General features: G+C 43.5%; 2 protein-coding genes across 3 annotated transcripts; both read right to left on the reverse strand.

The window, feature by feature from the left end:
* Positions 1 to 9,916: 9,916 nt before the first annotated feature.
* On the reverse strand, positions 9,917 to 17,900 carry LOC121539874 (complement C1q tumor necrosis factor-related protein 7-like). The gene is made up of 3 exons (XM_041848522.1): positions 17,817 to 17,900; positions 17,037 to 17,276; positions 9,917 to 10,784 (listed from the first exon to the last, which is right to left on the reverse strand). Exons 2-3 carry the CDS (start codon positions 17,266 to 17,268, stop codon positions 10,156 to 10,158), a joined length of 861 nt encoding a protein of 286 aa, XP_041704456.1. The 5' UTR covers positions 17,269 to 17,276; positions 17,817 to 17,900; the 3' UTR covers positions 9,917 to 10,155.
* Positions 17,901 to 38,458: 20,558 nt separating this feature from the next.
* LOC121540175 (cytoplasmic polyadenylation element-binding protein 2-like) lies at positions 38,459 to 55,854 on the reverse strand. 2 transcript variants are annotated; one of them, XM_041848842.2, is made up of 11 exons: positions 54,403 to 55,854; positions 51,852 to 52,124; positions 48,781 to 48,871; positions 46,907 to 46,957; positions 45,114 to 45,137; positions 43,459 to 43,626; positions 43,191 to 43,280; positions 42,437 to 42,555; positions 42,179 to 42,293; positions 41,533 to 41,714; positions 38,459 to 40,146 (listed from the first exon to the last, which is right to left on the reverse strand). In XM_041848842.2, exons 1-11 carry the CDS (start codon positions 55,384 to 55,386, stop codon positions 39,919 to 39,921), a joined length of 2,325 nt encoding a protein of 774 aa, XP_041704776.2. In that variant the 5' UTR covers positions 55,387 to 55,854; the 3' UTR covers positions 38,459 to 39,918. The 2 variants fall into 2 exon arrangements, with proteins under 2 accessions (XP_041704776.2, XP_041704777.2); XM_041848843.2 differs by lacking the exon at positions 45,114 to 45,137.
* Positions 55,855 to 72,089: the final 16,235 nt, after the last annotated feature.

Consider the following 72,089-nt stretch of genomic DNA (forward strand, 5'->3'; position numbering starts at 1 on the left):
AATAAACTTTTGCTAGATAGGATCTTAACTTATAGGCTGAATACTTGCATGAAGTGTATGAAAACTTTACATTACATAAATTTGAACATATAATATAAACCTATGTGTTGAACCCGCCCACTGTGTTGAAATAGGAAGTACTTTTATAATCAAATCTTCTACATTGGTGGTCGAAGAAAACATTTTCTGAGGTAAGTAGTGTTCTTTTACTATTTTATGTTGAACAGTGTTTTTGAAAGGTTGAAATTAGGCTATCACAGCCGCAGAATTATAAAGTTGATTTCAGCTGATTTCTGATAACTGATTTAAACTTTCAAGACTGATCAATCTCGGCTTATTTTGGTGTTGATTTGATTAGCCTAATAAATATGATCCAATGTGATGTGATGTTATAGGCGACAGGGCTATGATGTAGGGTATTATTGTTATAGGCGATTGACAGCACATTATTGTTATTATTATCCTCATGACCCCCAAGACAGTCTAAACTTAGCGCTCTATCACTTCCTTAAAAAAAAGTGCATAAAATTATGTCGCTTCTTTTGAAGCTATTAAAATAACAAGTCTGTTGACCATTGAGAGGAGAGGACCACTGCCTCTAAAATGAAGAAGGACAACCATCTCTTTAGCACTCCACCAATCAGGCCTTTATGGTAGTGGTCAGACGGAAGCCACTTCTCAGTAAAAGGCATATGACAGTCCGCTTGGAGTTTGCCAAAAGGCACCTAAAGGACTCTCAGACCATGAAAAACAAGATTCTCTGGTCTGATGAAACCAAGATTGAACTCCATGGCCTGAATGCCAAGCGTCACGTCTGGAGGAAACCTGGCACCATCCATACGGTGAAGCATGGTGGTAGCAGCATCATGCTGTGGGGATGTTTTTCAGAGGCAGGGACTGGGAGACTAGTCAGGATCGAGGGAAAGATGAACGGAGCAAAGTACAGAGAGATCCTTGATGAAAACCTGCTCCAGAGCGCTCAGGACCTCAGACTGGGGCGATAGTTTACCTTCCAACAGGACAACAACCCTAAGCACACAGCCAAGACAATGCAGGAGTGGCTTCGGGACAATTCTCTGAATGTCCTTGAGTGGCCCAGCCAGAGCCCGGACTTGAACCCGATCGAACATCTCTGGAGAGACCTGAAAATAGCTGTGCAGTGACGCTCCCCATCCAACCTGACAGAGCTTGAGAGGATCTGCAGAGAAGAATGGGAGTAACCCCCCCAAATACAGGTTTTCCAAGATTGTAGCGTCATACCCAAGAAGAGTCGAGGCTGTAATTGCTGCCAAAGGTGCTTCAACAATGTTCAAATGCGTACATAAATGTGATATTTTCGTTTTTTATTTGTAATACATTTGCAAAAATGTCTAAAAACATGTTTTTACTTTGTCATTATGGGATATTGTGTGTAGATTAAAATACATTTTTTTTAAATCAATTTTAGAATAAGGCTGGAGGGTGGAAAAAGTCAAGGGGTCTGAATACTTTCCGAATGCACTATATTCCGCTCCAGCTATTACCATGTGCCCGTCCTCCCCAATTAAGGTGCCACCAACCTCCTGTGGTATGAGCGTGTGAACATGTAGGCTGAGCAGACATTTAACAGAGAACACACAAAAAACATAAAGCAAAGTACTTCTTTGTACTTTGAGGCACTATGCCTTTTTAGGGCTTTTAAGCTCCAACTCCTCTCCTAATGTACCAACAGACTGTGGATTATGTCATTGTTGAAAGACTGCCACTTAAGTACTGTGGTCAGTTTGTATTACCTTGTAAATTAAATTAAAGTATAGTGGCTGGTGGGGGTCTACACCGAGAGACTGAAGTGGGATGAGTGGAGGCCCCACACATACTTCAGAGAAGTGTTTGATGCCCTCCCAGTCACCCCGGCCAATCCCTCGGATAGAGGCACTCTCCACTCTCACCAATAACCACCATTGAATCTTAGCTATTATGACAAACAAGGAATAATAATGACTCGACATCCTCTCCTAATCTGTCCAGAACTCTTATTCATTTTACAACAGGTTTGCAAGTCACAAGAATAAATACAATTACATTGTAGTATAGTTAACCTTTTCACAATTACCAACAAATGGGTGTGATCATTCTACAGTGGTCCCTGCAGCGTACGCTCAAACCAGTGTGATTAGAACGCTTATTTAGAACGTCCAGTTTCGATTGACGCAACAGTCAGCATTTGAGCTAGCCACACTGTTTTTTCACAGAAACATTTTGCACAAACACAGTCCTTACAAAGTTATGTCCTGATTGTGACCAGTTTATTTTTGGATGCAATGTTCAGACATTCACAGAAGTAGTGACAGCATACACAATCATCCAAACCGGAAAATGTAGGCTACATTACTATAGTCCTAGCGCTAACAGGAAATATTGACGTAACACAAACGGTCATATTTAGATAACTCTCGGCTGACAGAAACCACAATATGAATTAGCTAATAGCAATTACTATTTATAATTTCACACATCACAAAATAATTGAGTAAAACACTTTCTAGAAATCGAAAAGTAATCCGACAATGGGTAGTTAGTGCGCGCCGCCTTTTTTTTCTTATTTTGCGTTAACCAAAGATAATAAGAGGAGACAAGATGAGTTTGGTCTGATACAGTATGCATGTTGAAGAGGGTGTGTCGTATATCATAATTCACATCCTATCATTCACTTCCGGAAGTTTACTTGAAAAATTAGTGAAGCCTTCCTCACCTCAATTTTGTTATAACATCTTTGGTCTGACAGACGTTTACGCAAAACCCATAATGCATTGTATGTCAACAAACATGGCTCCATACATAGCTGGAATTAGCTTACTAAGCTGCTTAGCTCATCATAATCTGTACAACCTTCAAAAAAGCATTTTACACACATCATATGTGTCCATTACAATCTATGCAAGAATCGGAATGCATGATTTGACACCAGTACTTGAAAACATGAATAAAACAGTAAATAAATAAATAATTACCACACAAAATATTTTCTGATAGTGATTTATTGATACAAGTGGCGCATGCTGGCAGTCAATCACATAACATCTGACACCCGCTCTGAGCCATTCAGTGTTGTTGCTTATGTACAGTGGGGAAAAAAAGTATTTAGTCAGTCACCAATTATGCAAGTTCTCCCACTTAAAAAGATGAGAGAGGCCTGTAATTTTCATCATAGGTACACGTCAACTATGACAGACAAAATGAGAAAAAAAAATGCAGATTCAGTCTTCCCAGCCTGGTGCAGGTCTACAATTTTGTTTCTGGTGTCCTTTGACAGCTCTTTGGTCTTGGCCATAGTGGAGTTTGGAGTGTGACTGTTTGAGGTTGTGGACAGGTGTCTTTTATACTGATAACAAGTTCAAACAGGTGCCATTAATACAGGTAACGAGTGGAGGACAGAGGAGCCTCTTAAAGAAGAAGTTACAGGTCTGTGAGAGCCAGAAATCTTGCTTGTTTGTAGGTGACCAAATACTTATTTTCCACCTAATTTGCAAATAAATTCATAAAAAATCCTACAGTGTGATTTTCTGGATTTGTTTTTCTCATTTTGTCTGTCATAGTTGACGTGTACTTATTATGAAAATTACAGGCCTCTCTCATCTTTTTAAGTGGGAGAACTTGCACAATTGGTGGCTGACTAAATACTTTTTTCCCCCACTGTATGTAGCTAGTGGGCTAAGCTGTAGCATTAGCAATGTCTTTCAAAAGGAGACAACTCACAAATGCGGAAATTCTGGAGATTTTTATCAATTCTGACAATGAGTCTGACTATGAAAGTCAGGAATCAGATTATGACAGTGACAGTGACAGTGAGGAGCTGCCCCCCAACCTTGTAGCCATTGAGAACCCTGAATCTGAGGACCCCTTGCCCAGTGACGAAGTCTCAGGTCCTTTTGAAGATGCTGGTGGTGATGGAGGCAGACCGACAGTGGATGAAGTACAGGAGGTCTGTGGTAGCTGGAAGGCCGCCAGCCATTTCACACCTCCTGGCCCTGCTGTTTGCTTTGATGAGTCCCAGTCTGGAGTGCAAAGCCCCTTGCCATTTCCCTCTGAAGCAGAGTGCTTCAAGTTGTTTCTGACGGAGGAGCTGGTGGAAGACATAGTGGAGGAGACAATTGCTATGCCTTGGCGCTACAGGAGAAGAGAGAGCCAGGAGTGAGGGGGAAATTCGCTAAATGGGTGACAACAACACTTAGTGAAATGTATACATTCCTGGTGACAGTCCTTCTCATGGGAATAGTGAAGAAGAACTCACTAAGAGAATACTCAAGCACAGATCCTATGTTTGCAACTCCCTTCTTTGCCAAGACCGCTTCCCAAGACCACTTCCTAGTTCTGCTGCGATGCCTGCATTTCGTCCACAATGCTACTCCCAACCTAAATGACCCATTACACAAAATAAGAAATGTTTTTACCAGCCTGACATCAGCATTTGGTCGGGTCTTTGTGCCATATTTGTATATTGACAATTGGTACAGCAGTCCCACACTCTTCCAGCATCTGCTCTCCAACAGCACAGGGGCCTGTGGCACAGTCAGGTCGAACAGGAAGGAGATGCCGGCATTCGGATGCAGAAAGATGCAGAGAGGGGAGATGGAGTTCAAGGAGAACGGTCAACAGCTGGCAGTAAAGTGGCATGACAAACAAGAAGTCCATGTCCTCTCCATTGTCCATACAGCAACCATGTCGGCCACAGGGAAGGTGGACCACCTGACAGGAGAGAGAAAGATCAAACCAGACTATGTGCTTGACTATAACCTCAAAATGGGGGCAGTGGATAAGGCGGACATGATTAACAGCTTTGTGGAATACGCTTGGAAAACTACCATGTGGTATAAGAATATATTTTTCCATCTGATCGACACTGCTGCCCTCAATGGCCACATAGTTCACCACCAACTAACAGGTGAGATGATTACGGAACAAGGTATTTTCTGTAATTGTACATACAGTTCGCATACAAATCACACAGTTCCATTATGCAATTATAGTGACAATATCTCACCCACCTACCCACAGCCTCATCACCCTCCCCCTTCCCTCATCCTCCCCACTCCCTCTTGTTACAGGAGGGGGTCGCAGTTCCGGAGCGACCCACTAGGTGTCATCCTCCGACAACCTTAGGCACCTCCTCACTCACAGTCGGGACTAATCATCATCCTATTGGTGTCACCTGTGTCTATCGGTTCAACTGTGTATTTATGCCCTCACTTCCCTGTGTTTCCTTGCTCAGTTTTCTCTGCTAGTTTCTCTATGTCCAGCAGTAGTACTCAGTGTCTGATCGGAGATCTATGTACAGGTACTTGAGAAGTATTCTCCCTGTTTCGTTATTTGTTTCAGTATTGGGTAGTATTTTGTATTTTGGTTGTCAGCCAGTTTTTGGAGACTTATTTGCGCCACCTTTCTTTTATCCTGATAAGTCCGTCATTTTGTATTTTGGCTTCGGGACCACCAGTAAAGATTCTTGTTTCACCATCTCTGCCTACTGCCTACTGTATATCCTTCACCGCACCTGGGTCACACCTCACCCCAACCCTTAAACCCTCTCACCCATATGTAAAGTAATTACCTACCAAAAGTACAGAGAAAACCTAATGAGAGAGTTGCTGGAGGAGTACCACACCCCTTGGCACCCATCCACTGGGGGCCGTCCTGCTGCAGACAATCCCCTACACCACACCCCTCGGCACCCATCCACTGGGGGCCGTCCTGCTGCAGACAATCCTCTACACCACACCCCTCGGCACCCATCCACTGGGGGCCGTCCTGCTGCAGACTATCCCCTATGCCTCACTGCACTGCATTTTCCCTACAAAGTCCGTCAAACTGCTGCTCAAGGCAGTCGCACATGGAGGCACTGCAAAGTCTGCCTCTCTGGCACCAGGAGAAGGAAGCAGAGGAGGCTGACAAAGTACATGTGCTTAGCTTGTGACACACCTCTATGTGTTTCACCATGCTTTGGGGAGTACCGTATGCTCAGGCACTATTGAGCACTGACTTGACAGGTGACTTGACAGGTGACCTACCATGATACTATGCCTTTAGAGGTGGGGGGTGGAAATGCAGTTGTTGTTCAATCACTGCATGAATATGAAATATGGGTTATGCATAAGTTGTCAGTCTTTTCTTGCAGTTTTTTTCCCTCTAGTAAAACACGTTTTTGTTGTTGTTGTTCAACCACCACCAATACTTCAATAAAATAGACAACTATTACATATAGGCCTCTGTGTTTTCTTGCTGTGTTTTCATCTAGTAAAACTGTTAAGGAGTTTACGTTCAAACAGTATGTTGCTAGCATACAAAAGCTGGCCTCAATCTTCAGCTCAAAAGATGTCCAGTTCCAGTTATGATATTGGCATCAAATCAAATCAAATCAAATCAAATTGTATTGGTGACATGCGCCGAATACAACAGGTGCAGACATCACAGTGAAATGCTTACTTACAGCCCTTAACCAACAGTGCATTTATTTTTAACAAAAAAGTAAAAATAAAACAACAACAAAAAAAGTGTTGAGAAAAAAAAGAGCAGAAGTAAAATAAAATAACAGTAGGGAGGCTATATATACAGGGGGGTACCGTTGCAGAGTCAATGTGCGGGGGCACCGGCTAGTTGAGGTAATATGTACATGTGGGTAGAGTTAAAGTGACTATGCATAAATAATTAACAGAGTAGCAGCAGCGTAAAAAGGATGGGGTGGGGGGGCAGTGCAAATAGTCCGGGTAGCCATGATTAGCTGTTCAGGAGTCTTATGGCTTGGGGGTAGAAGCTGTTGAGAAGTCTTTTGGACCTAGACTTGGCACTCCGGTACCGCTTGCCGTGCGGTAGCAGAGAGAACAGTCTATGACTAGGGTGGCTGGAGTCTTTTACAATAATGTTCAATACTGTTTGTGTGTGAGGTTTCTGAAAGTACAGAATAAAGAGGAATTATTAGTAATTAGAATACAGTATCAGGACAAAGCAATAAAACAATATTACAAAGAAGTAACATAATGACACTGCTATAAAAAGAATAAATTGCATTGACAACATCACAAATATGAGTTATATAACAGTAAGAAACAGTAACTGTTGAGCTCCACAAGGGGGCAGGGCAGGGCAGAACAGAGCTATGCTAAACAGGCCAAATGAAAACAAACCATGGTCATAAGGCCATGATAGCTTCAAAAGACAACACAAGCTAATACTTCTCTGACGTAATTAGCATTGTTTTACAGAGCTAATATATGAATGTAGCTAGCTACATAAGCACAATTGAGTATAACACCATAAAGGTTATGAAATTAGTACCTCGTGTGTTTGTGGTTATAAGGAATATACACAAATATATTATGGTCCATACATACAGTGAGCTACAGTGGAAACGACATAACACGACATACAGAAACTATTATAACGTAATAAGGCACTTACTTTGATAGAAACGCACATATGTCCAAAGTTATTATAATGTAATAAGGAAAACAACAATGAAGGCAATGCGGGCACCAGCCAGAAAATGTGAAAAGGTTTGTGCAGGTCCTGTTCTGACTGGAGATGCGCACATTTCTGATTACTGGAACGGTGGAAACAATGGGGAAGTGCTTGGAGAAGTTTATCCGGCTCAGTAATACCTAAAAAATAAATTGTCTGCAAAAGTGAAATGGCCTACTTTTATGTGAATTAATGAGGAGGCGGAACACACCTTAATTAAAACTGTTGTTAGAAAATAAAACTTGTTAGAAAATCTTTTGAAATTGACAAGTTGAAACAGCCTATAAATAAAAGCAGGCAGTGTGTCTTGGATTAACTGTCCTGTTGCATAACAATCACATTTTGGAACAGTGAGCACATTCTGACATCACGTGCATAAAAAACTCACGCTGGGGCAATCGTTAGAGATATTTGGAAAGGTTAGATCCTTCCTTCTCTCTCTCCCAAGCCAAACCCATCCCTCTCCACCTCCCCTCTCAGTTTTCTCCCCTCCCAGTTCCCGCCCCCTTTACCACACCCAAGCCAAGCTTGTCCAAACCTCCCATCCTTACCCACCCTTGCCCACCCAAGCCACGCTTGTCCCACCATCCCATCCTTACCCACCCTTGCCCACCTGAGCCAAGCTTGTCCCAACCTCCCATTCCTACCCATCCTTGCCCACCCAAGCCAAGTGTAACCGGTGTGAAATGGCTAGCTAGTTAGCGTTTCAATCGGCGACGTCACTCGCTCTGAGACCTTGAAGTAGTTGTTTCCCTTGCTCTGCAAGAGCCGCGGCTTTTGTGGAGCAATGGGTAACGATGCTTCGAGGGTGACTGTTGTCGATGTGTGCAGAGGGTCCCTGGTTCAAGCCCAGGTTAGGGTGAGGAGAGGGACGGAAGCAACACTGTTACATTGATGCTGTTGACCCGGATCACTGGTTTCTGCGGAAAAGGAGGAGGTCAAAAGGGGGTTGAGTGTAACTGGTGTGAAATGGCTAGTCAGCATTGAGAGTATTTTAGCATTTGATATCCTTTAGCTGTTCATTACTCTCATTTGCTAGCTAACATTACTAGCTTTAGCGTGGGAAACTACTGCTCGCACCACTGATTATTTTCAGTAGTGATGTGTCTGGGCTCCCGACTGGCGCAGCGGTCTGAGGCACTGCATCTCAGTGCTTGAGGCGTCACTACAGACTCCCTGGTTCGATTCCAGGCTGTATCACAACCGGCCGTGATTGGGAGTCCCATAGGGCGGCGCACAATTGGCCCAGCGTCGTCCGGGTTAGGCCGTCATTGTAAATAAGAATTAGTTCTTAACTGACTTGCTTAGTTTATAAAGGTTAAATTTAAATTAAAAATAAATAAAAGGCCTAGACACGTCACTTTCTTTTTTAAATGGCCCCAGCCATTGCAATTCAAAATGTGATTGGTTCATTCCACTGTCACTCCAAAATTCTGCTCTAATACAGTTGAATGGCAGAGGCCTTCTGTCCAGCTTCTGAAGGCCTAGTCAATGGCTGGCTGAGCTCGCTAGATTTTTCTACCCAGAGAACAACAAAGAAATTACCAAGAAAACATTTGTTTTAAAAATCTTTAGTCTCTCTGTGTTTAATAACACACACACACACCTCATGTCTGTACATATTTATTTCCATTTTTATGAGGTAACAGCTCCTCCATACCCACCTACATAATTTTTATGTGATGAGAGAAGCAGTCTTCTCCGATGGTAAACATGATAACAGGAACACACATTTCTTCAAAGATTCCTTAAATCATGCCAAAAAACACATGGGGAAGATTTCAACACATACTGCTCTCAATCAGCTGGACCAGACCACAATGATAATAATAATAATAATAATATGCCATTTAGCAGACGCTTTTATCCAAAGCGACTTACAGTCATGCGTGCATACATTTTTTTGTGTATCCCGGGGTTCGAACCCACTACCTTGGCGTTACAAGCGCCGTGCTCATAATCTCTGGGTAGTAGCATTAGATGACTTGATTACTTGGCTGCAGAGTCAGACTATCTGCCATACCTCTAGTGTTGCGTGGGATATTATAGAGATAGTGAAGGGTAATGATTGTGCTGATAGGGACAAACTGGTTTATTACAGTCAGTATCTAATGATAACTTTAACATGTGTTACATTACACTCTTGGTATTGAGCATTTATATCATATATCCTAATGTGTTACATTACACTCTTGGTATTGAGAATTTATATCGTATCTCCTAACATGTGTTACATTACACTCTTGGTATTGAGCATTTATATCGTATCTCCTAACATGTGTTACATTACACTCTTGGTATTGAGCATTTATATAATATCTCCACACTGGCTCTACAGTACTTAAACTCTAATACTATTAAACTCTAATAGTATTAAACTCTAATACTATTCAATACTTTTGAAAAGAGAGTACAGGGTAGATTCATTACTGTCTGAGTGCATATCATCAATTTTATTCATGAAACATTGTAAACAAACATTACACAAAACAAATATTGTTTCTTACGCCACAATACATAAGCTCATACACACACGCTTGCATACATGCACACCCACATATTTATATAGAATATAAATAATACATGATGAAATATAGATACTGTAAATATGTCAAGGGGAGGCTATAAACTCAGTCCTCTCAGTCCTTTATTGAGTGTTATAAGTCACTATGCGTAGTCCTCTGCTAGTGAGTCCAGGTAGTTGGTGTCTGCATAGAGCAGGAATCCAGAGAACAGGCTGTCAGACCACCCTGCTTCTGCAAACAGGCCGTTCTGGTCCTTGAAGAAGATCTCCAGCCACACCTCGTCTTCTGGGTTCAGGAACATCACAAGCGACCCGGAGGCCACGTCATGGTTCCCTGTGTTGGCGTCAAATGTCTTGATGCGGTACTGCCCGTTCTGCACCAGCCCGATGGCCAGATGTTTGTTAGCCAGGGTGATGTCATAAGAGAAGTAATAGATGCCCGGGTAGGCGCAGATGAACTTGCCCGTCTCTGGGTTGTAGTGGCCGCCCTCGTTGAAGAGGACCTTGTTGAACTTGATAGGTTCCTTCTCAACAGGGTAACTGCTGGTGATTCCCACAGAGAAGGCTGCTTTTGGCACCAGGCTGCCACAACGGCAGATGCCTGCCGTACCCTGTGGTCCTCGCTGGCCCTTGTCCCCTTTCTTCCCAAGGGGCCCTGGAGGCCCTGGTAGGCCCCCGTCTCCGCTTTCTCCATCAGGACCTCTCTTCCCCCCTGGACCCAGGTCACCCCGCTCGCCACGTTTACCTGTTGAGCCAACTTTTCCCTTTACCCCTGAAACAGAGAGATACAGTTGGTGTTCAGACTACCTGTAACTTCAGCTGTGTACTGCCATTGACACATACTGTAACAGTTATGGGTATCACTTTAGACCAGCATTGTTGACCTATTTGTAATATGAGTAACATGATTCCCTGTGCATGTTCAACCCTACTATTTCAAATCAAATCAAATCAAACTGTATTTGTCACATGCGCCGAATACAACAGGTGTAGTAGACCTTACAGTGAAATGCTTACTTACCTTAACCAACATGCAGTTTTAAGAAAAGTAATTGTTAAGTAAAAATAGATAAGTAAACAATAAAAACAACTAATAATTAAAGAGCAGCAGTAAAATAACAGTAGCAAGGCTATATACAGGGGGTACCGGTACAGAGTCAATGTGCGGTGTCACAGGTTAGTTGAGGTAATTGAGGTAATATGTACATGTATATATAGTTAAAGTGACTATGCATAGATAATAAACAGAGAGTAGCAGCAGTGTAAAAGAGGGGGGGGGGGGGACACAATGCAAATTGTCCGGGTAGCCATTTGATTAGCTGTTCAGGAGTCTTATGGCTTGGGGGTAGAAGCTGTTAAGAAGGCACTTGCCGTGCGGTAGCAGAAATAATAGTCTATGACTAAGGTGGCTGGAGTCTTTGACAATATTTAGGGCCTTCCTCTGACACCGCCTGGTATAGAGGTCCTGGATGGCAGGAAGCTTGGCCCCAGTGTTGTACTGGGCCATACGCACTACCCTCTGTAGTGCCTTTCGGTCGGAGACCGAGCAGTTGCCATACCAGGCAGTGATGCAACCAGTCAGGATGCTCTCTATGGTGCAGCTGTAGATTTTGTTGAGGATCTGAGGACCCATGCCAAATCTTTTCAGTCTCCTGAGGGGGAATAGGCTTCGTCGTGCCCTCTTCACGACTGTCTTGGTGTGTTTGGACCATGATAGTTTATTGGTGATGTGGACACCAAGGAACTTGAAGCTCTCAACCTGCTCCACTACAGCCCCGTTGATGAGAATGGGTGCGTGCTCGGTCCTCTTCTTTTTCCTGTAGTCCACAATCATCTCCTTTGTCTTGATCACGTTGAGGGAGAGGTTGTTATCCTGGCACCACACGGCCAGGTCTCTGACCTCCTCCCTATAGGCTGTCTCATCGTTGTTGGTGATCAGGCCTACCATTGTTGCTTCGTCGGCAAACTTAATGATGGTGTTGGAGTACGGCCTGCAGGGAGTACAGGAGCGGACTGAGCACGCACCCCTGAGGGGCCCCCGTGTTGAGGATCAGCGTGGCAGATGTGATGTTATCTATCCTTACCACCTGGGGGCGGCCCGCCAGGAAGTCCAAGATCCAGTTGCAGAGAGAGGTGTTTAGTCCCAGGGTCCTTAGCTTAGTGATGAGCTTTGAGGGCACTATGGTGTTGAACGCTGAGCTGTAGTCAATGAATAGCATTCTCACATAGGTGTTCCTTTTGTCCAGGTGGGAAAGGGCAGTGTGGAGTGCAATAGAGATTGCATCATCTGTAGATCTGTTGGGGCGGTATGCAAATTGGAGTGGGTCTAGGGTTTCTGGGATAATGGTGTTGATGTGAGCCATGACCAGCCTTTCCAAGCACTTCATGGCTACAGACGTGAGTGCTATGGGTCGGTAGTCATTTAGGCAGGTTACCTTAGTGTTCTTGGGCACAGGGACTATGGTGGTCTGCCTACTATGGTAGTCAGGGAAAGGTTGAAAATGTCAGTGAAGACACTTGCCAGTTGGTCAGCGCACGCTCGGAGTTCACGTCCTGGTAATGTCAGGACAGACGCTGGGAGATGAGAAGCAAGTACAGGGAGTGAACATTTAATGATAAAACAGACAGGAACAAACACCAACAGCGTCTGGACAACGGAAACAAAACAACATAAATGCTGACACGGGGATCACAACTGAAGAACATACAGATATAGGGGAGGTAATTAAACAGTGATGAAATCCAATGACTTGGTGGTGACAAGTGTGCGTAATGATGGGCAGCCTGGCGCCCTCAAGCACCAGAGAGGGCGAGCGGGAGCAGGCGTGACAGTACGGGCTGGCGAGGCATGGCAGCTGGACGAGCCGGCCGAGGCGTGGGAACCTGTCGAGCCTGCCGGGCCGGCCGATGCATGGGAGCCTCAAGAGCCGGCAGAGGAGCGGGAACCTGTTGAGTCTGAGATGCCCGGCCGAGCCGTGGGATCCTGATGAGCAAGCTGAGACGTGGAAGCCTGACGAGCCAGCTGAGGCATGGAAGCCTGATGAGCCGGCTGAGACGTGGAAGCCTGACGAGCCGGCTGAGGCGTGGAAGCCTGACGAGCCAGCTGAGGCGTGTAAGCCTGATGAGCCGGCTGAGGCGTGGGAGCCTGACGAGCCGGCTGAGGCGTGGGGTGGGAGCCTGCCGAGCCAACCGAGGCAAGAAACCTCTTGAGGCAGCAAAGCGATGGAAGCATGATGTGCCAGCTGAGGCATCAACAGTTCCCTCAGCCGTGGCACCCGGACCCGACGTCACCAACCAACACACACAAAAAAAAACTGATGCCTCAAATATTGGTTGTCAGCATTCTGTAAAGACAGACGTAGTACAGGGAGAACATTTAATGATAAAACAGACAGGAACAAAACACCAACAGCGTCTGGACAATGGAAACGAAACAACATAAATGCTGACACAGGGATCACAACTGAGGAACATACAGATATAGGGGAGGTAATTAAACAGTGATGAAGTCCAGGTGAGTCCAATGAAGCGTAGATGCGCGTAACGATGGTGACAGGTGTGCGTAATGATGGGCAGCCTGGCGCCCTCGAGCGCTAGGGAGGGGGAGCAGGCGCAGGAGCAGGGGTGACAGGTAATCCGTCTGGCCCTGCAACCTTGTGAATGTTGAGCTGTTTAAAGCTCTTACTCACATCGGCTACGGTGCGCGTGATCACACAGTCGTCAGGACCAGCAGATGCTCTCATGCATGCTTTAAGGATTAGTGAATAAGCTCAGTGCCTCACATCCATCCTTGGTTATTATGTCACCCTTGGAGTCCAGCCACAATCTACAGTTTGTTTGACAGTGCTGCACTGACTGTTGTACAGTGTGGTGAGATCTGTGATTGTATCAAACCAAACCATCACACAATAATTTTCTTGGAGCTAGGAAAGAATGGACAGGATGCATGTGTGTGCATGTACTGAATGTCTTCAAAAATGAGTGCAATTCTGATGTGTGTGTGTGTGAGAAAGAGTCTGTGCGGTATTTGCGTGCCTAGGTTCCTTTTAATCTGTAAATCTGTAGAAAACATCATGCAGAACGCAGGTACTGTGAGCCTGACATTTACAGGTCATTGATACAGTATGTTTTGCATCTGATACTAATGCAGGATTTGTCTTAAAGCCAGAATACGAATTATACCGTGACATTCGGGGATCTCAATTTTTTTCAAGGGACTTCCTGTTTGTGCACGTGCTTTATTTTTTATGGGCCTAATAGTAAAGACATGTATTTTAACAGTAAACATGTTTGACCTTTTAATATGGCATAAACACAACCAGTCATGATGTTTTCATCTGATTTTCAAATCACTTCAAAAAGTAGGCTACTTGTGCATTCAAACAGTGCCTTGTGCACCTGCCATTTGATGAAGGGAAAGAAACATCTGTTACATTTTACATTTTAGTAATTTAGCTGATGCTCTTATCCAGAGCGACTTACAGTATTTGTATTAATCTTAATATAGCTAGGTGGGACAACCACATATCACAGGCATAGTAAGTACACTTTTCCTCAATAAACTACAGTAGCGATCAGCAAAGTCGGCTATCAGCAAAAAGTGTAATGACATTCGGCGATTATCATTAGGCCTAAACTCTTGTAGCCTGAATTAATTGATGCTTCTTGCTGACAATGGACCTTTTTTGTATAAAGAAATTGGCGTGGGAAACTGTGAGGGCCAGGTTGAAACAATGTTGTAGGTTCGCTAGGGAGCTGGACCTAGCCCAGCTAGCACATTTGGTTCCTTGGAAGTTGTAGGAACGTACGCTTTTGGTTTCCCATTGGTTCTGGGTACGAAGCCATACGTTTCTTGACTGGTAAAATTACACGTTTTGTAAACGTTCTGAGAACTGAAGTGAACATTTTGCCTGTTCTGGGAACGTTCATTTTTAGGTTGCAGGGAGGTTCTGAGAACGTTTTACTATGGTTCCCTGAAAAAAAATAAAAAATAATTATATATATATATAATAAAAAAAATGTTTAAAAAAAGTTTTTCCTGGGAGGTTTTATTAATCTTCTGAAACGGAAATTCAAGGTTATTTGATTTGTAATTAAATAACGTTCTAAGAACATGTTTCAATAACACTGCTAACTTAGTTTGGGTTAACTGTTTTGAACTCCAAGCACAGATAGGAAACATTGAATTTCATTTGCTTAGGCATTAATCATGCAAACACAAAAAACACACAGTCAGTGAGATTCAAACCTATGATCTTCTGTCTCTATCAAAGTCCACTGTGCCACCAAGATAGCATGCCATGTTTTTTAACTCATACAAAGCTGTTCATTTTAGTCTATTCAAACAGACCCCATTTCAAAGGAAAAAGGACTCATTACGATCAGGTGTGGCCAATTAGTGGGCGCGGCCTGAACACACTTAAGAAGACAGAGGATAGAGAGAGTTTTGTTGATGCTGAGAATGGAATGTATATGTTTTTAAATAACATTCTTAGAAAGTTCTCCGAATGTTACTAAAGTTTTCTTGTGCTTTTTGTGGAAAGTTTTCTTAACGTTCTCTGAACAATTTGAGAACATGACTTTAATATAACCATGAGGAAACCTGTAGGAAACCTTATGCTGAACTACTGAAATTCCCACAGAAGAATGTTGTTTCTTAACGTTCTCGGAACAATGTGAGAACGTTACTTTAAATAGAACCATGAGAAAACCTATAGGAAATGTTGTGCTGAAGTACTGAAATTCCTACAGAACAACGTTGTTTCTTAACGTTCTCTGAAATATTTGAGAACATTCCCAATGTCAAACCAGTTGGAGAACGTTAAATGTAACCGTTTGAACTTTTAAGAAATGTTCTGTTAAAGGAATGGAATGCTAAGAAAATAAAGTTTTTGTCAAGTTCCTTAAATGTGATGAGAATGTACCAGAGCTAAGCAACTATACTGCACCATTCCCAGAAAGTTGTGGAAAAATTGTATGCAAAATAACCATAGGACAACCACGCTCTCACCAAGCTCTAAGAAACATATCGTTCTCAGAATGTTATGTGCTAGCTGGGAGTTGATAATGTTGCAATTTGCTAGAGGGCTGGACCTAGTCAATACAATGTTGCAAGTTTGCTAGAAATCTCAAGACAGATGGAGAGAGAAACAGAAGGGAGTAGAGAGTTGAATGCGATTGAAAGAACCTGAACCAACTGTCACTGGTTTAAACCATGACAGGGAGGCGGGGGTGTTCGTTCAATTTGGAATAAGCTTTTATTTTTATGTTTACCACTGTAGCAGTCCAAAATGTGATTTTAAATAAATAGGAGAATGGTTAAATTAGAGACCCCATCAAGTTTGACTTTTGTTGCATTTAGGGGAGCTCATGTCTCATTTTGGGGTGGGGGGGGCTTAAAGCCATGAAGCACTTGGACGACACTAACAGAGGCAGTGATTTACCTTTGTTTCAGCTTCTATGGTAGCGTTGACCCATATAAAGTATTAGCCTGGATCACTCCAAAGGCAGGAGAACCAGGCGTCCAAACAGTGGGGAAAGTATAAACACACCCCAAATAAGGCAAACTGCCTGGGAAGCTCAGACACATAGAAACCTTGGATTTAAACCACACATCACATAACTTTATCTGTCTGGATCATGGTCTCCCTGGTGAAACATGGCTGTGTAAGATATAGCTAATGTAGTTTGACCATGATTGATAAACACCATTTCAGAGATCACTGGAGGGTCCCATTTGTCTTCTACACCAATCACTGCAGCTGTATGTCCTGAGAGCAAAACCATCTGCAGAGCAGATTCAGATTGTGAAATGCCTGGGTTACGATAATGAAAAAGGACTGAAATGTATTTTTGGTAGTGTAAACGTGTGTTTTGATGCAATCATTTTAATGTTGTAGTGATACTGCCATATTGTATTGCCTGTTCATGGAGCTAAAGTTGAAAATAAATAAATATACAGTATGAGTCAATATATGAACTGTGTGGATATGTTTTATGGAGTTATAGAAGGTCAGCACTGTACCTGCTTCACCCTTCTCTCCTTTCTCTCCCTTCCTGCCATCTCTTCCGTCTCTTCCTGGGATTCCCATATTCCCGTTTGTCCCTGGAGGCCCGTTTGGGCCAGGTTTACCTGGTCTCCCCGGCAACCCCGGAACACTGCAGATCAGATGAGGTGGAGCTCCTCTTACCTTGGCCTCCAGCAGCTGACCAATCACACACTGGCAAAGAAAAGCCACGGCCACCAACAGCCACATCCTCAGCTCTGGAGGGAGGGAGGGAGAGAGAGAGAGAGAGAGAGAGAGAGAGAGAGAGATAGAGAGAGAGAGAGAGAGAGAGAGAGAGAGAGAGAGAGAGAGAGAGAGAGAGAGAGAGAGAGAGAGAGAGGGGTGGGGTGGGGGGTGGGGGGTATGTAATACACAACCTCAAACATCCACATTCACAAACAGGTGACATGCTCTTTTAATGGTAGTGTGCATGATTTGTATGCATATTAATCTAACAAATCTAAGAACTTTCTTCTAAGTTCTAAATTGAGAAACAGCCCAGTTTATATTCCAGCTATTAGATACAACCAGAAATGAAAACAAAACAGTGTCCTGGCGGGAGAGGAGCTTGTTCTAGTGCCTAGTGCCAGCTAGCCAGAGCAGACAGACTGAGATACAATTGGAGGGACTAGATACAGGAACCTGTTAAAATAATAAGCATTAGTCATAGCACTATAAAACACAGCAGATTCCCCTGTAAAACAACATATGCCTTAAACAGAGTGGCAAACACTAAAAGATTAATCAAGATTACGCACCGCAACTCTTCAGCCACAGGGCCAGATGTGGGTCCTAATGAACAGCACTGAGTTTTGGACTCTTTCTCTCTCTTTCACACAATCTCTTCTCTGTTGTCAGCCCCCCAGTCATATGTCATGTTTTAGCGGGTGCAGTGCAGTGAGAGAAGCCTTTGCCTCGTTTCCAAGCCAATCCCCTTCTGCCAATGCATACCTTAGTTATGACAACAGCCAAAACAACTGTGTCAGAGCAACCCAATCGGGAAATAACCTTCTAAACACAGCCGGATCCAATAAACACTGACAGCATACAATAGCAATGAAGTTATTAAAAGAGTAGATGATTGCGCTAAGCAGCAATGTGATCAATGATGATTTAGAAAGAGAGAGAAAGAGACAGAACTTTGGTTCTGTAAGGACTGGGCCACAAACCAGGCTGTATGGATGGGACATAAGAGACCACATCATGGACGCCTCTTTCCCACTGGCAACCATATGGTAGCTGGATACTATTTGGCAAAATGTAATAAGTCATAAGGCCTAAATCACACAAATTAAGTTAGACTTAGTTACACACCAAAGGCAAACATAATTGACTAGGGTTGTTAGATATGCTTAATAACAGTAATTATATTCCATTCGCTATGGTAATAATACTGTAAAGAATATGCAAAAAACATATATAGCGGTAATTGTCAGCAGCTGTGGGAAAATGCATTTTGAGTTTACTCCGGCATCAACAGTTATAATAGAGTTAATATATCAGTAATGTAACAGAAACCTGAACCATAGATTCAAACAGGTACAGATGTTTTTGAGATCTGAGAATGTTCATGCCTGTAATTCTGCTCTTGTTGTTGTGTGTTTGTGTCTGCTGTTTGTGTGTGTGTGTGTGTATGTGTGGGCAACTGGGTGTGAGCATGTTAGGTCTGTGTCTCTGTCTGTGTTTGTACATCTGCTCCACGTCTGTGTGTCTCTGACAATAGTGTGTTTTATTTAGGGATATGTGGATTCTAATGTGTATTTTGGTCTTAAATATGGTTTACTTTCCATTACACATTCGGTTTCCATGGCTTCTAGTAAAGAAAATGTCTGCAAAGTTTGTTGTCAGATGTTAGAGATACAGGATGAACACCATATAATTAGGAATTAGAATACTAGAATGGACAGGAACCTTCTTATGACGGTATAAAAGGTCAGCCATTTTGGTAAGGGAGTTTATAAACCAGTGGTCAGCTATTGCTGTGATAAGATATTGTGTAAAACATTATCTGCACAGTAAGTTTGTTAGCTAGCTAGCCAGCCAGTCAGGGTTGGGTAGGTTACTTTCTAAATGTAATCCTTTACAGTTACTAGTTAACTGTCCAAAACACAAGTTTTGATTACACAAACTCAGTAACGTAATCGGATTACTTTCAATTACTTTTGGATTACTTTTGCCTTAAGAGGCATTAGAAGAAGACAAAAAGGATCCATCAAACGCATTTGGTGTGTCATCATAGTGGTCTCTGACTTGTGGTTAGACTCGCTCAGGTGGAACAAACTTAAACCTGCACCTTTTTTCAATGCTGAATTGAATGTCATTGAGTAAACAGAAAGGTGTCATAATGTATTTTTTTTCTTGCAAACATTCTTTCTGAATTGAAAAGTGATCCAAGAAGTAATCATCTAGTTTTTCAAAAGTATCTGTAGCCTAATCTGATTACAATATTTTTGCTAGTAATGTAATTTATTAGAGTTTTTTTAAATATATATACAGTACCATTCAAAGGTTTGGACACACCTACTAATTCAAAGGTTTTTCTTTATTTTTACTATTTTTTACATTGTAGAATAATAGTGAAGACATCACAACTATGAAGTAACACATATGGAATCATGTAGTAACCAAAAAAGTGTTAAACAAATCAAAATATATTTGAGATTTGAGATTCTTCAAATAGCCACCCTTTGCCTTGATGACAGCTTTGCACGCTCTTGACATTTTCTATTATTCTACAATGTAGAAAATAGTAAAAATAAAGAAAAACCCTTGAATGAGTAGGTGTGTCCAAACTTTTGACTGGTACTGTATATACAGTGCAATCTGAAAGTACTCAGACCCCTTCCCTTTTTCCACGTTTTGTTACGTTACAGCCTTATTCTAAAATTGATTAAATAAAAAGAAATCCTCATCAATCTACACACAACACCCAATAATGACAAAGAAAAAAACTGGGTTTTAGAATTAATTGGACATGATTTGGAAAGACACACACCTGTCTATATCAGGTCCTATAGTATGTCAGAGCAAAAACAAAGCCATGAGGTCGAAGGAGTTGTCCGTAGAGCTCTGAGACAGGATTGTGTCAAGGCACAGATCTGGGGAAGGGTACCAAAAAATGTCTGCAGCATTGAAAGTCCCCAGCAGCCTCCATCATTCTTAAATGGAAACTGAACAACCGGCCAAACTGAGCAATCGGGGGAGAAGGGCCTTGGTCAGGGAGGTGTCCAAGAACCCAATGGTTACTCTGACAGAGCTCCAGAGTTCCTCTGTGGAGATGGGAGAACCTTCCAGAAGAACAACTATCTCTGCAGCACCCCACCAATCAGGCCTTTATGGTACAGTGGCCAGACAGAATCCACTCCTCTGTAAAAGGCACATGACAGTCCGTTTGGAGTTTGCCAAAAGGCACCTAAAGGACTCTCAGACCATGAGAAACAAGATTCTCTGGTCTGATGAAACCAAGAATGAACTCTTTGGCCTGAATGCCTAGTGTCACGTCTGGAGGAAACCTGGCACCCTCCCTACAGTGAAGCATGGTGATTGCAGCATCATGCTGTGGGGATTTTTTTCAGCGGCAGGGACTGGGAGACTTGTCAGGATCGAGGCAAAGACGAACGGAGCAAAGTACAGAGAGATCCTTGATGAAAACCTGCTCCAGAGTGCTCAGGACCTCAGACTGGGGCGAAGGGTCACCTTCCAATAGGACAACAACCCTAAACACACAGCCAAGACAACGCAGGAGTGGCTTTGGACAAGTCTCTGAATGTCCTTGAGTGGCCCAGCCAGAACCCGGACTTAAACCCGATCGAACATTTCTGGAGAGACCTGAAAATAGCTGTGCAGCGACGCTCCCCATCCAACCTGACAGAGCTTGAGAGGATCTGCAGAGAACAGGTGTGCCAAGCTTGTCTCATGAACATGTCACACCCTGGCTCTGGGGACTCTATATGTTGAGCCAGGGTGTGTAGATTCTATGTGTTGTTGTTCTATGTCGGGAATCTAGTTTTGTATTTCTATGTTGGCCAGAGTGGTTCCCAATCAGAGGCAACGAGTGTCAGCTGTTGCTGGTTGTCTCTGATTGGGAACCATATTTAAACAGTCTGTTTTCCCATAGTGTTAGTGGGATCTTGTTCCTTTTGGTTTGTTCCATGTTGGTTGTGTTTGATCTAGGACGTCACGTTATCGTTTTGTTGTTTTGTTTATCGTGTATTCATTAAATAAAGTATAGTATGTTCGCTCATCACGCTGCGCCTTGGTCTACTCCGTTCAACGATCGTGACAGAAGATCCCACCATACCAGGACCAAGCAGCATGTCCAGGAGCAGGCAGCCTGGACGTGGGAGCAGATAATGGACGGGCAGGGGTCCTGGACCTGGGAGGAAATCCAGGCCGGGATGGATCGCCGTCCATGGAAGGAGACGGTAGAGGCGCGACGGAGAGAGGAGCAACGGCGTCAACAGTGTCGTCGTCGGACGGACGAGAGGCAACCCCAAAAAATTTTTAGGGGGGGGCACACGGCATGGGCGACGGGGCAGCAGGAGGCAGCTACAGGGCGTATTAGGAGGTTAGGTGAGGAGGCCACCAGGTTAAGGGGGCTATTGGTGCAGAGGGAGCAGGAGTTAGTGGTGCAGAGGGTGGAGCTACTGGAGGCGATAAGGGAGAAGGTGAGAGTAGAGGCACGGCGAGAGGAACTGTGTAGGCAGCTGAGGGAGCAGAGGGTTATGGCGAAACCCAGTCCCGCTCCTCACACCAAGCAAGTGGTGTGCGTCACCAGTCCGGTCCGGCCCGTTCCTGCTCCCCGCACTAAGTTGATGGTGTGCGTCGCCAGCCCGGCCCGGCCTGTTCCTGCCCCTCGCACCAAGCCTACGGTGCGCGTCGCCAGCCCGGCCCGGCCTGTTCCTGCTCCCCGCACCAAGCCTACGGTGCGCATCGCCAGCCCAGCCCGGCCTGTTCCTGCTCCCCGCACCAAGCTAATGGTGCACGTCGCCAGCCCGGCCCGGCCTGTTCCTGCCACCCGCACCAAGCCTACGGTGCGCGTCGCCAGTCCGGCCCGGCCTGTTCCTGCCACTCGCACCAAGCCAGGGGTGCGAGTCGTCCAGTCCGGTAAGGCCCGTTCCTGCTCCACGCACCAAGCCAGGGGTGCGAGTCGTCAGCCCGGTCCGGCCCGTTCCTGCTCCACGCACCAAGCCAGGGGTGCGCATCGTCAGCCTGGTACGGCCCGTTCCGGCTCCACGCACCAAGCCAGGGTGCGCATCGTCAGCCCGGTCCGGCCCGTAGCTGCTCCACGCACCAGCCAGGGGTGCGCATCGTCAGCCCGGTCCGCCCGTTCCTGCTCCACGCACAAGCCAGGGGTGCGCATCGTCAGCCCGGTCCGGCCCGTTGCTGCTCCACGCACCAAGCCAGGGGTGCGCATCGTCAGCCCGGTCCGGCCCGTTCCTGCTCCACGCACCAAGCCAGGGGTGTGCGTCGTCAGTCCGGCACAACCCGTGCCTGGGTCACCGGTGCCTGGTCAGGTACCGGTCAGCTGCTCCACACCGGAGCTGAAGCAATCCGCTCCTACGATGTCCAGTCCAGCTCCAGCCAGCGGGGCCAGACCGGACCAGGGGCGCTACGGGGGGATTATTGGAGGGTGGTGGTCAAGCCCGGAGCCGGAACCGCCTCCGAGGAGGAATGCCCACCCAGCCCTCCCCTGGTTTGTTTATGTTTAGGCGCGGTCGCAGTCCGCGCCTTTGGGGGGGGGTACTGTCACACCCTGGCTCTGGGGACTCTATATGTTGAGCCAGGGTGTGTAGATTATATGTGTTGTTGTTCTATGTCGGGAATCTAGTTTTGTATTTCTATGTTGGCCAGAGTGGTTCCCAATCAGAGGCAACGAGTGTCAGCTGTTGCTGGTTGTCTCTGATTGGGAACCATATTTAAACAGTCTGTTTTCCCATAGTGTTTGTGGGATCTTGTTCCTTTTGGTTTGTTCTGTGTTGGTTGTGTTTGACCTAGGACGTCACATTATCGTTTTGTTGTTTTGTTTATCGTGTATTCATTAAATAAAGTATAGTATGTTCGCTCATCACGCGGCGCCTTGGTCTACTCCGTTCAACGATCGTGACAGAACACTTATGTAAATGTGATAGTTCCGTTTTTTTTTTCTTAATATATTTGCAAAAATTTATAAAAACCTGTTTTTGCTTTGTCATTATGGGGTATTGTGTGTAGATTGATGAGGAAATACACTGGCTGAAATCAGTTGATGATAGGACTTAGATAAGTTGTAAATGCAACAAGTACTGATATTGTATCATATTTTACCACACAGCTTTCCAAGAAAACAAACATTGAGACATTTTTGGTCTGTCTACATATATTTTAGAGGCTATTTATACAGACAATTGGTATAAAACCTGTGTAAACCCTATTTATAATTGTATGATAATATTTTAGGTTGGCAATAGTTAGGCTATATTACACAATGATATATCACATGCCTTACTTTACTGCATAAGTAAACACAGGAAATGCATCACCTATGCCTCTACTGCCATTCATTCCAATGAGACTGGTATGGATTTCTCCCTGACCACAATGGCTGCCATTTTCATACCATTCTGGAACTTTGAGGGTTAATGACATAGCCGCTCTAGTAATTTAATAGGATCTCTATGATGAACACTCTGTCCTGAAGATGGAAGACTTATAACTTTATGATCAGGGGAATCATAACCTACAGAACATAATAAAAATAATCTGTATAAAACACTTTATTCTCACTCATGCCAATGCTTTATAGTCACACGCACACACACGCACGCACGCACGCAAACACACACACACACACACACACACACACACACACACACACACACACACACACACACACTAGTGATGCGCGGGTTGACTCATAACCCGCCATTGGGTGGCGGGTTTAGGGTCCTGTGGCCTCATTTATCAATATTGTGTAGAATTTATTCTAAAATACTTCTTACAAATGGAATTTAGAATGTTCATACACATAGAAAATGTGTGATTTATCAAGCATTCCTATGAGCGTCATAGGCACACCGGTAAGAGATCACCAATGATAAATACCAATTGTTCTCAGCCTCAGTGCGTTGAGAACAAGAGCCCCGACCACTGCACTCGTGGGGGTTCCAGGAGGAGCCCCTACAACCATGGGAGCAGGAGTACACAGACGAGTCGGAGGAAGACGACGATGTGCTTCTGTTCCCTCACTCGTGGGGGCTCCCGAAGGAGTCCTCACAGGATGGGGATTGGTGGTGGAGAGAGAAGGACAGGAGCAGTCGTAGATCTCCAACGCCAGTTCCCAGTCCGGTGCCTCCAGCGCCAGTCTGGGGCCGGCAGCCAGCCTAACCACGGGGCTAGAATCCTCCTCTGCGTCGGTGTCCAGGCTGGGCACGGCGTTCAGTCGTGCTCCAGAGATGGGAATGGATACGGGTCCGGCCGTCTGCTCCGCTCCAGTGATGGAGCAGTCCGCTCCACCGGTGCCAAGTCCAGTTCCGGTCATCTGCTCTACTCCAGTGCCAGAGCAGTCCACTCCACCGGTGCCAAGTCCAGCTCCGGTCAGCTGCTCCACTCCAGTGCCAGAGCAGTCCACTCCCCCGGTGTCTAGTCCAGGTCCGGTCGTCTACTCCACCCCCATTCCGGAGCCATCCGCTCCACCGGGGTCCGAGCCGGGACCAGACGTCAGCCCCTCTCCAGGGTCGGGGGCTCCCACACCAGGGTCCAGACAGGGCTTGGTGCATCGCGGGAGGACTGAGGGGGGGAAGCATCGCGCCGGGGTCCAGACTGGACCGGGAGGGTACTGTGAGGGTTTGACTGTGGTTAGGCCTTACTCCCACTAGGGGGAGTGGTAGGACCACAGTCAAGCCCTCACATCATAACTAGGGGTGGTTTATGATCCCCAATCGGAGACAGCTGTCTAGAGTTTGTCTCTGATTGGGGATAGTATTTAGGCACCTCTCACATCCACCTGTGTGTGGATCATTGTTCGTGCCTTTCTGCAATTGTGTTCACAGCACGTAAGTCACTTGGTGCTTGTCTCTCATTGTTTATTTTTGAATTCTTATAGTGTGACAAGTTTAAATAAAAAGGATGTCACTCTACGAGCGCTCCGTCTACCGTCCCTTAACTACGCACTGTGACACATACACGACCTTGGCTAGGGAAGGGTTAGGTAAAGGGTTAGCAAAAAGGGTTACGGTTTGGGTTAGGGGAAGGGTTAGCTAACATGCTAAGTAGTTGCAAAGTAGCTAAAAAGTAGTAAGTAGTTGGAAAGTTGCTAAAATGCTTAAGTTGTCTGTGATGAGATTCAAACTCGCAACCTTTGGGTAACCATCAGTCTTATGTAACCGTACCAAAGGTAACATATCATACTAATTTGAGTCTCCCAGATGTACATTTACTATGTTAAGTCTAGTCCATGAGACAAGGCTGGAAATGCAGCATGTGTCAAATCTTCCAACAGAGGAAGATCAGACAGACATCTCTCATTCGATTTCCCATCATCTCAGTCTTTTATAGTATTTCAGCAATGGTTTCACTTTCACACATGCATCTAATTGAGCAAATGACTGTACTTTATATGGATTATTATTGTAACAAATGCACTGATGTGGTCAAATTATAGGATATAGCCTGTCAAGATATGTTGCACGAATTGACATTGGAAATACATGAAATCAAAAAATTGAACTCTCATTTATGCACACTCTCAAGCAAACGTTCATATTGATAAATCTCACACTTTGCGTGGAAATGATCCCATGCATGGTTTACGCACAGATCTGTACCGTTTATATATTCGTTTTTCATACAGGTAAACCTACTGCTATTGTACTGATGTAGCCTACTACTATTATAAATGTTTCTAGCCTATTACATTTTCATACTATGACGGTGAGTGAATATGTTTTTAAGTGTCAAAAAAAGGATTTATACCAAATATTTCAGGCCCTTTGTATGGATCCAATAAAAATAGACTTCAAACCTAATTTTGCATTGCTGCTACAGCAGTCGTACAAGTGTAGCAGATAACATTGATTGACTAGGCCTACAGTAGGAGCCTGCGACAGTAGGAGCCTGCGACAGTAGGAGCCTGCGACAGTAGGAGCCTGCGACAGTAGGAGCCTCCATATCACGCAAGTCTCAAGGACGTGTAGGCTACGCTCGTCAAATACACACCAATTGCAAAATGCTTTTGGGAACTTGGGCAGAAAAAGTTAACGTAAATCCACTGAGGCAAAAAAGACAACGACAGAGTTTAATTCAATAACAGAAAAGCTGCGAAATGGAGAGTTGAAAATAAATAGAAGGGAGGGCCAAAACAGTAGTCTAATTTGGTGAAGTGATAAGAGAGGATGATAGCAGTGCCGGCTTTGTTATTTGTGATGATTGTGAGGCGCTATACACATTTGACAGTCACAAGATGGGGACTTCAAAATGGCACATCAAGGAAACTGTAGGCTACTGGTTCAGATGGGTTAAATGGAATAGTAGCCTGAAATCTGGACACTGACTGTAGGTCTATAACTTCTCACATAGCCTAATATAACATGAACTCATGCACAATAAAGCATTTATTGCAGTAAAATTATACACCAAATGTAAATTTTGACTCGGGAACAGGAGTGGAGAAATTTAATTTCTTTCTTTCAGCATCTTGAGAGAATGAATGCAAGGTTAGGGACCGTCTGTAAAGGTGCTATTTTTATCAGCATCATACAAGCTGATAGTATTACAACCAGATAAAATATGCATCCAAGATTAACTGAAATCTTATCAGAAACATGTTGGGTAGTTTTCACAGCTTTTAATTTCCTTAAAACTGGTCAAACTGACATTTTGCATGTAAACTCTTTAGAGTTGCATTTTCTCACCGGTCTATAAACGTCTTTGCTGCAGGAGAGTTGCAGAGATGAAAGAGAAAACATTACAGATGTCAACTAGATTGAAGCATTCATTCTATCAATTTATGGAATTATTCTGTTGAGCAAGGGATTATTTAGTATTCTAGGGCAACAAGTAATGACAGAAGAGAAGCTGCATGTATCTAATTATAGACAGGTTGATTAACAAATAGCCTACCAAACTAAGCAGAAACATACGCCTTTCTAAAAAGGCCTGTCAAAAAATCTCTCTGCCATCTCTGACTGTATAGTGCATTTTCTGCGGGTTAGGGTTATGCACGGGCCTCAGATTTTCACTTTATCACATATAGTCGGGCGATTGCTGATGGGTTATTAGCAATTGCGGGTGGATGCGGGTGAACAAACAGCTGTCCTGCACATCACTCTCTCACACACACACACACACACACACAAACACAGCCCTCCCCCATGAACATACACACACAAATTCACATAGTGGTGTGAGCAAGCTCAGCCAGCACTGTGATATAGATACCCCATGGACCCCATCATTAATTAGGGCTATTTACACTCAAGGCCGCAGCTCTCGGTGGAACATGTTCTTGATTTGAGGGTAATACTGTAATTAACTCAGTAGAGAGCCAGTGTGAGGCCCTCTGAGTGAGAATCTCTGCCTGCCATTTCTGCCCAGCAGGGATGATGTCATCACTGGGACCTACCCGTCATTAAAGCACTGACTCTCCTCTAACTTGTCTCAGATGCAGGCATTCTCACACACAGAGACAAAGTGTTCACCTGGGCATACACACGCTCACACACAGAGAAAGAAAGGACACTTACACAATCTTAAAAGAATGACTGAAACATAGTGCCATTATTTTAATTGGTACACCTGCTAAAATTAGCAATAAAGACAAAGTGGTGACCAGATGAGGTTACTGTAAAAGCATGTCAGCGTCTCTGATCTATTAAAAACATTTATGGCCCGTACAAATCAAATTGTATTTGTCACATGCGCCGAATACAACTGGTGTAGACTTTACTGTGAAATGCTTGCTTACGAGCCCTTCCCAACAATGCAAAGTTTAAAAATAATAATACAAATAAAATAAAAATAGTAACACGAGGAATAAAATAAAATACACATTAATGGAGCTATATACAGGCAATAGGCTACCAATACCAGAACAATGTGCAGAGGTAGAAGGTATTTGTGGAACTACCTCAAAGTAAAGAACATTAGTTTTCTTTTATTATAATCTTAGTGATCATAGCACTGACATAATGTATGGCATAAAGAAACATGCAGATGTTTGATTTGCCAGTTGAATGCTCTTACCACAGGCTTGAGAGCTGCTCCTCCTGTTGACCACTTGAACGACTTCTAATTATGATATTTGTGTCAATCCTCAGATCTCCTTCCTGGTCACAGTCCTCTCCTTGGTGATGAGAGATGAGGAGAATGTGACTTTAAACATATGTGTAGGGCTCCCTCTGTCTCTCTGCTCCCTCTCAGAGTCTTGTAATGTAATGACTCTCTTGAGCCATTCAAACCTTCCCCTCTCCGTTTCACTCCCACCCCTCCCTCTTTCTCCCTCATCCACTCCCTCTGTCTCGTTACAAACTTTCCACAAAGGAAAACAACTATCACCCACTCAAGGACCGACTTGTTCAGAGTGAAGGCCTGAACACACCCCCTTTTCACCAGCCTTTTCCTTCATAAAGTCAACCATAAAGAGTCAACTCTTGACACCATACATCATTCTGGAGAGTGTGATTCTTGTAACACCATGATTATTCAGGTAAAGTACAGTATTAGCTACTCGGAGAAGTAGCAATAGCAATATGTAGCCTCTAGATGGAGCTACATATACAGTAAAAGTAGGACAGTGAGGAGGGGACGGAAAATAGAGCCTTTGGTAAAGGAGTGCTGTAGGATGGGATCCTGGCTGGTGTTTGACTACTGACACACCATTTCTCAGTGGAAGCACAGGTAGGTGTTCTGAGTGGGCAAATGACTGTCACGTTTACCCTGGTCATAGTCACACCTGGCCATCTGTCGAAGCTGATCCCTCGCTCCCACGCTCTCTCAGGATGCTTGCTGTGCTAATCAGAATACCATATTGACTGCACAATGACCCTGGCCATATATTTACTAGTCCCAGTGGAGCCCAGCCTCTGGCTGAGTCTATCTATATTGCAACATTTAATCACTTTTCAAGAAGACTAGAAGACTACATACATGTAACTGCCAAAATAAAGGAAACACCAACATAAAGTGTCTTAATAGGGCATTGGGCCACCACAAGCCAGAACAGCTTGAATACACATTGGCATAGATTCTACAAGTATCTGGAACTCTATTGGAGGGATGCGACAACATTCTTCCACAATACATTTTTGATTTTGGTGAAATACGCTCTCAGGCGCCACTCCAGAATCTCCCATAAGTGTTCAATGGGTTGAGATCTGGTGACACACACACACACACACACACACACACACACACACACACACACACACACACACACACACACACACACACACACACACACACACACACACACACACACACACACACACACACACCCTTTAAACCCCCTATGCTCCTTTGAGACCCCTCTTTCAAAGTCACTGAGATCTCTTCTAGCCATGGTAGCCAAAATAATGGGTAACTGGGCATTTTTATACATGACCCTAAGCATGATGGGATGTTCATTGCTTAATTACAGTGGCTTGCGAAAGTATTCACCCACCTTGGCATTTTTCCTATTTTGTTGCCTTACAACCTGGAATTAAAATATAATTTGGGGGGGTTTGTATCATTTGATTTACACAACATGCCTACTACTTTAAAGATGCAAAATATTTTTTATTGTGAAACAAACAAGAAATAAGACGAAAAAACATAAAACTTGAGCGTGCATAACTATTCATCCCCCCAAAGTCAATACTTTGTAGAGCCACCTTTTGCAGCAATTACAGCTGCAAATCTCTTGGGGTATGTCTCTATAAGTTTGGCACATCTAGCCACTGGGATTTTTGCCCATTCTTCAAGGCAAAACTGCTCCAGCTCCTTCAAGTTGGATGGGTTCCGCTGGTGTACAGCAATCTTTAAGTCATACCACAGATTCTCAATTGGATTGAGGTCTGGGCTTTGACTAGGCCATTCCAATACATTTCAATGTTTACCCTTAAACCACTCAAGTGTTGCTTTAGCAGTATGCTTAGGGTCATTGTCCTGCTGGAAGGTGAACCTCTGTCCCAGTCTCAAATCTCTGGAAACAGGTGACTGAAACAGGTTTCCCTCAAGAATTTCCCTGTATTTAGCGCCATCCATCATTCCTTCAATTCTGACCAGTTTCCCAGTCCATGCCGATGAAAAACATCCCCACAGCATGACGCTGCCACCACCATGCCTCACTGTGGGGATGGTGTTCTCGGGGTGATGAGAGGTGTTGGGTTTGCACCAGACATAGCGTTTTCCTTGATGGCCAAAAAGCAAAATTTTAGTCTCATCTGACCAGAGTACCTTCTTCCATATGTTTGGGAGTCTCCCACATGACTTTTGGCGAACACCAAACGTGTTTACTTATTTTTTAAGCAATGGCTTTTTTCTTGCCACTCTTCCGTAAAGCCCAGCTCTGTGTAGTGTACGGCTTAAAGTGGTCCTATGGACAGATACTCCAATCTTCGCTGTGGAGCTTTGCAGCTCCTTCAGGGTTATCTTTGGTCTCTTTGTTGCCTCTCTGATTAATGCCCTCCTTGCCTGGTCCGTGAGTTTTGGTGGGCGGCCCTCTCTTGGCAGGTTTGTTGTTGTGCCATATTCTTTCCATTTTTTTAAATAATGGATTTAATGGTGCTCTGTGGGATGTTCAAAGTAAAAAAAAAAAAATTTGAACCCAACCCTGATCTGTACTTCTCCACAACGTTGTCCCTGACCTGTTTGGAGAGCTCCTTGGTCTTCATGGTGCCGCTTGCTTGGTGGTGCCCCTTGCTTATTGGTGTTGCAGACTCTGGGGCCTTTCAGAACAGAGATCATGTGACACTTAGATTGCACACAGGTGGGCTTTATTTAACTAATTATGTGACTTCTGAAGGTAATTGGTTGCACCAGATCTTATTTAGGGGCTTCATAGCAAAGGGGGTGAATACATATGCACGCACCATTTTCCGTTATTTCTTTTGTATAATTTTTTGAATTTTTTTTTTTTTTGAATTTCACTTCACCAATTTGGACTATTTTGTGTATGTCCATTACATGAAATCCAAATAAAAAACAATTTAAATTACAGGTTGTAATGCAACAAAATAGGAAAAAAGTCAAGGGGGTTGAATACTTTTGCAAGGCACTGTAACTCAGGAACCACACCTGTGTGGAAGCACCTGCTTTCAATATACTTTGTATTAATTTATTTTCACAGTTACTTGTATGTTTCATATCACTCACTACAGTCCTGTTCAGACATACAACTAGAGGACTCAGTATAAAGTTAGGTTAGTAAGCAGAGGTTAATTTCTCCCTATATACTGTAGCTTAGTCAAAGCATAGCTAAGCAATAGCGATGGCATCCTAAACCAGTGGTTCCCAACCAGTGAAAGTCGTGCCCCTGGGTAAAATGCACATGAGGGGGTACTTCAGGGGTAATCCGGGCAGAGCAAATTCAGTTGGTGGTACATAAAGCAAAAAGGGTTGGGAACCACTGGGCTAAATAATAAGCAATGCCATAGAGACAAACACAGAGAAAAACGGCAGGCATGTTGTGTCCGAACAGAATGGGTCTTTATTTATTCAGGAAATTAAAGAAAACAGATTGTAATCCACACACCATTTAAATACAAAACAAACAAACATTTTAATCAACATCATATCTATTTTGCATATCAAAGAACCATTGAGTAATAATTACAATCAGTACACCGCAAACCACTTTTGTGAATCTATACACAAACTCAAATTTAGAAATTAGTTACTTTAACAATATTACAAAGATTTAGCTTAAAAAAGAATTCCAATTAAAATAATATCTATGCAATTAGCCTCATAAAATGATATATATTTCCACATAAAAATACAAAATAATATCAATGACATATAATATGAAAGATTATTCCAAGTAGTCTACTATTAAATGAAATTAAAAAAAAAAGAAAATTAAATTAAATAGAAATATGCATGAAAAAGTATCTCCTTTTGTTAGCAAAACACTATCCAAAATAATTACAATAATTTACATCAGTACAAAGATATCTGGATTTAAAAATAGTTGCAATGAAAAGGGGTTTATTTTCTAACAGTAAAAAATGACACTGTGTGTAATGAAAAAAATACATCTGCATTAAAAAGGTTTACACTGTAATTCATACTTTTTATACAAACATTAGAAACAGTATTGCACGTCACAACACAGATTCGAGGTTAGTCAGCCTTTCAAAATGTGTTATATTCAAGTTTCAGAGCATCTATGAGGAGAGGCACCAAGTGCCTCGATGCAACAGTGAGAGAATCTCAAGTGTCTTCCATGAATATAATAGAACCCTCAATGTTTCTTTCCTTCAATTAAAAGGTGTAAAGCTGAACTTATATATTAACCATATAGACATATTAAAACAGTTATATAGTAATACATCAATATATACATAATGACATGATTTTTGAAATCGTTTGTTTCTTTTTGTCTTTCAACAGAGCCCGGTTTAAGAACAGAAATAGAATATTAGGGGAACTAAAATATGTGTAATAATAATAACAAACCTATTGAATTAGAAAATACAATCAAAATCAAATAGTTATTTGTCTACTAAAGAGTGAAATAAATATGGTTCTTACAAAAACAAAGACACATACAAAGTAACAGTGTTCAACATATAAAATAGGACCCATTAATCAACAAACAGCACAAGGAGTCAAGTGTTACAGGACAATGGTGACAATGTAAAAGCGAGCTCTGTTCTGTTCTGAGCACAACAACAACCAAACCACGAGCGCCGTACAAGAACTCTAGAGTACAAGTTTGAAGCTGTTGCTCATAATATTTTGGCCACCATTTTCTAGAGCCAGTCATCATAGCACAGCACCCTGTTAGTTTACAGAGAGACAGACAGAAACACATTCCCTGTAACAACGGGACTCAGTTTGAATATATTAGAACATATTAGATTACTGCTTCATTCACATAGAAAATCTAAGACCGCCTCCTCACACAATTTCTTAAATAAGTCATTATGAAAAAATAAAATGCAATAAATCATCTGGTAGAATTATAAATAGGTAGAAGTTCGTTAGAACTGAATTTTTCATGAGTGATGAAATGGAGCAAAATAGGTTGTTACCCAAACCACGTCTGCATTGTATCAGCTAACTAACTGCTAGGGTGAAAACGAGTCAAGAATCAAATTATCCAAGGGAAAAGAGAGGGAAATATAGAAAAGGAAGTGCATAATATATTATCAAAAGTGATAAGAGATGCTTGGGACAGAGAGGGGGTCACAAGTTCAAGACATAACAAATAAATGATCTAATAATATGTGAATAAATGAACATAAAATCGTATCCACATAGAGTAGTAACAGCAACACTTCACACCTGACCTACGGATACCAAGGACTCCACACCAGGGCATGAAACACAGTAACACTATGACACAGGAATAACAGGGATATTACACTGTAGAGATACAGACATGTACATACAGACATGTACAGTACCAAACAGCTGATATGCTAGTGTACCAGCAGGTCATTGCTCACAGAGAGAGAGAGAGATTGTCCCTAAAAAGTATTTAAGAGTGAAATCCTTACAGGGTCACAGTTAGAAAAACAAAGAACACAGTTAATCATATTCTGCAGACCTAAACATTGTATTATTATAATTTCCTCCATCACTGAAAATATATGAAGTGATGGGGTGTGTCTTTGTCATCTTTCATTAGCAGGACATAAAACTGGGCCACTTTCTATAGGTCTGGAGTCTCATAACTAGTCATTACAGTACATAAGAGAAACAGATTTTTTTAGAACAGTTTTATCCAACTGCAAAATCCATAGCCTGATAACACAACTCACAAACAAATGTTGGACTGATGCTTCCTTACGAATCCTTCTCCATGACAACATTTGAACAGTGGTATGGATTAGCCCAGGGTTTCCCAAACTCGGTGCACGTTTTTAGAGTTTTTGCCTTAGGACTACACAGCTGATTCAAAAAATCTACTATTCATCAAGCTTGGATTACAGTGCCTTGCAAAAGTATTTATCCCCCTTGGAGTTTTTCTTATTTTGTTGCATTACAACAAAATAGTCCAAATTGGTGAAGTGAAATTTAAAAAATAACTTGTTTCAAAAAAATTCTAAAAAATTAATAACGGAAAAGTGGTGCGTGCATTTGTATTCACCCCCATTGCTATGACGCCCCTAAATAAGATCTGGTGCAACCAATTACCTTCAGAAGTCACATAATTAGTTAAATAAAGTCCACCTGTGTGCAATCTAAGTGTCACATGATCTGTCACATGATCTCAGTATATATACACCTGTTCTGAAAGGCCCCAGAGTCTGCAACACCACTAAGCAAGGGGCACCACCAAGCAAGCGGCACCATGAAGACCAAGGAGCTCCCCAAACAGGTCAGGGACAAAGTTGTGAAGAAGTACAGATCAGGGTAAAGTTATAAAAAAGTATCAGAAACTTTGAACATCCCACGGAGCACCATTAAATCCATTATTAAAAAATGGAAAGAATATGGCACCACAACAAACCTGCTAAGAGAGGGCCGCCCACCAAAACTCATGGACCAGGCAAGGAGGGCATTAATCAGAGAGGCAACAAAGAGACCAAAGATAACCCTGAAGGAGCTGTATAGCTCCATAGCGGAGATTGGAGTATCTGTCCATAGGACCACTTTAAGCTGTACACTCCACAGAGCTGGTGTTCGCCAAAAGCCATGTGGGACACTCCCCCAAACATATGGAAGAAGGTACTCTGGTCAGATTAGACTAAAATTTAGCTTTTTGGCCATCAAGTAAAACGCTATGTCTGGCACAAACCCAACACCTCTCATCACCCCGAGAACACCATCCCCACAGTGAAGCATGGTGGTGGCAGCATCATGCTGTGGGGATGTTTTTCATCGGCAGGGACTGGGAAACTGGTCAGAATTGAAGGAATTATGGATGGCGCTAAATACATGGAAATTTCAGTCTTCCAGAGATTTGAGTCTGGGAAGGAGGTTCACCTTCCAGCAGGACAATGACCCTAAGCATACTGCTAAAGCAACACTTGAGTGGTTTAAGGGTAAACATTGAAATGTCTTGGAATGGCCTAGTCAAAGCCCAGACCTCAATCCAATTGAGAATCTGTGGTATGACTTAAAGATTGCTGTACACCAGCGAAACCCATCCAACTTGAAGGAGCTGGAGCAGTTTTGCCTTGAAGAATGGGCAAAAATCCCAGTGGCTAGATGTGCCAAGCTTATAGAGACATACCCCAAGAGACTTGCAGCTGTAATTACTGCAAAAGGTGGCTCTACAACGTATTGACTTTGGGGGGGGGGGGTGAATAGTTATGCACGCTCAAGTTTTCTGTTTTTTTGTCATATTTCTTGTTAGTTCACAATAAAAAGTATTTTGCATATTTAAAGTGGTAGGCATGTTGCGTAAATCAAATGATACAAACCCCCAAAAAATCAATTTTAATTCCAGGTTGTAAGGCAATAAAATAGGAAAAATGCCAAGGGGGGTGAATACTTTCGCAAGCCACTGTACTTTCTGAATGCACTGTATGTAATGAGGAGGGATACCACAGAACCACACTAGTGTGTGCCATAATCAACCTGCCATCTGCTCAGCGCTTAAAGGACCAGTGCAGTCAAAAACGTGATTTCCCTGTGTTTTATACATATTTCCACACTATGAGGTTGGAATTATACTGTGAAAGCTGTATGAAAAGACCACCTGAAATTTCAACCTGTTTTGGTGCGATGGAGTTTTGGCCTGCCTGGTGACATCACCAGGTGATATATTAGTTAATATACCAATAGGAAAGAGTTCCAAACCTCTCTGCCAATAATAACTAGTTTTCAGTTTTCCCCTCCGCACTCAGACCACTCCCAGACAGTTCTAGCAAAATTCTTGCTTGAAAAATTGCTTTTAGCTTGAAAAAAAAGTAATTTTAATTGAAAACAATCACAGTAAGGTACTTAATTGTTACCCAGAAATGATTTGATACACACACACACACACGTGTCAAACTATACACCCTGATGTGTGTCTTCTCCAAGGCCAGGGCAGGCATCCTGTCTGAAACAGACACACCACACTCCTTCATACCTCCATGGTCTTCTATTCATTCTATATGGTTTATCTCTGTGTAATTGGAATTATTCAGGGAGCTTGGCAGAGCAGCATGTCGGTATTAGAGTGGAACACACACACACACACACACATTTTAAAGCCCCTATGCTCATTTCAGACCCCTCTTTTGACCAATCAGATCAGTTTGTTTGCCAATAATTGGGCAAAATATCAGAATTGGGCTTTGTAAAAGCAATTATATGCGACCTATCAGAATCTGGGGGAATCTTGAGACCAACATAAGCATGGCTGCCACTACAACACATTGGTCTCTGACCACAACTGGCTGACGTACTGATGTAGGATCTTAATTTGAGTCAGTTGCTACAACAGGAAAATAATCCTGCAGCAACAGGAAAATTCCATTTTAATTCCAGGTTGTAAGGCAACAAAATAGGAAAAATGCCAAGGGGGGTGAATAGTTTCGCAATCCACTGTATATGAATCAGCTGTGTAGTGTTAGGAGTGTTAGGAGTGTTAGGGCAAAAAGCAAAACGTGCACCCCTTGGAGACACGAGGACCGAGTTTGGGAAATGCTGGATTAGCCAACTAATCCAGCGGCACACTACACATGGCACACTACACTGCACAAACACACATCTCCCAGTCGTACAGTGAGGGAAAAAAGCATTTGATCCCTTGCTGATTTTGTGCGTTTGCCCACTGACAAAGACATGATCAGTCTATAATTTTAATGGTAGGTTTATTTGAACAGTGAGAGACAGAATAACAACAAATAAATCCAGAAAAACACGTCAAAAATGTTATAAATTGATTTGCATTTTAATGAGGGAAATAAGTATTTGACCCCTCTGCAAAACATGATTTAGTACTTGGTGGCAAAACCCTTGTTGGCAATCACAGAGGTCAGACGTTTCTTGTAGTTGGCCACCAGGTTTGCACACATCTCAGGAGGGATTTTGTCCCACTCCTCTTTGCAGATCTTCTCCAAGTCATTAAGGTTTCGAGCCTGACGTTTGGCAACTCAAACCTTCAGCTCCCTACACAGATTTTCTATGGGATTAAGGTCTGGAGACTGGCTAGGCCACTCCAGGACCTTAATGTGCTTCTTCTTGAGCCACTCCTTTGTTGCCTTGGCCGTGTGTTTTGGGTCATTGTCATGCTGGAATATCGATTCACGACCCATTTTCAATGTCCTGGCTGAGGGAAGGAGGTTCTCACCCAAGATTTGACGGTACATGGCGCCGTCCATCATCCCTTTGATGCGGTGAAGTTGTCCTGTCCCCTTAGCAGAAAAACACCCCCAAAGCATAATGTTTCCACCTCCATGTTTGACGGTGGGGATGGTGTTCTTGGGGTCATAGGCTGCATTCCTCCTCCTCCAAACACGGCGAGTTGAGTTGATGCCAAAGAGCTCCATTTTGGTCTCATCTGACCACCACACTTTCACCCAGTTCTCCTCTGAATCATTCAGATGTTCATTGGCAAACTTCAGACGGGCCTGTATATGTGCTTTCTTGAGCAGGGGGACCTTGCGGGCGCTGCAGGATTTCAGTCCTTCACGGCGTAGTGTGTTACCAATTGTTTTCTTGGTGACTATGGTCCCAGCTGCCTTGAGATCATTGACAAGATCCACCCGTGTAGATCTGGGCTAATTCCTCACCGTTCTCATGATCATTGCAACTCCACGATGTGAGATCTTGTATGAAGCCCCAGGCCGAGGGAGATTGACAGTTATTTTGTGTTTCTTCCATTTGCGAATAATCGCACCAACTGTTGTCACCTTCTCACCAAGCTGCTTGTCGATGGTCTTGTAGCCCATTCCAGCCTTGTGTAGGTCTACAATCTTGTCCCTGACATCATTGGAGAGCTCTTTGGTCTTGGCCATGGTGGAGAGTTTGGAATCTGATTGATTGATTGCTTCTGTGGACAGATGTCTTTTATACAGGTAACAAACTGAGATTAGGAGCACTCCCTTTAAGAGTGTGCTCCTAATCTCAGCTCGTTACCTGTATAAAAGACACCTGGGAGCCAGAAATCTTTCTGATTGAGAGGGGGTCAAATACTTATTTCCCTCATTAAAATGCAAATCAATTTATAACATTTTTGACATGCGTTTTTCTGAATTTTTTTGTTGTTATTCTGTCTCTCACTGTTCAAATAAACCTACCATTAAAATTATAGACTGATCATTTCTTTGTCAGTGGGTAAACGTACAAAATCAGCAGGGGATCAAATACTTTTTTCCCTCACTGTATGCCTGTAGTTAGCTGATCCAGCCAGGCTACTGCGTGTGTTTTTGGTCTGCTAAGCGTTATGCTACATTAGAGTAACCTCTGTAACTATAAAAAGGTGTTACAGAAGGGTGAAGGCAAAATATTGTGATGTTCTCATTCTCCTATATCTACATTGTTACTCAACTAAAACCTCAGTCCACATACTAACAAGACCACACAGACAGCACAGAGACGACACTAACCACTGACTGAACACCACTCAGCTTCTCAACAGCTTCTTTACTCCTCACAAACCACCACATCACAAAATGGTGGCATCCATAGTCTAGAACCAATATCGCTTTTTTTTTGTATAAGTATGTCGGATCAAACAACAGTGCATGCAAGATGTTTTAAGTCGTTTTAATGTATTTTTCTTTATCTCCGTTGTAATTTTTTCGTCATTTTTGTTCATGCTAATCACAGTACGATTTTAGTGGTTTCTGTTATATGATATCTGTAGTTTGTGTGTTTTTTTATCCTACATGTGTTGGTTAAGTCTATCCTGCATGTGTTGGTTAAGTCTATCCTGCATGTGTTGGTTAAATCTATCCTGCATGCACAAACATGCATTTCAATTTTCACATGAGAGTTTGAGTGTGGACTGCATTTCATTTTTCAAGATTTCAGTTTACAGATGCCGTTAATATATAACACCTATACATTTATTCATATATTATATATAGCAGCAAAGCTTCTAATATAGCTTGTGATTAAAAATGTTAAATAGAGTTAATACAAACCAGATTCATATTTAGAGTTAATATTTTTTCAGATCAAAATGAGAGCAAAAATTACTCTATAATTTGTTTTACCTCTTCCCCAATAAGGAAAAAGAGCACATAGCAACAATACAAAATAAAAGTTTGTTTTGTGGCAGAAGTGTATCACTTTTATGCTTCCTATCATTTTGCTACCTTTGGTAAATGACCTGGGGCAGGCGTCCAGATTATAGAATCAAGGTTTTCCCAGAAACAAGTGCACTCTACACCCACTACGGGTTGGCTAGCAGCAGACAGACAGACAGACAGACAGACAGACAGACAGGCTGCCCCCATGCAAAGACATTCTCATAAATCTCACATATAAAAATAATTTGAAAAACTACAAAAAATCCATCTCTTTTTAAATATCCTCTTAAAAAACATGAAGGTACCACAAAAAAGTTGTCAGAGCCTGAGATGTGAAGGGGAGGTTTTGGTGAGAAACTGAGGATTGTAATGTTTGGCTGCTACAAAATATATATATATATTGTATACTGTTATGTACTCTATACTGATAGCCTAGGGTAAGAAGCAGAGCGATGACACTTTTTCCTGCCTGGCGATGTCTCTCATCCTTGACTGTTCCTTCTGACCATGTTGCCATGGTGACATGTGATCGCGTTTCTCTTCAGTTCCAGCGGAAGTGGATCTGGCGTGGGCGGTCAGCCCCCTCTTTGACCAGCGGCTTGTGGAACTCTCGGCCGGCGCGGGAGTGGATGTTAGCCCAGCAGAACTCACAGTAGTACTGGAGGCAGGTCACGTTGGCGCAGAAGAAAGGGGCAAACTTCCCCCCGCAACGCGCCCCCTGGCACTCATCACACAGCTGGTCATCCAGAACATAGGGCTTCACCTCCACCTGCAGGGGTACAGGGGTACAGGGGTATAGGGGTACAGGGGTACAGGGGTACAGGGGTACCGGGGAGGGGAGGGGAGGGGATTAGAAGTGGAATACACAGACACAGCACAGATATATACACTGAGTGTAGAAAACATTAAGAACACCTTCCTAATATTGAGTTGCACCCCCTTTGCCCTCAGAACAGCCTCAATTTGTCGGGGCATGGACTACAAGGTGTTGAAAGCGTTCCACAGGGATGCTGGCCCATGTTGACTCCAATGCTTCCCACAGTTGTGTCAAGTTGGCTGGATGTCCTTTGGGTGGTGGACCATTCTTGATACACACGGAAAACTGTTGAGTGTGAAAAACTCAGCAGTGTTGCAGTTCTTGACAAACTCAATCCGGTGCGCCTGGCACCTACTACCATACCCCGTTCAAAGGCATTTAAATCTTTGTCTTGCACATTCACCCTCTAAATAGCACACACACAATCCATGTCTCAATTGTCTCAAGGCTTAAAGATCCATCTTTTACCTGTCTACACTGATTGAAGTGGATTTAACAGGTGGGATCATAGCTTTCACCTGGATTCACCTGGTCAGTCTATGTCATGGAAAGAGCAGGTGTTCCTAATGTTTTGTACACTCAGTGTATACTGAGAAAGCCAATAGGATAAATAATAGGCAGTGTATATTTGACCGGCATAAAATCGACAGTATGGCAGCGGACGGCGTTATGCTAAACCAATGTTAACTTTTATGTATTTCCAAAACCCTGACCTTAACCTCAGCGAAACTACCTAAACTTAACCTAAACCTAACACTTGTTCCTCAACCTAACCTTAATTAATTTAGTATGCCTAAATTAAGTTTTTGTTCTGCCGGTCGGATATCCAAATAATATACCTATAAAAGAATAGGTATGGATGTAAATACATGTAGCATACAGAATGTAAGTACACTGAGAAAGCACAGGTAAAATGCTGAGATACATAGTGAGAGATGAACATGCTACTATACAAACAAGGACAGGGTTTGAGGCTCTGTGAGATTCAAAGACAAAGGAGTCAGTGCTAAGAGCGAGATGAGACTGGAAATGGAACTAATTCAATCAGCACTAACAAGCTTTCTGCTCTCCATAGCAACCACCATCTGACTATCTGCGTGTGATGCTGAGGGAACACACATACTCTTTTTCTTTGAACCACAAATCCTCAGGAGGACTGATTCTCTCACACGCTCACTCTCTTACTCTCTCTCTTCATCCCTAGAAAATCATGTGGAGAACATCTAAAACAGGATTGTGTGGTTTTTGAGAGGGGGGAGGAGGGGTGGGAGGGAGGGAGGGAGGGAGGGAGGGTGGGAGGGTGGGAGGGAGGGAGGGAGGGAGGGAGGAGGACTATACCCGCTTGTCAATGTCTCCATGTTGCAGCTGGACGAATCTGGCACTGATAGCAGCGATGTAACTCTGCTGATTGGAGAAGGCCACGCGCCCCGCCCCCTTGGGGTACTTGAGCTCTGGATCGGTGTCGATGCCAGCGTAGCAGACCCCCCCATAGAGACGGTCCATAATCATGGCCAACTCCACTGGAGAGAGAAAATAATGGGGGGAGGAGATGGGGAAGTGACACATGAGTAGGTGAGATGGGGGAGGGGAGGGGTAAGAGAGAGAGAGTGCAGGAGGGTTTTGTCAGATTAATTATACAAGATGTGATTACACGAGGAAAACATTGCCAGCTTTCAGACGGTCCATATTACTCCAAACACAACATCTGTTTATCTTTTTACCATCACCAACATGAACATATCGATCCAATTACATACTGAGTAGATAAACTACAGCAGGGCTGCCCAACCCTCTACTTGGAGAGCTACTGTCCTGTAGGTTTTCACTCCAACCCTAATCTAGCACACCTGATTCTAATAATTAGCTGGTTGATAAGTTGAACCAGGTTAGACTGGGGTTGAAGTGAAATACTACAGGAGGGTAGCTCTCCAGGAACAGGGTTGGAGAGCTCTGTGATAGAGGGAGATTGGGTGTGTGTGTTTACCTGCTCTGAGAGGGCGGGGAACGCCTCCTACAAAGATGGTCTTACGAGGATCCAGAGGCTGAGAGCCGTCCATCACAAAGTCACTGTCACTCAGGTTCCATGGACGAATCTGGACCTGGAGACACACACACATACACACATATCCCATACATTTAATCATCGCCAGATATAATTACACTGCGTAGGTGTTGCTAGTCTCACAGATGTCCTTGCTGGTGGCAATGGCCCTACAGAGAGCTGGGTTTGTGTCGGACTCACAGGCTTGTCTTTGATGGTGGGGCTGGAGACACACAGGTAGAGCTTGCCGTCCTCCTCCATGCAGGCCTCGATCAGAGCCTGCACTGAGCTCTCCTCCTGGAACAGCAGGAAGGCGTAACCTAGGCAACACACACAACACACTCTCAGGGGATAGCACCTGGACAGCATATCCAATAGTGGGGGAAAATACTGCTACAAATACACAGAATTATTCCCATTTGCCAAGTACTACAAGTACTAAATATACAGACTATGTAGGTAGTCATAAGGGAAAGAGAATGTGGGTTCCTCCCGAGTGGCGCAGTGGTCTAAGGCACTGCATAGCAGTGCTAGCTGTGCCACTAGAGATCCTGGTTCGAATCCAGGCTCTGTCATAGCCGGTCGCGACCGGGAGACCTATGTGGCGGCGCACAATTGGCCCAGCGTCGTCCAAGGTAGGGGAGGGAATGACCGGCAGGGATGTAGCTCAGTAGAGCATGGCGTTTGCAACGCCAGGGTTGTGGGTTCGATTCCCACGGGGAGTATGAAAAAAAATAATAAACAAAAATAAAACTAACTAACTGTAAGTCGCTCTGGATAAGAGCGTCTGCTAAATGACAAAAATGTTAATTTAGCTGTGCTGTCTCTTCCAGCAGTCACAATGACTTCATTGATGGCTACAGGCCATATACATACAGTATACAGTGCTAAGACATACCTTTATGACATACATTTATATCAGTTTCAGTTAAAGAAATTCTGAGTTGAGCTTTACCTTTCGGGGGGAAGTAGGATTTGCTCTCAGCCTTGTGTGGCCAGTCCACCACCAGGTGGCCAAAGCGACGGAAACTGTTGGTGATCTCATCTGACGAGAGAAAGATAGAAGAGGAGAGAGGAAGGTGGGAGAGTGAGGAGAAAGGGAGGAGGGGGAAAGAAAAAGGAACCAACGTGAGTAAGATCAACCTTTCACACCAGCATATAGACTGGCACAGACAAACTGTCACTGAACTAACAACATTGTGTTATGCTCTTCCTCCTCTCACCTTCATCTATGTCAGGGGGAAGGCCGCCCACAAACACTTTGCGGGAGAAACGTTCGATGCGCTCCCCGTTCGGGTGGGGGTAACAGTTAGGGCCAAGCCCTGGGACGCCCTGGTTACCGTGCCCGTCGTCAAGGAGGCTGTCTTCAATGGGGAACAGGGAGGAGCGGCCTGGAGAAGAGGAGGTCAGAGGTCAGACCGCATGGACAATGACATCCACATAGACACACACAAACATACATACAGTCTCATCACAAGCAGGCACCCCTACTTCTGCTGTGCATATTCAATATTTGGGGGTTTACCAACAACAGATCCAACCAATGGTTCTGTCCTAACTCTGTTATAACACCCACTGACAGTTACTAGATTGAACACTCATGGAGCACAACGGCTTAATGTTATATACATCAGAGGAGGCTGGTGGGAGGAGCTATAGGAGGACAGGCTCATTGTAATGGCTGGAATGGAATCAATGGAACAGTATCAAACACATCAAACATACGGAAAACACATTTAGCCTACATTCCAATATTCCATTCCAGCCATTACAATGAGCCGTAACCTATAGCTCCTCCCACCAGCCTCCTCAGTTTTATAATGATTCACATGATAAATGCACAGGGCCTATAACAACATGTGCCATGGCTGTTTACATCTGTCATCAGGCTTTGTGCTTTGTAGCTACAATATAAAGTATAAGCATAAAGCGATAGAGGATTATGTGCAATCTAGTATAGATGTGCTGTAAGACCAAGACACGCAACCATGAATACTCCAGCCAGAGCTCTGTGACTGACTGACAGACAGCAGACAGAGAGGACAGGCTTGAGGTCTGGTAAGAAAGCTGTGGATACAAGCTGTTACCATGGGGCAAAGCAGTAGCAGTGGTTAGAGCAATGGACTGAGGTAAACCTATGGTTTACTGAATCTGAAACCTATTGCAATGTGCTATGTCTGGATGTAAGCACATATTGTGCAGCGCAGTGACCTGTAACATAGTACATTGAAAAACCAAAAGCAAATGCTGGTACAAGAAGCAACTGCTTGGGACACCACTTATTATTCATACTAAATGATTTAGGCTTTTTTGTCTCCCACATCAGTTAAAGGTCCAATGCAGCCATATTTGTATCAATATCAAATCATTTCTGGGTAACAATTAAGTACCTTACTTCCATTAAAATTGACAAAAATATATTTTTAGCAAAAAACTTTCTCAAGGAACAATTTTGCTAGGACTGTCTGGGAGTGATCTGAGTGGGGAGAGGAAACTTAAAACTAGCTTTTATTTGCAGAGGTTTGGAACTTTGTTATTGGTCTATTAACCAATGTACCGCCTGGAAAGCCCATGCAAACATTCAACCAGCAACTATCAGGAAATAACACTGATTTTTTATTTATCCCACTTTTACAGTGCTATTTTCATCAGCTGTTTTACAATATGATACAAAACACAGAAAAAATAAAATGTTGACTGCACTGGGCCTTTAACCGTTGGTGGCGAGTCATGCTGAAACTAGAAACACTGAATTGTTTGTATCCAGACACTGTTTTGGTAGCTGCAGTTCAGTAGCGTTAAAGCATGCTGTGTAGTGTATGTACACGCAACACACATGACATGACACAGACTGCACGTCACATGAAGGCGGCTTTACCTCGACGTCTCCCATAGCTTCTTGCTGTATGTAAACAAAGTAAAGAGTGGTTTTATGCCTTGCAGACATTCCTTGCAAAGTAAAGCAGCCACAGACCTGGCTGGTACTACTGACACTACAGAGCAATCAAACTATGGCCCTCTAGTACCCAGTAGCATTATTTACCCCTACCCCCTTTCATCTCCTCATCATCTAACTGCATGGTTGGAGTGTCATAAAACCTTATTATCGTCACAAACTTATCATTAGGTTTCCATCCACAATTTTTATGCGAGTGTGATGGAAACAAGAAGTGTCGGTTTTATAAATGTCGACAGATAATTTGTTCGTTCAACATGGTGGGATCTTTTTGTATCGGTACAATTAATTATGCAACAAATTGTGGTGGAAATGACTTGCGCAATTGTTGATAGAATAACTATCATGTGGATGTACATTTGCTGTCACGCGATGCTATGTTGGTGGTCCTCCCACTGCAACTTGGAAAAGTATGCACAGTTTAGACTACAGGGTGGTGAAAGTGCACGGTGATGAGCTTGGTGCTCCTTTCCAATAAATATTGAGGGTGTTCATTTGTATGATAATGAAATGATGATCAGTGCTTAGCTGCCAATTAACAAATACAAATGATATTGCTCTTATCCATCTCATTATATAACCTAAAAGTTACATGGATTCCGTAATCCATGTAACTGTGGTTACAGTGCAGTATAACTGCACTACACTGCAGTTATTCTGCAATTACTGCGTCCAAAATACCACAGTCGACTGCAGTTACTGCACTTTTACTGCAGTTTCACTGAGTGTCCACTTTATAAGCGAACTGTTGTCTGAGAGCAGAATGCGCAAAAAAAGAGATTGGGCAAGTTTGTAATTTATCGCAACAGTTTGTGTGACAAAAAAATCGGTAGAGTGGAAAATGCAATGGAAACACAAACACGTTTATTATTCGGTACATGAAATCTTAAGCGCAAAACTATTTTTTTTGTGCACTATGTCTTTTATGCTTTTATCCCACAACAAAGTCAGTCTGATGGAAACACCTCTGCTGGGGAAATGCGCATTTATTTGTTGTTGCAGATTCGAAAACCTGTTGCAAATTGGATGGAAACATAGCAACTTTGTTTCAAGCAGGACTTTATTGTAAATCGCGCTAGGCTGAGGACCAGCCTAATGGTAACAACACTAGTCTTCTCCTGGCCTCTAGTCATGTGACCTACCCTACATAAACAAGCTACATGACCTAGCTATCTGGCTCTCCTGCTGCTGGTCATGTGACTTAGACAACTAGGCGTTTCAATTCATCATGTGAACCACACTACTAAACATCTTGGACGTTCTTCATTATCTCAAGCCACAGTAGGATTACAACAACAATGTATATCCCTCATGACTTTTTTAGAGTTGACAGGGTGGCTGAGTTTGTCCTATAGATTCTATATACATATATCACAGGTGACATGTTTACTACACTGTTACTACAGTCTACTGTCATCCTAACTGACACTCACACAGCACAGCATAGGAGAACCAACACTACTCATTAAACAAAACAATCCAACACAGTCCACTTTGGAGAAGGGTATATCCCAACACAAATTAAGTTCAGAAAAGTGACAGAAATGTCCATCCTATACATCCTGTCTAGCCTGCATCTCGATCTAGCCTGGTTAAGCATCCCTAATGTGATAATCATGATATGGAAACATTTACACTGAGACATTTCTAAAACAGTCTGGCGATGGAGATGGAAGAAGACACACAAGCTGGTGTTGGCCAGGAGAGATAATTACCATTGAGCATGAGCAGGCCGTCGGCTCCAGGGTGAGGGCATCCCACCCGGCCTGAGATTAGAGAGAGACAAACACACACACACACACACACACACACACACACACACACACACACACATACACACAGGGATGAGACTCTCAGCAGATGGAGGCCAGGGCGAGGCCATCACGGGCACGGCCATGTATATGGAGCAGCAGCACCATTGTCACATGACTATAGCCTACTGAGCTGTAGTGTCAGAAACAGAACACAGAACAATACCCTATTTATCCATGGAGACAGCTTGAGCTGACAAAAAAAAACATATAGAACTTGCTTAGCATGTTAAGCTACAGAGCTTGTTACCTAGAATGCAATGAGGGAGCCTTAATGCAAAACCTGAATCACTTGCTGTTATGCAGACATCGCCAACTTCCTGGTTATCTAAATGTTTTATCACACAAAAAAAAAAAACGGAAATAGATTTGGGTTAACCCTAATGAAGTATCAGAAGCAAATGTCAGCTATTTAATGGGAAGAATCGCCGACGTGTGAACAGAGAAAGAAGGGATGCTGGCAAATTATCTGATCTCCAGTTGAAAAAGAAGCAACCCTTTTTCCACTGCCATGTTAGCATGGTAAATCTCCCATGCCCAGTTAGCTAAGCTAATTTCTAAAGCCCTGTTAGGTTTGTGCTTGCCTTCTGCTTCTGCACTGTTAGATTAGCTCTGTGCCTAGCAGTCAGGGCTATAAATGGCAAAGACCACCCTCCCCTACAGTCCCCTCCCCCCACCCTCCTCTCCGCACTCCTCTGGCTGTCACATGCAGTGTGTGAATGTGTGATCATGTCTAAATTTAGTCTGTTTCCCTCTGGTTGTCTGTGCTGTGAATACTGGCCTATGTCGACAGCTAGCCTAGCAGTTAAGAGCAATGGGTCTGTACCCAGAAGGTCGCTGGTTCGAATCCCTGAGCCGACTAGGTGAAAAGTCTGTTGATGTGCCCTTGATGCAAGGCACTTAGCACTAATTGCTCATGTAAGTCGCTCTGGATAAGATGTGTGACTAAAATGTCTGCTCTATCTGCTCCTGCAGGGGCTAAACAAGAAATTCAACTCAGAGTCCTGGACAGGAGGAGTACAGGACACTGGCTGTGAGAATGACATCACTATTTAGACTAGTCAATTATGAACAATAATAATAATAGTCTTTCAGGGGTAGTACACTGTGCCAAATTCAATGTACTGTAAATGTAAACCTGCCTCTCAGTCTCTGACATATAAGCTTAGGAGCCTCCTATCCGTGGTCTGGAGGAGTATGTTGAAGCCAGTAGGCGTAACTATGTGTGTAGCTAGCTAGGAGTCATTTTACACTGACTGCAGTGCACCTGGATGGAGTCTCTTCTCAAGATCCAGTAGCTGTGATGAGAGGAGAGGCCTGAAGGCCAGCCCTGTTTTTGTCACCCTACTCCTGGACCAGCCCTGTCACCCTACTCCTTGTCCCTGTAAGGAGTGTCCTACCCTACCTTATCAGGACAGAAAGTGCTGCCAGGCTGTCTGACTCCTGTCTGTCAGTGTGCCCCAGGTTAAGCAGTAGCAGTAGCAGCAGGATCAGGGCTGTGAGTTCATTTAAAGACACAGCCGATGGTGGCAGTAATACCCACTCTTACCAGGGAGAACATAAGCTGCTCGCTCTGGGGAAAACAACATGCCTCGAGGAGCGAGCAGGAAGCCTGTCAGTGCCTTCGGAAAGGGTATGCTGCGCCTCATATGCATTCCCCCTAACCACCGTTCTCCACAATCACAATGCCCTTTTCCATTATACAGTGAGTAAGTGACTCAGTACAGTAAGTATGAGAATTAAAGACAGTGGGAGGGAGTAAGTAAGTGGTGTCTCACCCTTCATTGGATCCTGCTCCGCCCGCATGATGTCAATCAGAGAGCTTTCCAGGGAGTGCATGTTCAGACTGTCGTACATTCTAGAGCGATCCTGAGAGGAGAGAGAGAGAGAGGGAGAGAGGGAGGGAGAGAGGGAAAGACAGATATATTAAGGCTTAAACAATTGAAAAAACAGTCAAACTGAAACACACACATACAACAACTGCAGTGGTCTGGCACATAGGCATGGGTAATAAATCCTGTGTGTGTGGCTTAATATTCAGCATGTGAACAGCACATACATGGATAAAAAAAATCTGTATTTATTCACTTCAGGGGTACTAAGGTATGCTTGTGAGCGGAATGGACCCAACGATGGATTCACCAGGAACTCTGGAGCACGTCCGAGAGACAGACAGAGAGAGAGAGCAGAAACCAAATCCAGGAATGGCATTTAACCAGAGTGCTTGCTGGGATGGGATGGAGGTTATTATGAACTCATCAGAGGGGCAATAAGACAGACCCCTGCACAGTAGATTTAAACCAGAGACCACTCAACCTTTATAACATACCACAGATGGCAGAGCCTTTAGAAGAAAGACTTAGAAAATGGTTTACACAGATCTTTACCCTCTCACGGTTGAGAACATTAGGAGAGATAGTGAAAGGTCATATCAGCACCTCTCACACCTCAAACTTAATTTTTACTCTCTTATCTAATTAGACAATAAAAACATTTTCTAGGTGCCGAAAATGAGATGCTAGACGTATGGTCCACATATAGCCTGACCACACACTACTGCTCCACACACAGGATTAAAAACACTGAACTAAAAGTGGTCCAGTGGTCAGTCTGTGTGTGATTTGTAGCCTAATGTTAGGCTAACGTTTACTGCCTGACTCTGAGGCATCAGTCAAGGCCCCTGGCAGCAAGAGGGTGGGCAGAGAGAAAAGGCCTTTGTTTGGATAATATCAGATTTTTACAGGCAGCCCAGCCAGGGTCCCTCCAGGCCTGTCTATAGCTGGGCTTTACATAGGGGGAAAAACAACATGGCCGTTAAATATCCTATAGCCTGTCATCGGCTGGACATTCTGGTTTAGGTGATGCTGTATCCACTGTAGCAACTGAGGAGTGTTGCCACACTGTCACCGAATGAGAATGTAGTACAGGTCTGTGTATTATAACATCCTTTATATGGTATGACATATCTTCTGAATCATTTATAAAGGCATTATTATGGAATGATCGAAGCGTGTAGGAATGTACACTCCATGGAATAGGAAGTAGGCAACCACTCTATCTCCCCCAGTGCCAGCATACACCCCCCTCTCTCTCCTTCTGAATATCTCTGTCAATGACGTTCACATCATGATGAAGCACAAATGCAAAACCCCTATCCAAACATAACACAGAGGAAGGAAGGAAAAGAGAGAAGACGTGTATGGAATCTGAGGAATTGCTGGTCAGACACTGTTTATGGAAATGAACAATTCCTGGAGCCGTGCCTGCTTCCTGGAAGAGGAAGAGGAGAGCCATGACAAAGGGGAGAAAGTGATGAGGGATTACTTTGAAAAATATATCAGGGGAATAACTAGCGTGTTTTTCCGGTCTCCACCAGGGAAAATACAGTATGGTGACGGGGGCCCACCCAAAGATCCTTTCTAAAGGCCTTCTACCTCCAGTTTCCCCCTTTGTACTTAAAAGGTCAGAACTGTGCTGTACATAATTAGATGACATCAGTTATGGGTCTATAAGTATGTGTACATAGAGCTATAACAACTCCCATCTTGAAGTCGCTTTGGATAAAAGCGTCTGCTAAATGGCATATTATTATTATTATTAAATAGACTCAGGTGAAATCTGCTAAATGTACTGTTAAAGTACCTTTAAAGCAGCTCTAACTGCAGCCCCGTTCCCTGACACCTCCACTATGGCAGAAATAAATAACACCGTTCCCATCTGATTGAAATGGTAATTCTGCTCGTCATCTGGGAGTGACATTTATTCTCAGCTGTGTGTTTTCTAAAGAGCCCCTTTACACTCTCCCCCTTCCTCTCTCCCCCCTCTTCTCCCTCCCGGCTCTCTCTCTTCCCCTCTGCCTCCTGATCTGCTCTCCCTGTCTGGCTTTCTGCGTTTGATGTTTGTCGCCTTCCTGCTCCTTCTTTCCCACAATCCTACACTCTGAAACACTCTGTACTTTGAAAACAGGGCTGTGAATATTAAACTGTCCCATTCCCATCATTTAAACATTTCCCCTGTCATCCCTGCTCTCTCTCTCTCTCTACCTTTGATCGACCACTCTCTCTCAAACACCCACTCTCTCGCTCACTCTCTGGCTCCAATATCTAATTCAGGAAATGATTCCGTAATCCTATGAGTCCGGCCCTATTTCACTCAAAGCATTAAAACCCTTTTGCACTCCTCCCACCAACATTTATACAGTACACACACACACACACACACACACACAGAGACCCCTGTATATTTACACTGAGTGTACAAAACATTAGGAACAGCTTCCTAATATTGAGTTGCACCACCTTTTGCCCTCAGAACAGCCTCAATTCGTCGGGGCATGGACTTGACAAGGTGTCGAAAGTGTTCCACAGGGATGCTGACCCATGTTGACGCCAATGCTTCCCACAGTTGTGTCAAGTTGGCTGGATGTTCTTTGGGTGGTGGACCATTTTTGATACACACAGGAAACTGTTGAGCATGAAAAACCCAGCAGCGTTGCAGTTCTTGACACACTCAAACTGGTGCGCCTGGCACCTACTACCATACCCCGTTCAAAGGCACTTAAATATGTTGTCTTGCCCATTCACCCTCTGAATGGCACACACACACAATCCATGTCTCAATTGTCTCAAGACTTAAAAACCCTTTAACTTGTCTCCTCCCCTTCATCTACACTGATTGAAGTGGATTTAACAGGTGACATCAATAAGTGATCATAGCTTTCACCTGGATTCACTTGGTCAGTCTATGTCATGGAAAGAGCAGGTGTTCCTAATGTTTTGTACACCTAGTGTCTGCTTACTGAGAAAAACACATACACCACAGCCAAATACTGTACATTCAAAGCACGTACCTGGAGAGGCATAAGCGTGTTAATGTTACTGTCTGTTCGGAACATGTTCTCCTCAATCCAGGCCTTGGGGCCCATGGGGCCGGCAGAACGGGGGAACTTGGGCGGTGCGATGACGTTACTGGAGAAGGGTTTCTTCATGGGGGAGACCTGGCTGACAGAGCCCAGGATGCCCATGCCTCCACCACGACGGTGGTCCCGACCCCAGGACATACCCCCAGAGCTCCAACCACTCCCCTGGTGACTGCCCCCCCAGGGAGACTGCTTCACCATGGGCTAGAGAGAGAGAGAGAGAGAGAGAGAGAGAGAGAGAGAGAGAGAGAGAGAGAGAGAGAGAGAGAGAGAGAGAGAGAGAGAGAGAGAGAGAGAGAGCATGAGGGAGGAGGGGATAGAGACTGAATGTGATTGTATTAATTGTTGGTATTTTGTGTGTTTCTTTTGATCCTGTGTTTCCCTCTGCCATAGCCTACTATGACCTGGTCCTTTGGAGGGGGTGGAGGGGTAAGAAGATTTAGGTCTTTAAGACTAATACAAAGTATCCCGTGCACACTGACACCACTAACATCCATTACACTCACTCACTCTCTCTCTCTCTCTCTCTCTCTCTCTCGCTCTCTCTCTCACTCTCTCACTCTGTTTCTCTCTCTCTCACTCTCTCTCTCTCTCACTCTCTCTCTCTTTCTCACTCTCTCTCCCTCATTCTCTCTCACTCTCTCTCGCTCTCTCTCTCTCTCACTCTCTCTCTCTCTCCCTCTCTCTCTCTCTCTCTCTCACACACACACTGTCCCTCTCTCTCTCTACCATACATCCACACAATCAACTCTCTCATGCTAAAACTTGCATGCTGTCATGCAGCAGTCTCCAGCCCTCCACTCTATGCTGTATATATGTACAGCTCTTGCACATTTAGGAAAGATGGGTATGTCTACGTGTGTGGGAGAGAGTGCTTATGTGTGTGTGTGACGGCCTTGGTGCTGATGATGTCTAGCCACAAGCAGCCACACATGCACACTCACCCGCACACACCCTTAGCATGCACAGACACACACACACACTCACACAATTACATTTACATTTGAGTCATTTAGCGGACAATCTTATCCAGAGCGACTTATAGTTAGTACATTCATCTTAAGATAGCTAGGCGGGACAACCACATATCCCAGTCATAGTAAGTACATTAACCTCTCCCTCAACGTCAGAAAGGCAATGGAGCTGATCGTGGACTACAGGAAACGGACGGCCGAGCACGCCCCCATTCACATCGACGGGGCTGTAGTGGAGTGGGTTGAGAACTTCCAGTTCCTCGGTGTCCACATCACTAAGGACCTATCATGGTCCACACACACGAACACAGTCGTGAAGAGGGCACGGCAGCGCCTCTTCCCCCTCAGGAGGCTGAAAAGATTTGGCATGGGCCCTCAGATCCTTAAAAAGTTATACAGCTGCACCATTGAGAGCATCTTGACTGGCTGCATCACCACTTGGTATGGCAACTGCTTGGCATCCGACCGCAAGGCGCAGAGGGTAATGCGTACGGCCCAGTACATCACTGTGGCTGAGCTCCCTGCCATCCAGGACCTCTATACCATGCGGTGTCAGAGGAAGGCCCTAAAAATGGGCAAAGACTCCAGCCACCCAAATCATAGACTGTTCTCTCTGCTACTGCACGGCCAGTGGTACAAATGCACCAAGTCTGGAACCAACAGGACCCTGAACAGCTTCTACCCCCAAGCCATAAGACTGCTAAATGGTTAGTTAAATAGTTAACCAAATAGCTACCCAGACTATCTGCATTTACCCTTTTTGCACTAACTTTTTTGACTAATCACATACGCTGCTGCTACTGTTTATTATCTGTCACTTTATTCCTAGTTATATGTACTTATCTACCTCAATTACCTCATATCCCTGCACACAGACTTAGTACTGGTACCCCGTGTATATATCCAAGTTGTCGTTACTCATTGTGTATTAAGTATTTTACTTTTCTATAATTTCTCTATTTTCTCTCTCTCTGCATTGTTGGAGAGGTCCCGTAAGTAAGCATTTCACTGTTAGTCTACACCTGTTGTTTACGAAGCATGTGATGAATACATTTTTATTTGATTTGAACCTCAGATCTATTAGTTAGTCAAACGCATGCACACACACACACACACACACACATACACACACACACAGTGTGGTGTTTATTGAATAATGCAGTCCCAGCCCTGCCCTACCCTGGCCAGACAGTGCTTACATGTTCTGGGAGCACAGGGATGCATTTGTTTTCATAATCATAGCTGCTTTTTTGCACTTCTGTATACTAGGCTAACTAACATGTAATAACATATATTCATTACCATGGCTTGAGCCTAATACCATCTAGGAGTGACATGATGCATTAACTTACATTAGCTTTACAAAAAAGTATTATATTAATATCGCCCACCCACTTCAACAGTTTCTTTCTATCTGTCATTTTAAAGGATCAATCCTCTACTCTATGGGGATCCTGATGATGGTTTCCATGTCAACAGGTGAGTAGAGAGGACTGGATATAGCTCACCTGGTGGTGATGGTTGTAGTTGTTCCTCTGCTGCAGGAAGACGCCCTGCTGGTGCTGGGGGTGCATCTGGGGGCTGACCGGGGACCGGCGGCTCTGCTGCGGCTGCTGAAGGGCGTTGATCTGGGGCGAGAACGGACTGCTGAAGCCCTGTACGTTAATCCCTGGGCACGGATTAGCCGACACCGGAGAAAAACTCTGAAAGAAGGCCGGGTTGATGGAGGAGGGAATACCGGGGTAGAAGCTGTTGTCTGGGTCGGTATGAGCCATCTGATTAATCGCGTTTGCGTGGTGGATAGGGTTGGCTGAGTTGGAGACGGGTGGTGGGGAACTGGTCTGAACGGACCACGGGGTTCCAAATCCATGGAGTGGAGGTGAAGCTGAGCCGCCACTCGGGTTCTGCATCTCTTGGTTCTGGAGGTTCGGAAAACCGCCCCCGAGACCTCCGGCCAACATATTGCCGGTGCCACTGCCATTGCCGTTATTAATATGGTGGGTGATGGGGGAGTCCATTTGGATCTTAACCTTGTTTGGATTTACGGAAGTGGGCGATGGCGACGCAGCAGTCTCCACATCGGCTTCAACCTCCTCCACTGGCGAGCCGCTGATTCGGCCGGGGCTGGAGTCTGCGCTACGCTCGGGTTTGGTGGAGACTTGAGCGGTGAAAGGCTGCCTCTGCGGCAGGTGTCTGAATTTTCCTTGGGGTAGGGGCGACTCAGTGCATCCAAACTCAGCTAGCTGATGTATTTTCCCGTCGTGCTGAAGGTCAAAGATAGACTGCGTCGGGCAAAAATGATCTTGACCAAAATGGGTAAATTCTGGATTCTGGATCAGGTGGTTGTAGTTGGAAGTGAGGGCTCCCAGCTGGTTGTTGGTTTGATTTGGTTGCTGTTTCCCGGTTTTATTGATTGTGTTGTTGTTGCTGTACTTTTCCTCTGTTGGCGGGGGTCGTTGTTCGGTTGTCACCCCCACAGGCTCATCCTGCATGTTTTGCTGATGCCCAGCAGCTGACAGGAACAGTGGGGACAAGGCGACGACGCTACTGTGCGAGACCCAGGGCGAGCCGGGTCACAACTGGCCGATGGAAACCGGAGAAGAGGAGGAGCAGATCTTAGAGCGCGTCCGTCGAGGAGGGTAGAGCGGTGTCCAATGGTCGCTGTCTGTAATAAACCAAACCGTAATCACCCATTTATTTATGTACAAATATGGATTTGAACGCAGTTTTCCATTCCTCCGCCTAGAACAACATAGGGGAATGTGCAGAATAGATGCGTCGACAGATAAATAGCCTACGAGAGAGGAGGGGTGTGTCTCTGTTCATTCGGCGTTTTCTACAATGAATATTTGTTTCTTCTTTTAAACCCGATGAATATAGGCCCCTATTTATTCATGTTAAAGTTAGCCTTATATTGTAGCCTACGCAATCCAGTCCTGACCGACCGTATACCCCCTCCTCTCGATACCGGCCGGACTGCTGCGGAAGAGGATTAAAGGTCCCGATGAAGACTACGTCACGACCGCATCAAGTTCTGTCCCTCGCTCCGCCCTTTGTAGTGAATGCTGCTGAGCTCTTCTACCCGGGCCGAGCTGCAAAGAACACCGCATTGTTTACATAAATCTTTCATTTTTAATAAGGTCCAGTAGCCTACTTCGTCATGATGTCCTGAATATTAAGCATTCAATTACATTTATGAGTTTGTTTTATCCACTGCAGGTTTGGCCAGAATGGGCACATCCAGTCCCCAATGTCAGATATCCATCAGAAACCCCATCCCCACCATCATATGCTTTATTCCTACTGATGTTTGTCACATATGGACTAAAAGCATGAATATATAGGCCTTAAGCAGCAGGTAATTAACTGCTTCGTGTCCAGAGCAGCTGTCATAGAACAGGGCCCAGTTGCATAACACATCCTAAGTGTTTCCCATTAATATGTAACTTTTTGGGCGACCGAACCAAATTCACATAGATATGTGAGTTATAGATCTGTCATTCTCTTTGAAAGCAAGTCTAAGAAGCAGTAGATATGTTCTATGTGCACTATTTCTATGCTTCCTGATCTTACATTTGGTTTTTGCTTTTACTTTTGTACACCAGCTTCAAACAGCTGAAAATGCAATACTTTTGGCTATTGAACATATATTTCACCGCGTTTTAGATGGTTTTGTCACATAAACAGAAATGTGGCAAACTATTAGTATTTTAGCAACCAGGAATTGCAGAGCGATTTATGCATATTGCACCTTTAAGGGGTTACCTAAGGAATAATTTTCCCTTACCTAAGGGAATTGTTTATGGGTGTTGCATATAGGCCCTCAAACATTTCCTTAGGTAAGGGTGTGATAGGTGATTTGAAGTAGTCAGGCGCAGGAGGGTAAATCACAGAATACAGAGTTTATTCCGTAGCACAGAGTTACGCTGGATAGCGTCAAACAGTCCAGTGCGCAAAACAGGCGCACTGGAACAAAACAGGCACATGGGAAAATATAACCCGGCAATACAAAATACACGTAGCTCAACCGAGCTACTCTTTCCTCACAATAAACAATCACCCACAAGAACAAGGGGGGCAGAGGGAACACATACATGTTCTAATGAGGGGATATGAACCAGGTGTGTGTAATAGACAAGACAAAACAAATGGAATGATGAGATATGGAGCGGCAGTGGCTAGAAGGCCGGTGACGACGAACGCCGAAGCCTGCCCGAACAAGGAGAGGAGGCAGCTTCGGAGGAAGTCGTGACAAAGGGCATCATTTAAGGGGATTTACGGGTTATCATTGGGACCACCTGATTCACTGAATGAACATCTCATCAAAGAGATCACATTTATTTTGGGAGATCGCAAAATAGAACTTCTACATTCAAGTAGAAACAAATTGATTCAGAAGATAATAAAACATGTTTCTTTTAGTTACTTTTTTCTCAAATTGTTTCTATTACTTTCTAGCACATCAAGCTAACTTACAGAGTAAGTAGCTAGCTAGCCAGCTAGCTTTGTAGCCATGGATTGTGCACCTTCCATTGTTTAGCTAAGTAGCTAGCTAGCTACCTAGCTAGCTAGTGGATGTTTTCCTTTTGAAACCAGGGCAGAGGAAAGCAACATTCACCTCCACAAATGCTGTTTACATTGATATCCATACTGAATGAAGCACTTAAGGGACCTCATGTCACCCTTAACTTTTTCAATTGATTTAAGGGGGAAATTCGCCATTAAAATATTTTGTGTAACTAACTTAAAGTGAAGTTAAGGAAACTTTAAGGGAAAAGATAAAGGGGAAAATGCACTTTAGATGTTTTATGCAACCGGGCCCAGGCCTAAATCATGACGAACGAGGTTCCCCATTTTTGCACCACCCTGCAGCACCATCAGCATCTCATCTCACGCCTTCCTCTCAGGCCAATGAATATGACAAACTATTGCAGCCAACTATGCAGTATCATCCAACCTGGACTCAGGGGTAGACATAACATAGTAAATGAAAATCCGGGACACTCAAATTAAAATGATATGTTACATTTGGTATGGTATGTATTAATTTGTGGATATCCATCATCCATTTCATATGATACAGTAAGTTACAAATTACAATTCGTATATGTTACGGATTACAATTCTATATTCATTTGAAAATGTATACTAAAAACGTGGAAATCAATCAATCCGGCATCATTACCACAATGGAAAAATAAAATGATTTATTATTGAAATAGCATGGGCGACCGAGAAAAACAATTTGATACAATTTAAGGCCATGTGGCAAACAATAATGCAGGCACTAGGGATGGAGGTGTGAGCATGTGGGTCTGGGCAGATGAGATGTAGACGTTGTTTGTGTGTGTCTGTAAGTTGTTGTTCAATCAATCAATCAATTTTATTTTATATAGCCCTTCTTACATCAGCTAATATCTCGAAGTGCTGTACAGAAACCCAGCCTAAAACCCCAAACAGCTAGTAATGCAGGTGTAGAAGCACGGTGGCTAGGAAAAACTCCCTAGAAAGGCCAAAACCTAGGAAGAAACCTAGAGAGGAACCAGGCTATGAGGGGTGGCCAGTCCTCTTCTGGCTGTGCCGGGTGAAGATTATAACAGAACCATGCCAAGATGTTCAAAAATGTTCATAAGTGACAAGCATGGTCAAATAATAATCAGGAATAAATCTCAGTTGGCTTTTCATAGCCGATCATTAAGAGTTGAAAACAGCAGGTCTGGGACAGGTAGGGGTTCCATAACCGCAGGCAGAACAGTTGATCTGTTAGGGTTTCTGTTGTTCATATGTGTATGTTTGTATCTGGTGTGTAAACAAAATAAAAAAATGAAAAATAAAAAAAGATATGTAATGAATTGTTATTCGTACAATATGTTACGAATTTGCTATTCGTATGATATGTTACGAATTCCAATTTGTTGTGGCTAACGTTAGCTAGGTGGCTAACGTTAGCTAGGTAGCTAATGTTAGCTAAGCTAGGGGTTAGGGGTTAAGGTTAGGGTTAAGGTTATGGTTCATGTTAGGGTTAAGGTTATGGTTAAAGGGTTAAGGTTAGGGTTAGGGGAAGGGTTAGCTAACATGGTAAGTAGTTGAAAAGTAGCTACAAAGTAGTAAGTAGTTACAAAGTTGCTAATTATCTAAAAATGTTAAAGTTGTCCATGATGAGATTCAAACATGCAATCTTTGGGTTGCTAGACATTCACGTTATACACCTACCCATCCACCCTGACCAACCACCCTCCTTTCGAACACGCAACCTTTGGGTTACTAGACGTTCACGTTATATTCTCACGCATCCACTCCGACCAACCACCCTCCTTTCATTTTTGCTTTAAGTAACCTTCTATCTTATTTAACTATACCAAATGTAACATCAAGTATCATACTCATTTGAGTGTCCCGGATTTTCATTTACTATGTTATGTCTATGAGACCAGGCTGTGTCGTCAGATAACTAGACTTGTGCGTGACCAGTCATCTCTGTGCCATGCGTGCGTCTTTGTGCCATATGCTAGTTTCTATTAAAAACAAAAAATCTATATTTTAAGTGAGAAGTAGGCATTGGTGTGAAAACGAAAAAGTAAGGAAATTTATAGCTACTGTAGTAGCTCAAAGCTGTGTGCTGGAAAACCTTGGTAGAGCATGGGTGAAGTAAGCATTGTGATGCTCATGTGAATTTCCTCCCCTCTTCAGACCAAAGTCTACTTCTCACTTAAAATGTAGTTTATTATTTTTTATTTCCATGGTTTTTACACCAGAAGGTGATTATACAACATTATTATACAGCATTATAATACAGCATAACACAGCAATAAAGGTAAAGTAAAAGTACACAATAATGACAACTGGAAACATAAATAATGTAGTTCTTAGAATGTATTTAATATTAACAGCTGATTTTTCAGAGGTAAGCGAAAAAACAGAAACCCTAATATGGAGTAAACTGGAAAAGAATTCCCTGATCTCTTTTAACAAGACAATCGAGCAAGCTCCAGGAAAATCTACAAATTCATCATGTACCCATTAACTATAGAAAGAAGAAAATGTACTTTTGAGTTTACTGAAGAAAGTACTAAGTTACCTGTAAACAAAATTGAGTTATCACAAAATATAACATTTACAACCAAACGTATATTCATCAGATATAGTAAACTTTGTACATACAATTCAGGGATGGCTACAATTTATCTTGACGAGCTACAGGGCTATTCAGGCTTTTTTGTTTAAGCCCAGTTCGACCACATGTGATTATACTATTCAAGGTCTTGATGAACAGATGAAAGCATAGCCCTGTGGCAAGTCAAGAGTAATTCTAGTAATTCCTTATACAAACACTGTAACAAATGACAAACTGGTGAGTCATTAGACAAGTACAAACACTAGATTTACAAATCAGACATTGGATAGGGGCTCTAAATCCTTTAGTTACAAATGTTCTTAGTAATGCTGTACACAGCTGTCCAACTCCAGTAATGTTGATGTTGAGGTCAATTAACCATTTCTTTGTGGATTGTATTGTGTGCTTGGGGTTATTGTCTTGCTGGAAGATCCACTTGCGGCCAAGTTTCAGCCTCCTAGCAGAGGCAACCAGGTTTTTTACAAGAAATGTCCTGGTACTTGGTAAAGTTCATGATGTCGTTGACCTTAACAAGGGCCCCAGGACCCGTGGATGCAAAACAGCCCCATAACATCAAAGATCCATCACCATATTTTACAGTAGGGATGAGGTATTTTCTGCGTATGCATTGTTTTTTCTAAGGCCAAACCCACCGCTGGTATGCATGGCCAAATACCTCTAATTCCGTGTATTATGACCATATGAGCACCAGCGGTGGGTTTGGCAATCCATAAGCACAGATGAAGGATATCAAGGATCTGGAAAGATTCTGTATGGAGGAATTAGTATAACATAATTTTCCATTTTTATTAGCATACATTAGCATAGCTCAGTATTTGTATTATTTATTTTATAAAGTCTTTTTTGCGCATCTTATTCAAGGGAGCCAAAAATTCAGGACCCCACATGCAGTGCATTCGGAAAGTATTCAGACCCAATTACCTTTTCCACATTTTGTTACATTACAGCCTTATTCTAAAATGGAATAAATTGTTTTTTCCCCTCATCAATCTACACACAATACCCCATAATGACAAAGCAAAAACTTGTTTTTAGAAATGTTTGCAAATGTATAAAAAAACAAACAGGAAATATCACATTTACAAAACTATTCAGACCCTTTACTCAGTACTTTGTTGAAGCACCTTTGGCAGCGATTACAGCCTCGAGTCTTCTTGGGTATGACACTACAAGCTGCCAAACGTCAGCTCGAAACCTTAATGATTTGGAGAAGATCTGCAAAGAGGAGTGGGACAAAATCCCTCCTGAGATGTGTGCAAACCTGGTGGCCAACTACAAGAAACGTCTGACCTCTGTGATCTCCAACAAGGGTTTTGCCACCAAGTACTAAGTCATGTTTTGCAGAGGGGTCAAATACTTATTTCCCTCATTAAAATGCAAATCAATTCATAACATTTTTGACATGCGTTTTTCTGGATTTTTTTGTTGTTATTCTGTGTCTCACTGTTCAAATAAACCTACCATTAAAATTATAGACTGATCATTTCTTTGTCAGTGGGCAAACTTACTCAATCAGCAGAGGATCAAATACTGTTTTCCCTCACTGTACATACAGTGCATTCGGGAAGTATTCAGACCCCTTGACTTTTCCCAAATCTTTTACGTTACAGCCTTATTCTAAAATGGATTAAATTGTATTTTTCCCATCACAATACCCCATAATGACAAAGCAAAAACAGGTTTCTAGACATTTTTGCAACTTTATTAAAAATAAAGAACTGAAGTATTACATTTACATAAGTATTCAGACACTTTACTCAGTACTCTGTGGAAGCACCTTTGGCAGCGATTACAGCCTCAATTCTTCTTGAGTATGACGCTACAAGCTTGGCACACCTGTATTTGGGGAGTTTCTCCCATTCTTCTCTGCAGATCCACTCAAGCTCTGTCAGTTGGATGGGGAGTGTCGCTGCACAGCTATTCTCAGGTCTCTCCAGAGATGTTCGATCGGGTTCAAGTCTGGGCTCTGGCTGGGCCACTCAAGCACATTCAGAGACTTGTCCCGAAGCCACTCCTGCGTTGTGTTGTCTGTGTGCTTAGGGTCGTTGTCCTGTTGGAAGGTGAACCTTCGCCCCAGTCTAAGGTCCTGAGCTCTCTGGAGCCGGTTTTCAAGGATCTCTCTGTACTTTGCTCCGTTCATCTTTCCCTCGATCCTGACTAGTCTCCCAGTCCCTGCTGCTGAAAAACATCCCCACAGCATGATGCTGCCACCACCATGCTTGACCGTAGGGATGGTGCCAGGTTTCCTCCAGACTTGACGTTTGGCATTCAGGCCAAAGAGTTCAATCTTGGTTTCATCAGACCAGAGAATCTTGTTTCTCATCGTCTGAGAGTCTTTAGGTGCCTTTTGGCACACTCCAAGCAGGCTGTCATGTGCCTTTTACTGAGGAGTGGCTTCCGTCTGGCCACTCTACCATAAAGGCCTGATTGGTGGAGTGCTGCAGAGATGGTTGTCCTTCTGGAAGGTTCTCCCATCTCCACAGAGGAACTCTGGAGCTCTGTCAGAGTGTCCATCGGGTTCTTGGTCACCTCCCTGACCAAGGCCCTTCTCCCCCGATTGCTCAGTTTGGCTGGGCGGCCAGCCCTAGGAAGAGTCTTGGTGGTTCCAAACTTCTTCCATTTAAGAATGATGGAGGCCACTGTGTTCTTGGGGACCTTCAATGCTGCAGACATTTTATGGTACCCCTCCCCAGATCTGTGCCTCGACACAATCCTGTCTCGGAGCTCTACGGACAATTCCTTTGACCTAATGGCTTGGTTTGTGCTCTGACATGCACTGTCAACTGTGGGACCTTATATAGACAGGTGTGTGCCTTTCCAAATCATGTCCAATCAATTTAATTTACCACAGGTGGACTCCAATCAAGTTGTAGAAACATCTCAAGGATGATCAATGAAAACAGGATGCACCTGAGCTCAATTTCGAGTCTCATAGCAAATGGTCTGAATACTTATGTAAATAAGGTATTTCTGTTTTTCATTTTTAATACATTTGCTAAAATTTCTATCAATCCGTTTTCGCTTTGACATTATGGGGTATTGTGTGTATATTGATGAGGAAAAACTTTAATTTAATCCATTTAGAAAAAGGCTGTAATGTAACAAAATGTGGAAAAGGTCAAGCGGTATGAATACTTTCCGAATGCACTGTATATAATGAGGAGGGATACCACAGAACCACACTGGTGTGTACCATAATCAACCTGCCATCTGCTCAGCGCTTAAAGGCCCAGTGCAGTCAAAAACGTGATTTTCTTGTGTTGTATTCATATTTCCACACTATGAGGTTGGAATAATACTGTGAAAGCTGTATGAAAAGACCTCCTGAAATTTCAACCTGTTTTTGTGGGATGGAGTTTTGGCCTGCCTGGTGACATCACCAGGTGATAAATTAGTTAATATACCAATAAGAAAGAGAGTTCCAAACCTCTCTGCCAATAATAACTAGTTTTCAGTTTTCCCCTCTGCACTCAGACCACTCCCAGACAGTTCTAGCAAAAATCTTGCTTGAAAAATAGCTTTTTGCTTTTTTTTAAACCATTTAAATTGAAACCAATCACAGTAAGGTACTTAATTGTTACCCAGAAAGTATTCCCCCCCCCACCACACTCCTTCATACCTCCATGGTCTTCTATACATTCTATATGGTTTATCTCTGTGTAATTGGAATTATTCAGGGAGCTTGGCAGAGCAGCATGTCAGTATTAGAGTGGAACGCACATACACACACACACACACACACATTTTAAACCCCCTATGCTCATTTGAGACCCCTCTTTTGACCAGATCAGTTTGTTTGCCAATAATTGGGCAAAATATCAGATTTGGGCTTTGTAAAAGCACCTATATGCGACCTATCAGAATCTGGGGGAATCTTGAGACCAACACAAGCATGGCTGCCACTACAACACATTGGTCTCTGACCACAACTGGCTAACGTACTGATGTAGGATCTTAATTTGAGTCAGTTGCTACAACAGGAAAATAATCCTGCAGCAACAGGAAATGTGAATTATTATGTGGATTATAATTAATGGACATTTTTGTATGGCTTTATAGTCTGAAATTAGAAATTAGAAAGTGGAAATTACAAACCTTTTAAAACCTCAAACACAGTACAAGTTGTACATTTCCTGCATTGCAGGAATGTTCTCCTGCAACAGGGTGATCAAATTAAGATCCTACATCTGTATGATGTTTCACTCGTTACGTTTTTTTCCAAAGCAATTCAATAATTTCTCTCCAGTGATTGTTCTTATTTATCTGATTAGGCCATGGAGGTTGCTCTTCTCTATCCTTGTTGCGCTTTCAGCTGTTTGGCTAGTAAGCAGACACCCTCTCTACCCCCCCTCCATGTGTCCCAGATGGGACTGTCCCACCAGAGAAGGGGCAGGTGTGGCGGCCACGGCTGGTGCTGAGTAATCATTGGCTGTGATTAGCCAGTTTGGGGTAAGGGATGGGGGAGCTGTGATGGAGCAGGCAGGCTGCCAGCTGCTAGTGCTAGCCCCCCTCCACACACACTGCTTAGACAGGGCCGGGGGAGGGGACCATGACTGGGGCCTGGAGGGTGGAGGGTGCTGCTGCTAAGGTGACTGCTTTGGGGTGTTCTCTTCTCTTTGTGGTTAGGGGTGTTCCCTCTCTGAGGCTCAGGCCTCCAGCTGCCCTGTCCCTGGGCAGGCACATGCAGAATATGACACCTAAATCGCAAACCCCTGACCTACACATACCAACACAGATAGACACAAATAACTAACCTAGGCTGGCTGACACACAAACTCACATTGACACACAAATTCAGTTTGGCACTAGCAAGGTTATAAAAAAAAAAAGAAGAAGAAGAAAGCAAAACAGAACGAAAAGTAAAAGTAAAAAGCACTTGGTATACTCACATACACCATCAACCCTTTCTATCCACACAAACACACACACGTGCGAACACGCGACTTATGAAACCAAACAGGTAGGCCCTTTCCATGGTTACATGGTTGGTTATTTATAACGCTACCTTTGGCCATCACAGTGCACCTGTCACATTGATCCAGACCTATCTCCGATTTCATGGTGTGTGTGTAAAGCCAGCTCAAATTAGGCCTAGGTCTGTGTGTGTGTGTGTTCACGCTGTGACACAGCTCAGCTGCTGTAGTCATGGCAACAGGTAATTTCCCTTTGTTGGTGTACACCAAAACCCACTCAGTATACACCGTACCAAATGTGACTTTCTCAATTTCATCATTATGGCCCCAACATTGATGTGGTTGTGTGTTCCTGTGTGTTGCTCAGGGGCAGTATGTTATGTTACCTGACTGTTGTAAGGTCATCTGGTAGTTTCTGGGAGCCTCTCTGAAGGTTTGTTAAAGGTCTCCTTAGGGTTTGTGGGTGGTTATTAGATGGTGTTGTTCTGATTTGCAGCCAGCATGGCCTGCAGGTCGTGGCAGCCTTTGTTCCTGTAAATTGGCTCTTTGTTGTGTCTCTCCCACCACTGAATAGCGTTTCTGTGCCACTGACTTATAAAGCATCTGCAAATTATCATCACACACACACACACACAAACACACACACAAACACTATCAAACACACACGTCAAACTATACACCCTGATGTGTGTCTTCTCCAAGGCCAAGGCAGGCATCCTGTCTGAAACAGACACACCACACTCCTTCATACCTCCATGGTCTTCTAGGCATTATACAGTGGGGGAAAAAAGTATTTAGTCAGCCACCAATTGTGCAAGTTCTCCCACTTAAAAAGATGAGAGAGGCCTGTAATTTTTATCATAGGTACACGTCAACTATGACAGACAAATTGAGAATTTTTTTTTCACCCCGTGGGGTCAAAATGATCACAAGAACGGTGAGCAAAAATCCCAGAACCACATGGGGGGACCTAGTGAATGACCTGCAGAGAGCTGGGGCCAAAGTAACAAAGCCTACCATCAGTAACACACTACGCCGCCAGGGACTCAAATCCTGCAGTACCAGACGTGTCCCCCTGCTTAAGCCAGTACATGTCCAGGCCCGTCTGAAGTTTGCTAGAGTGCATTTGGATGATCCAGAAGAGGATTGGGAGAATGTCATATGGTCAGATGAAACCAAAATAGAACTTTTTAAAACTCAACTCGTCGTGTTTGGAGGACAAAGAATGCTGAGTTGCATCCAAAGAACACCATACCTACTGTGAAGCATGGGGGTGGAAACATCATTCTTTGGGGCTGTTTTTCTGCAAAGGGACCAGGACGACTGATCCATGTAAAGGAAAGAATGAATGGGGCCATGTATCGTGAGATTTTGAGTGAAAACCTCCTTCCATCAGCAAGGGCATTGAAGATGAAACGTGGCTGGGTCTTTCAGCATGACAATGATCCCAAACACACCGCCCGGGCAACAAAGGAGTGGCTTCGTAAGAAGCATTTCAAGGTCCTGGAGTGGCCTAGCCAGTCTCCAGATCTCAACCCCATAGAAAATCTTTGGAGGGAGTTGAAAGTCCGTGTTGCCCAGCAACAGCCCCAAAACATCACTGCTCTAGAGGAGATCTGCATGGAGGAATGGGCCAAAATACCAGCAACAGTGTGTGAAAACCTTGTGAAGACTTACAGAAAACGTTTGACCTGTGTCATTGCCAACAAAGGGTATATAACAAAGTATTGAGAAACTTTTGTTATTGACAATTGGTGGCTGACTAAATACTTTTTTCCCCCACTGTATATGGTCCATCTCTGTGCAATTGGAATTATTCAGAGAGCTTGGCAGAGCAGCAGGTTGGTATCAGAGTGGAACACATTAGCATTTGATGGCCCATTGCAGTGGGATGGTGGGACTGATTGGGTCTATGGTATCTCTCAGGCTGGAGGAGTGGGGCTAGGTGGGCGGTCACATCTGTCAGGGTTTACACTTATTAAGGGTCCAGAGCTGGTGTCTTCGGTATCAGAGGGAGGTAAAATAACCTCTTTGTGAGAGAACGACTCTGCAGGTCAATCTCTTCTTCCTCTCCTGCATCATTACAATCACCCTCATTATCCTAGACCAATATCTACATTTACTGGAAATGAGTTTGTCTAGGAATATCTATTTGCCATAAATCCTTTCTCGATATTTCCATCAATATCTCTAACCACAATGATTTCCTAGGTTGGTGCCATGCAGTATTTTCTCCTTAACTACTCTGCACTCAGTAGCTTCCTGTGTGTGAGAAACAGCGTTATCTTAATGCCAGAGTAAATTTCCCCTCACTGCACAGAAGCTAGGGGTCTGTTTTAATAGCAAACATCCACATGGACAGATAACAGCCTCGCTCTAGCCTTCTGCTTTCCATAGGACATGTATTAACAATGGGCTCGCTCACGCACACACGCACACACGCACACACACACACACACATACACACACGCGCCTACAGCAGTCGTTTTTCATTGGAGTAGATATTCACTGTAGGCAAAAACAGACTGCCTATTAGTCTGGCCTGTAACCAGCAGACACACATGGGAGTGTCTGTAAAACTGTTTAAACAACAAACAGAGACAACACAGATACACAAAGAGTGTCACACACAACCTATGTTTTCTGATTCTATCTACCATAACTATTGTATTAGCCTCTACATTACACGATTATAGCCAATTAAATTTGATTAGTGTGTGTGTGTGTGCGTATGTGTGTGTGTGTGTGTGTGTGTGTGTGTGTGTGTGTGTGTGTGCAAATGTGTATGTGTGTGTGCGTGTGTGTATGTGTTTGTTTGTTATCGGCAGGCCATCCCCAGTTTTCCAGAGCAGCACTCCAGCTGGGGGTCGGAGGTCAATGATGATGACAGGTGTCCCTGAGCTCCAGATGCTCTGTGTGGTCTGGAAGAGCAGGTGCTGCTGGGAGAACACTGAAAGATAATGGAAAGAGTCCTTTGTCATTTAGATTCAACCTACAAATAGAGATGGATTTCAAACCAGTAACTATGTACATTACATTGTACATGGGGGATGCAGCAGTGTTACTCCGGCAAGTTTTTGTCTTACATAGACATGCAGCAGACACTTGATGCTGGAGGTCTCACTGAATAATGTATTGGGTAACTCAAAGCTCCAGCTATGTATACACACACACACACATACACACACGCACGCACACACACGCTGCACAACTCTGATGCAACTAACTAGCAACAACAAACATTACACTAATGCCAATGGACTGTCTTAGATCATTGATGATCACTATCATGGCAGCTAAGGAACATTTCAATACTGTTGCATAGTAGCTGCATACAGTAGCTGCATACATAGTAGCTGCATACAGTAGCTGCATACAGAATATGAGATATGAGAGAGACCATGTATTTATTATTGATGTACTGAGAGCAGGGCCGGCTCTAGCCTTTTGGGGGCCCTAAGCAAGATTTGGTGGGGGGCCCCCCCACAAAGTGGGCAAAACGTTTTAGTGGACCCCTTCTTGACGGCGGAGAGAAAAATGAACGTTTTAAAGTTTATTTCCTGCAATTCTACACATTTTGCCATGGGGTGTAGCTAAAATGTTGCAGTTTTAAATAAAGTTTTCTGCAGTTCTACACATTTTGTCGTGGGGCAGTGAGCAAATTTGGCCGTTTTATTACACATTTCATGCAATTCTACTCATTTTGCCGTGGGGCAGAGAGAAATGTGTGCAGTTTTAAAGCAAGTTTTCTGCAGTTCTACACATGTTGCCATGGGGCAGAGAGATTTTTTTTCACAAATGTCCATGCAATTTATATGGCAAGGTAAACGATCCCAGATAAACTGTATACATCTATCCAGCTCTAGCATTTCGCCCCATCCTAAATTGGTTTAGACATGATTATTCTGCCCCCTGGCTGAGTATAGAGAGAAATGGGGTGTCTCCTATTGGCCTGGAAGAGGTGGTCTTCACTGATATATCCCTTAAACTTTTGTCCATTTATTGCTCACACAATTTCTATTTGGCCCTATAGGGGGGGATTGAAGGGAATCTAAGGGGAGACTCAGGGAATGGATGGGTGGGAGGGGGATTGATAAGCAGCCTCGGTAGCTGGGTGGGATTGCAAGGGGTGGGAAGCATGCTTTCTTTGGGGTGGGGTATACGGGGTGGGAAGCATGCTTTCTGGGTGGGGAGTGAGGGAAGATTAAATAAAATTGTATTGGTCACATGCGCCGAATACAACAGGTGTCGACTTACAGTGAAATGCGGGCGGGTGGATGGGGACTGAGGGGGGAATGGGTCGGGGTTATCTTTGTATGCATTTATTTGATTGTTTTTGTACCTGTAATCCCCCTCTGAAAAATGTAAATGACTAACCTGAATATAAAGTTGTTCACAACATATTTCATGCAATTCTACTCATTTTGCCATGGTGTGGAGATAACCTTTTTAAAGCTAATTTCCTGCAATTCTACACATTTTGCAATGACTTATGCCACGTTAATGATATCTGAGTGAGAGTGACTAACAAAATCAATGGGGGCGCCTGGAGGTCAGGGCCCCTGGGCACATGCCTTGTGTGCCCAGTTGGTATTCGGCCATGATTGCTACAAGTTTAGATAACTGGCTAGACTAATTTACCAATCTAAAAATTGTTAGCTGACATGGATAATTGAGTGACTGTCAGTGACTGAAAAAACATGAGAAAAACTGCTGATGCACAACCAAATTTCGAACTTGCACCTTGTGTATTCATTCTACTATTATAACTCTCAACAGTAAGTTGAGACCGACAGAGTTACAAAGTAACTTTGACATCATTTCATCTTTGACTGCCCTCTTGTGTTTGTTAGTGTGTATTACACCTACATGCATCTTGGGTTAACACAGGAAGCGGCACAGGTCCTAATCAAGGCACTTGTCATCTCCCGTCTGGATTACTGCAACTCGCTGTTGGCTGGGCTCCCTGCCTGTGCCATTAAACCCCTACAACTCATCCAGAACGCTGCAGCGCGTCTGGTGTTCAACCTTCCCAAGTTCTCTCACGTCTCCCCGCTCCTCCGCTCACTCCACTGGCTTCCAGTTGAAGCCCGCATCTGCTACAAGACCATGGTGCTTGCCTACGGAGCTGTGAGGGGAACGGCACCTCCGTACCTTCAGGCTCTGATCAGTCCCTACACCCAAACGAGGACATTGCGTTCATCCACCTCTGGCTTGCTGGCCCCCTTACCTCTGCGGAAGCACAGTTCCCGCTCAGCCCAGTCAAAACTGTTCGCTGCTCAGGCACCCCAATGGTGGAACAAGCTCCCTCACGACGCCAGGACAGTGGAGACACTTGAAACCCCACCTCTTTAAGGAATACCTGGGATAGGATAAAAGTAATCCTTCTACCTGACACGATTAAATTATACTTCCATTAACTTTTTTCAGTCTCTGTTTGAGTAGGCCTGCATGTGTTCATTTCTACCCATTCATATAGTCTTCCAACTCTTCGTTGGCATGCTTGGCTAGACTGTAATGTTGGTGCTGGATGTCTCTCAGAGAGGGTTTTATGGGGCTTTTCCTGTACAGCCTCTCCTTGGGAAGGACTGAAAAACCTCTGCCTGAAAAATCTGGAACCTCCAATGTTTTTGTTTGACAATTCCCCTGACTATGGCAGAGCAAATCTAATAAAAACTGAGTTGATATCCCTGGGATCTCTGATATCTTAATGATATTAACATCCCAGCTAGCACATAACGTTCTGAGAACAATATGTTTCTTAGAGCTTGGTGAGACTGTGGTTGTCCTATGGTTATTTTGCATACAACCTTCCCACAACTTTCTGGATAGTTGTTACTTGGCTTTGGAACATTCTCAGCACATTTAAGGAATTTGACCAAAAAACGTTATTTCCTTGGTATTTCATTACTTTAACAGAACGTTTCCTTGAGTTCAAACATGGTTACATTTAATTTCAAATTTGGTAATGTTCTATGAACATTTTCCAACTGGTTTGACATTAGGAATATTCTAAAATAATTCAGAGAATGTTAAGAAACAACCCACTGGGCACAAACGTCAATTCAATGTCTATTTCACGTTGTAAACAACGTTGATTCAACCAGTGTGTGCCCAGTGGGAACGTTCTTCTGTGGGAATGTCAGTATATCAGCAGAAGGTTTCCTACAGGTTTCCTCATGGTTATATTAAAGTCATGTTCTCAAATTGTTCAGAGGACGTTCAAACAACTTTCACCAAAAACCACAAGAAAACTTTAGTAACATTCAGAGAACGTTCTAAGAATGTTATTTAAAAACATATACATCTTGTTCTCAGCATCAGTGGCGACCCGTCATTCTGTTTTGAGCCCCACCTGTTTTGTATGTTATTTTGACATTAATTCATGTCACATATCAGTTTTTTTTTTGCAAACAATGTAAGAAAAAAAAGATTGAGTTAATAAAGCCGCATACAAACATGGTATCTTTCTTGAGTAAGGCAGCTCCAAAATGCAGGTGTTTCAGCCTAGCTCAGTGCTTTCTGTGGTGGCGGGGCAGAGTGTAGGCATTGGTAATCTTTTCTAGTTGCGCCGTGATTTGCTCAGTGTTCTGTCACTCATGGGGACACTACGTCACCGCAGAATTGACAGGGAGAGCTAGGCAGTTCAAGCCCCCTTGGGTGCTGCCATAGATTTACATTAGAAGTGCCCAATCAAGAAGGCTCAAGGTCATTGGCCACATATAAAAGGACATCAAATCACGTTATATCTACCGTAGCTTTGATTGGACTGATCATGTTACTTTCAAAATCTTAGTTAGCAAGCTAGACAAGCAGTCTACCGGCAAATCCTTTTCAATTCTTGTCATATGACATAAACATTACACAATAAGTCGGAAATTGCAAATTCAACAATGAGTGGTTTGGAAGGAATCAGTGGCTAACTGCAAGCGTTGCAAAGCAATCACTATTTTGCTTCCCTTGCCTGCTATTCGGTGGAGAGGATGTGTGATCCAAGTCTGGGTTTAAGGATTTAAAATATTTATCTGAAATGGTCTCTTTTCCAAGCTTAAAAGGATAAACATTCACTTGCAACATCATGGGCCAGAAAAGATTGAATACGTTGACCATGCTGTCAATCCAGCATTACTTCTGCAGTGTTCAAATC

The sequence above is a fragment of the Coregonus clupeaformis genome, chromosome 26 (genome assembly GCF_020615455.1).
Source record: "Coregonus clupeaformis isolate EN_2021a chromosome 26, ASM2061545v1, whole genome shotgun sequence".
NCBI classification, from domain to species: domain Eukaryota; kingdom Metazoa; phylum Chordata; class Actinopteri; order Salmoniformes; family Salmonidae; genus Coregonus; species Coregonus clupeaformis.

Coding starts and splice junctions, on each gene's coding strand:
- LOC121539874 (XM_041848522.1), bottom strand. CDS start 17,268: ATGTGGCTGTTGGTGGCCGTGGCTTTTCTTTGCCAGTGTGTGATTGGT. Junction 10,785..17,036: donor AGGAGAGAAGGGTGAAGCAG/GTACAGTGCTGA, acceptor TCTCTGTTTCAG/GGGTAAAGGGAAAAGTTGGC.
- LOC121540175 (XM_041848842.2), bottom strand. CDS start 55,386: ATGCAGGATGAGCCTGTGGGGGTGACAACCGAACAACGACCCCCGCCA. Junction 52,125..54,402: donor ACTACAACCATCACCACCAG/GTGAGCTATATC, acceptor CTCTCTCTCTAG/CCCATGGTGAAGCAGTCTCC. Junction 48,872..51,851: donor ACACGCTTATGCCTCTCCAG/GTACGTGCTTTG, acceptor CTCTCCTCTCAG/GATCGCTCTAGAATGTACGA.